Below are 72089 nucleotides of genomic sequence, written 5' to 3'. Positions count from 1 at the left end.
TAACCATTCCACAAATCTTGTGTTTAGAGCCCCTGGAAGCATGAAAATCACTTTAAACATGCTAATTTTAGCTCTAAAACTAATAATCCACCTACAAATGTGAACTGATGTTCAAAAATAAAACGTTTGAAAACGGACCATTTCTCACCTTTCTGAAGAATGACGTAATGGGGGGGTGTTATCTCTTTTGTCAAACATCAGCTGTTTTTGCTTGAACATTAAATGCCTCCAAATGGTATTTAATTCACTTCCCGGGCCCCTGGAAGCATGAAAATCACTTTAAACATGCTAATTTTAGCTCTAAAACTAATAATCCACCTACAAATGTGAACTGACGTTCAAAAATAAAACATTTGAAAACGGACCATTTTTCACCTTTCTGAAGAATGACGTAATGGGGGGGTGTTATCTCTTTTGTCAAAAATCAGCTGTTTTTGCTTGAACATTAAATGCCTCCAAATGGTATTTAATTCACTTCCCGGGGTGAAGAAACACTTTTTGAGACCTCAGAGTGAGCAAATTGGCCATTTTCATGCACTTTTAACCATTCCACAAATCTTGTGTTTAGAGCCCTGGAAGCATGAAAATCACTTTAAACATGCTAATTTTAGCTCTAAAACTAATAATCCACCTACAAATGTGAACTGACGTTCAAAAATAAAACATTTGAAAACGGACCATTTTTCAACTTTCTGAAGCATGACGTAATGGGGGGTGTTATCTCTTTTTTAAAAAATCAGCCGTTTTTGCTTGAACATTAAATGCCTCCAAATGGTATTTAATTCACTTCCCGGGGTGAAGAAACACTTTTTGAGACCTCAGAGTGAGAAAATTGGCCATTTTCATGCACTTTTAACCATTCCACAAATCTTGTGTTTAGAGCCCCTGGAAGCATGAAAATCACTTTAAACATGCTAATTTTAGCTCTAAAACTAATAATCCACCTACAAATGTGAACTGACGTTCAAAAATAAAACATTTGAAAACGGACGATTTTTCACCTTTCTGAAGAATGACGTAATAGGGGGGTGTTATCTCTTTTGTCAAAAATCAGCTGTTTTTGCTTGAACATTAAATGCCTCCAAATGGTATTTAATTTACTTCCCGGGCCCCTGGAAGCATGAAAATCACTTTAAACATGCTAATTTTAGCTCTAAAACTAATAAGCCACCTACAAATGTGAACTGACGTTCAAAAATAAAACATTTGAAAACGGACCATTTTTCACCTTTCTGAAGAATTACGTAATGGGGGCGTGTTATCTCTTTTGTGAAAAATCAGCTGTTTTTGCTTGAACATTAAATGCCTCCAAATAGTATTTAATTCACTTCCCGGGGTGAAGAAACACTTTTTGAGACCTCAGAGTGAGCAAATTGGCCATTTTCATGCACTTTTAACCATTCCACAAACCTTGTGTTTAGGGCCACAGGAAGCATGAAAATCACTTTAAACATGCTAATTTTAGCTCTAAAACTAATAATCCACCTACAAATGTGAACTGACATTCAAAAATAAAACATTTGAAAACGGACAATTTTTCACCTTTCTGAAGCATGACGTAATGGGGGGGTGTTATCTCTTTTGTCAAAAATCAGCCGTTTTTGCTTGAACATTAAATGCCTCCAAATGGTATTTAATTCACTTCCCGGGCCCCTGGAAGCATGAAAATCACTTTAAACTTGCTAATTTTAGCTCTAAAACTAATAATCCACCTACAAATGTGAACTGACATTCAAAAATAAAACATTTGAAAACGGACAATTTTTCACCTTTCTGAAGCATGACGTAATGGGGGGGTGTTATCTCTTTTGTCAAAAATCAGCCGTTTTTGCTTGAACATTAAATGCCTCCAAATGGTATTTAATTCACTTCCCGGGCCCCTGGAAGCATGAAAATCACTTTAAACATGCTAATTTTAGCTCTAAAACTAATAATCCACCTACAAATGTGAACTGATGTTCAAAAATAAAACATTTGAAAACGGACCATTTTTCAACTTTCTGAAGCATGACGTAATGGGGGTGTTATCTCTTTTGTCAAAAATCAGCCGTTTTTGCTTGAACATTAAATGCCTCCAAATGGTATTTAATTCACTTCCCGGGGTGAAGAAACACTTTTTGAGACCTCAGAGTGAGAAAATTGGCCATTTTCATGCACTTTTAACCATTCCACAAATCTTGTGTTTAGAGCCCCTGGAAGCATGAAAATCACTTTAAACATGCTAATTTTAGCTCTAAAACTAATAATCCACCTACAAATGTGAACTGACGTTCAAAAATAAAACATTTGAAAACGGACGATTTTTCACCTTTCTGAAGAATGACGTAATAGGGGGGTGTTATCTCTTTTGTCAAAAATCAGCTGTTTTTGCTTGAACATTAAATGCCTCCAAATGGTATTTAATTTACTTCCCGGGCCCCTGGAAGCATGAAAATCACTTTAAACATGCTAATTTTAGCTCTAAAACTAATAAGCCACCTACAAATGTGAACTGACGTTCAAAAATAAAACATTTGAAAACGGACCATTTTTCACCTTTCTGAAGAATTACGTAATTTGGGCGTGTTATCTCTTTTGTGAAAAATCAGCTGTTTTTGCTTGAACATTAAATGCCTCCAAATGGTATTTAATTCACTTCCCGGGGTGAAGAAACACTTTTTGAGACCTCAGAGTGAGCAAATTGGCCATTTTCATGCACTTTTAACCATTCCACAAACCTTGTGTTTAGGGCCACAGGAAGCATGAAAATCACTTTAAACATGCTAATTTTAGCTCTAAAACTAATAATCCACCTACAAATGTGAACTGACATTCAAAAATAAAACATTTGAAAACGGACAATTTTTCACCTTTCTGAAGCATGACGTAATGGGGGGGTGTTATCTCTTTTGTCAAAAATCAGCCGTTTTTGCTTGAACATTAAATGCCTCCAAATGGTATTTAATTCACTTCCCGGGCCCCTGGAAGCATGAAAATCACTTTAAACATGCTAATTTTAGCTCTAAAACTAATAATCCACCTACAAATGTGAACTGATGTTCAAAAATAAAACATTTGAAAACGGACCATTTTTCACCTTTCTGAAGAATGACGTAATGGGGGGGTGTTATCTCTTTTGTCAAAAATCTGCTGTTTTTGCTTGAACATTAAATGCCTCCAAATGGTATTTAATTCACTTCCCGGGGTGAAGAAACACTTTTTGAGACCTCAGAGTGAGCAAATTGGCCATTTTCATGCACTTTTAACCATTCTACAAATCTTGTGTTTAGAGCACCTGGAAGCATGAAAATCACTTTAAATATGCTAATTTTAGCTCTAAAACTAATAATCCACCTACAAATGTGAACTGACGTTCAAAAATAAAACATTTGAAAACGGACCATTTTTCACCTTTCTGAAGAATGACGTAATGGGGGGGTGTTATCTCTTTTGTCAAAAATCAGCTGTTTTTGCTTGAACATTAAATGCCTCCAAATGGTATTTAATTCACTTCCCCGGCCCCTGGAAGCATGAAAATCACTTTAAACATGCTAATTTTAGCTCTAAAACTAATAATCCACCTACAAATGTGAACTGACGTTCAAAAATAAAACATTTGAAAACGGACCATTTTTCACCTTTCTGAAGAATGACGTAATGGGGGGGTGTTATCTCTTTTGTCAAAAATCAGCTGTTTTTGATTGAACATTAAATGCCTCCAAATGGTATTTAATTCACTTCCCGAGGAGAAGAAACACTTTTTGAGACCTCAGAGTGAGCAAATTTGCCATTTTCATGCACTTTTAACCATTCCACAAATCTTGTGTTTAGAGCCCCTGGAAGCATGAAAATCATTTTAAACATGCTAATTTTAGCTCTAAAACTAATAATCCACCTACAAATGTGAACTGACGTTCAAAAATAAAACATTTGAAAACGGACCATTTTTCACCTATCTGAAGAATGATGTAATGGGGGGGTGTTATCTCTTTTGTCAAAAATCAGCCGTTTTTGCTTGAACATTAAATGCCTCCAAATGGTATTTAATTCACTTCCCGGGTGAAGAAACACTTTTTGAGACCTCAGAGTGAGCAAATTGGCCATTTTCATGCACTTTTAACCATTCCACAAATCTTGTGTTTAGAGCCCCTGGAAGCATGAAAATCACTTTAAATATGCTAATTTTAGCTCTAAAACTAATAATCCACCTACAAATGTGAACTGACGTTCAAAAATAAAACATTTGAAAACGGACCATTTTTCACCTTTCTGAAGAATGACGTAATGGGGGGGTGTTATCTCTTTTGTCAAAAATCAGCTGTTTTTGCTTGAACATTAAATGCCTCCAAATGGTATTTAATTCACTTCCCCGGCCCCTGGAAGCATGAAAATCACTTTAAACATGCTAATTTTAGCTCTAAAACTAATAATCCACCTACAAATGTGAACTGACGTTCAAAAATAAAACATTTGAAAACGGACCATTTTTCACCTTTCTGAAGAATGACGTAATGGGGGGGTGTTATCTCTTTTGTCAAAAATCAGCTGTTTTTGATTGAACATTAAATGCCTCCAAATGGTATTTAATTCACTTCCCGGGGAGAAGAAAAACTTTTTGAGACCTCAGAGTGAGCAAATTTGCCATTTTCATGCACTTTTAACCATTCCACAAATCTTGTGTTTAGAGCCCCTGGAAGCATGAAAATCACTTTAAACATGCTAATTTTAGCTCTAAAACTAATAATCCACCTACAAATGTGAACTGACGTTCAAAAATAAAACATTTGAAAACGGACCATTTTTCACCTATCTGAAGAATGATGTAATGGGGGGGTGTTATCTCTTTTGTCAAAAATCAGCCGTTTTTGCTTGAACATTAAATGCCTCCAAATGGTATTTAATTCACTTCCCGGGTGAAGAAACACTTTTTGAGACCTCAGAGTGAGCAAATTGGCCATTTTCATGCACTTTTAACCATTCCACAAATCTTGTGTTTAGAGCCCCTGGAAGCATGAAAATCACTTTAAATATGCTAATTTTAGCTCTAAAACTAATAATCGACCTACAAATGTGAACTGACATTCAAAAATAAAACATTTGAAAACGGACAATTTTTCACCTTTCTGAAGAATTACGTAATGGGGGGTGTTATCTCTTTTGTCAAAAATCAGCTGTTTTTGCTTGAACATTAAATGCCTCCAAATGGTATTTAATTCACTTCCTGGGGTGAAGAAACACTTTTTGAGACCTCAGAGTGAGCAAATTGGCCATTTTCATCCACTTTTAACCATTCCACAAACCTTGTGTTTAGGGCCACAGGAAGCATGAAAATCACTTTAAACATGCTAATTTTAGCTCTAAAACTAATAATCCACCTACAAATGTGAATTGACATTCAAAAATAAAACATTTGAAAACAGACCATTTGTCACCTTTCTGAAGCATGACGTAATGGGGGGGTGTTATCTCTTTTGTCAAAAATCTGCAGTTTTTGCTTGAACATTAAATGCCTCCAAATGGTATTTAATTCACTTCCCGGGGTGAAGAAACACTTTTTGAGACCTCAGAGTGAGCAAATTGGCCATTTTCATGCACTTTTAACCATTCCACAAATCTTGTGTTTAGAGCCCCTGGAAGCATGAAAATCACTTTAAACATGCTAATTTTAGCTCTAAAACTAATAATCCACCTACAAATGTGAACTGACGTTCAAAAATAAAACATTTGAAAATGGACCATTTTTCACCTTTCTGAAGAATGACGTAATGGGGGGTGTTATCTCTTTTGTCAAAGATCAGCTGTTTTTGCTTGAACATTAAATGCCTCCAAATGGTATTTAATTCACTTCCCGGGCCCCTGGAAGCATGAAAATCACTTTAAACATGCTAATTTTAGCTCTAAAACTAATAATCCACCTACAAATGTGAACTGACGTTCAAAAATAAAACATTTGAAAATGGACCATTTTTCACCTTTCTGAAGAATGACGTAATGGGGGGGTGTTATCTCTTTTGTCAAAAATCAGCCGTTTTTGCTTGAACATTAAATGCCTCCAAATGGTATTTAATTCACTTCCCGGGGTGAAGAAACTCTTTTTGAGACCTCAGAGTGAGCAAATTGGCCATTTTCACGCACTTTTAACCATTCCACAAATCTTGTGTTAAGGGCCACAGCAAGCATGCAAATCACTTTAAACATGCTAATTTTAGCTCTAAAACTAATAATCCACCTACAAATGTGAACTGACATTCAAAAATAAAACATTTGAAAATGGACCATTTTTCACCTTTCTGAAGAATGACGTAATGGGGGGGTGTTATCTCTTTTGTCAAAGATCAGCTGTTTTTGCTTGAACATTAAATGCCTCCAAATGGTATTTAATTCACTTCCCGGGCCCCTGGAAGCATGAAAATCATTTTAAACATGCTAATTTTAGCTCTAAAACTAATAATCCACCTACAAATGTGAACTGACGTTCAAAAATAAAACATTTGAAAACGGACCATTTATCACCTTTCTGAAGAATGACGTAATGGGGGGGTGTTATCTCTTTTGTCAAAAATCAGCGGTTTTTGCTTGAACATTAAATGCCTCCAAATGGTATTTAATTCACTTCCCGGGCCCCTGGAAGCATGAAAATCACTTTAAACATGCTAATTTTAGCTCTAAAACTAATAATCCACCTACAAATGTGAACTGACGTTCAAAAATAAAACATTTGAAAACGGACCATTTTTCACCTTTCTAAAGCATGACGTAATGGGGGGTGTTATCTCTTTTGTCAAAAATCAGCCGTTTTTGCTTGAACATTAAATGCCTCCAAATGGTATTTAATTCACTTCCCGGGGTGAAGAAACACTTTTTGAGACCTCAGAGTGAGCAAATTGGCCATTTTCATGCACTTTTAACCATTCCACAAATCTTGTGTTTAGAGCCCCTGGAAGCATGAAAATCACTTTAAACATGCTAATTTTAGCTCTAAAACTAATAATCCACCTACAAATGTGAACTGACGTTCAAAAATAAAACATTTGAAAACGGACGATTTTTCACCTTTCTGAAGAATGACGTAATAGGGGGGTGTTATCTCTTTTGTCAAAAATCTGCTGTTTTTGCTTGAACATTAAATGCCTCCAAATGGTATTTAATTTACTTCCCGGGCCCCTGGAAGCATGAAAATCACTTTAAACATGCTAATTTTAGCTCTAAAACTAATAATCCACCTACAAATGTGAACTGACGTTCAAAAATAAAACATTTGAAAACGGACCATTTTTCACCTTTCTGAAGAATTACGTAATGGGGGGGTGTTATCTCTTTTGTCAAAAATCAGCTGTTTTTGCTTGAACATTAAATGCCTCCAAATGGTATTTAATTCACTTCCCGGGGTGAAGAAACACTTTTTGAGACCTCAGAGTGAGCAAATTGACCATTTTCATGCACTTTTAACCATTCCACAAACCTTGAGTTTAGGGCCACAGGAAGCATGAAAATCACTTTAAACATGCTAATTTTAGCTCTAAAACTAATAATCCACCTACAAATGTGAACTGACATTCAAAAATAAAACATTTGAAAACGGACAATTTTTCACCTTTCTGAATCATGACGTAATGGGGGGGTGTTATCTCTTTTGTCAAAAATCAGCCGTTTTTGCTTGAACATTAAATGCCTCCAAATGGTATTTAATTCACTTCCCGGGCCCCTGGAAGCATGCAAATCACTTTAAACATGCTAATTTTAGCTCTAAAACTAATAATCCACCTACAAATGTGAACTGACGTTCAAAAATAAAACATTTGAAAACGGACCATTTTTCACCTTTCTGAAGCATGACGTAATTGGGGGGTGTTATCTCTTTTGTCAAAAATCAGCCGTTTTTGCTTGAACATTAAATGCCTCCAAATGGTATTTAATTCACTTCCCGGGGTGAAGAAACACTTTTTGAGACCTCAGAGTGAGCAAATTGGCCATTTTCATGCACTTTTAACCATTCCACAAATCTTGTGTTTAGAGCCCCTGGAAGCATGAAAATCACTTTAAACATGCTAATTTTAGCTCTAAAACTAATAATCCACCTACAAATGTGAACTGATGTTCAAAAATAAAACATTTGAAAACGGACCATTTTTCACCTTTCTGAAGAATGACGTAATGGGGGGGTGTTATCTCTTTTGTCAAACATCAGCTGTTTTTGCTTGAACATTAAATGCCTCCAAATGGTATTTAATTCACTTCCCGGGCCCCTGGAAGCATGAAAATCACTTTAAACATGCTAATTTTAGCTCTAAAACTAATAATCCACGTACAAATGTGAACTGACGTTCAAAAATAAAACATTTGAAAACGGACCATTTTTCACCTTTCTGAAGAATGACGTAATGGGGGGTGTTATCTCTTTTGTCAAAAATCAGCTGTTTTTGCTTGAACATTAAATGCCTCCAAATGGTATTTAATTCACTTCCCGGGGTGAAGAAACACTTTTTGAGACCTCAGAGTGAGCAAATTGGCCATTTTCATGCACTTTTAACCATTCCACAAATCTTGTGTTTAGAGCCCCTGGAAGCATGAAAATCACTTTAAACATGCTAATTTTAGCTCTAAAACTAATAATCCACCTACAAATGTGAACTGACGTTCAAAAATAAAACATTTGAAAACGGACCATTTTTCAACTTTCTGAAGCATGACGTAATGGGGGGTGTTATCTCTTTTGTCAAAAATCAGCCGTTTTTGCTTGAACATTAAATGCCTCCAAATGGTATTTAATTCACTTCCCGGGGTGAAGAAACACTTTTTGAGACCTCAGAGTGAGAAAATTGGCCATTTTCATGCACTTTTAACCATTCCACAAATCTTGTGTTTAGAGCCCCTGGAAGCATGAAAATCACTTTAAACATGCTAATTTTAGCTCTAAAACTAATAATCCACCTACAAATGTGAACTGACGTTCAAAAATAAAACATTTGAAAACGGACGATTTTTCACCTTTCTGAAGAATGACGTAATAGGGGGGTGTTATCTCTTTTGTCAAAAATCAGCTGTTTTTGCTTGAACATTAAATGCCTCCAAATGGTATTTAATTTACTTCCCGGGCCCCTGGAAGCATGAAAATCACTTTAAACATGCTAATTTTAGCTCTAAAACTAATAAGCCACCTACAAATGTGAACTGACGTTCAAAAATAAAACATTTGAAAACGGACCATTTTTCACCTTTCTGAAGAATTACGTAATGGGGGCGTGTTATCTCTTTTGTGAAAAATCAGCTGTTTTTGCTTGAACATTAAATGCCTCCAAATGGTATTTAATTCACTTCCCGGGGAGAAGAAACACTTTTTGAGACCTCAGAGTGAGCAAATTGGCCATTTTCATGCACTTTTAACCATTCCACAAACCTTGTGTTTAGGGCCACGGGAAGCATGAAAATCACTTTAAACATGCTAATTTTAGCTCTAAAACTAATAATCCACCTACAAATGTGAACTGACATTCAAAAATAAAACATTTGAAAACTGACAATTTTTCACCTTTCTGAAGCATGACGTAATGGGGGGGTGTTATCTCTTTTGTCAAAAATCAGCCGTTTTTGCTTGAACATTAAATGCCTCCAAATGGTATTTAATTCACTTCCCGGGCCCCTGGAAGCATGAAAATCACTTTAAACATGCTAATTTTAGCTCTAAAACTAATAATCCACCTACAAATGTGAACTGACATTCAAAAATAAAACTTTTGAAAACGGACAATTTTTCACCTTTCTGAAGCATGACGTAATGGGGGGGTGTTATCTCTTTTGTCAAAAATCAGCCGTTTTTGCTTGAACATTAAATGCCTCCAAATGGTATTTAATTCACTTCCCGGGCCCCTGGAAGCATGAAAATCACTTTAAACATGCTAAATTTAGCTCTAAAACTAATAATCCACCTACAAATGTGAACTGATGTTCAAAAATAAAACATTTGAAAACGGACCATTTTTCAACTTTCTGAAGCATGACGTAATGGGGGGTGTTATCTCTTTTGTCAAAAATCTGCCGTTTTTGCTTGAACATTAAATGCCTCCAAATGGTATTTAATTCACTTCCCGGGGTGAAGAAACACTTTTTGAGACCTCAGAGTGAGCAAATTGGCCATTTTCATGCACTTTTAACCATTCCACAAATCTTGTGTTTAGAGCCCCTGGAAGCATGAAAATCACTTTAAACATGCTAATTTTAGCTCTAAAACTAATAATCCACCTACAAATGTGAACTGATGTTCAAAAATAAAACATTTGAAAACGGACCATTTTTCACCTTTCTGAAGAATGACGTAATGGGGGGGTGTTATCTCTTTTGTCAAACATCAGCTGTTTTTGCTTGAACATTAAATGCCTCCAAATGGTATTTAATTCACTTCCCGGGCCCCTGGAAGCATGAAAATCACTTTAAACATGCTAATTTTAGCTCTAAAACTAATAATCCACGTACAAATGTGAACTGACGTTCAAAAATAAAACATTTGAAAACGGACCATTTTTCACCTTTCTGAAGAATGACGTAATGGGGGGTGTTATCTCTTTTGTCAAAAATCAGCTGTTTTTGCTTGAACATTAAATGCCTCCAAATGGTATTTAATTCACTTCCCGGGGTGAAGAAACACTTTTTGAGACCTCAGAGTGAGCAAATTGGCCATTTTCATGCACTTTTAACCATTCCACAAATCTTGTGTTTAGAGCCCCTGGAAGCATGAAAATCACTTTAAACATGCTAATTTTAGCTCTAAAACTAATAATCCACCTACAAATGTGAACTGACGTTCAAAAATAAAACATTTGAAAACGGACCATTTTTCAACTTTCTGAAGCATGACGTAATGGGGGGTGTTATCTCTTTTGTCAAAAATCAGCCGTTTTTGCTTGAACATTAAATGCCTCCAAATGGTATTTAATTCACTTCCCGGGGTGAAGAAACACTTTTTGAGACCTCAGAGTGAGAAAATTGGCCATTTTCATGCACTTTTAACCATTCCACAAATCTTGTGTTTAGAGCCCCTGGAAGCATGAAAATCACTTTAAACATGCTAATTTTAGCTCTAAAACTAATAATCCACCTACAAATGTGAACTGACGTTCAAAAATAAAACATTTGAAAACGGACGATTTTTCACCTTTCTGAAGAATGACGTAATAGGGGGGTGTTATCTCTTTTGTCAAAAATCAGCTGTTTTTGCTTGAACATTAAATGCCTCCAAATGGTATTTAATTTACTTCCCGGGCCCCTGGAAGCATGAAAATCACTTTAAACATGCTAATTTTAGCTCTAAAACTAATAAGCCACCTACAAATGTGAACTGACGTTCAAAAATAAAACATTTGAAAACGGACCATTTTTCACCTTTCTGAAGAATTACGTAATGGGGGCGTGTTATCTCTTTTGTGAAAAATCAGCTGTTTTTGCTTGAACATTAAATGCCTCCAAATGGTATTTAATTCACTTCCCGGGGAGAAGAAACACTTTTTGAGACCTCAGAGTGAGCAAATTGGCCATTTTCATGCACTTTTAACCATTCCACAAACCTTGTGTTTAGGGCCACGGGAAGCATGAAAATCACTTTAAACATGCTAATTTTAGCTCTAAAACTAATAATCCACCTACAAATGTGAACTGACATTCAAAAATAAAACATTTGAAAACTGACAATTTTTCACCTTTCTGAAGCATGACGTAATGGGGGGGTGTTATCTCTTTTGTCAAAAATCAGCCGTTTTTGCTTGAACATTAAATGCCTCCAAATGGTATTTAATTCACTTCCCGGGCCCCTGGAAGCATGAAAATCACTTTAAACATGCTAATTTTAGCTCTAAAACTAATAATCCACCTACAAATGTGAACTGACATTCAAAAATAAAACTTTTGAAAACGGACAATTTTTCACCTTTCTGAAGCATGACGTAATGGGGGGGTGTTATCTCTTTTGTCAAAAATCAGCCGTTTTTGCTTGAACATTAAATGCCTCCAAATGGTATTTAATTCACTTCCCGGGCCCCTGGAAGCATGAAAATCACTTTAAACATGCTAAATTTAGCTCTAAAACTAATAATCCACCTACAAATGTGAACTGATGTTCAAAAATAAAACATTTGAAAACGGACCATTTTTCAACTTTCTGAAGCATGACGTAATGGGGGGTGTTATCTCTTTTGTCAAAAATCTGCCGTTTTTGCTTGAACATTAAATGCCTCCAAATGGTATTTAATTCACTTCCCGGGGTGAAGAAACACTTTTTGAGACCTCAGAGTGAGCAAATTGGCCAATTTCATGCACTTTTAACCATTCCACAAACCTTGTGTTTAGGGCCACAGGAAGCATGAAAATCACTTTAAACATGCTAATTTTAGCTCTAAAACTAATAATCCACCTACAAATGTGAATTGACATTCAAAAATAAAACATTTGAAAACGGACAATTTTTCACCTTTCTGAAGCATGACGTAATGGGGGGGTGTTATCTCTTTTGTCAAAAATCAGCCGTTTTTGCTTGAACATTAAATGCCTCCAAATGGTATTTAATTCACTTCCCGGGCCCCTGGAAGCATGAAAATCACTTTAAACATGCTAATTTTAGCTCTAAAACTAATAATCCACCTACAAATGTGAACTGATGTTCAAAAATAAAACATTTGAAAACGGACCATTTTTCACCTTTTTGAAGAATGACGTAATGGGGGGGTGTTATCTCTTTTGTCAAAAATCTGCTGTTTTTGCTTGAACATTAAATGCCTCCAAATGGTATTTAATTCACTTCCCGGGGTGAAGAAACACTTTTTGAGACCTCAGAGTGAGCAAATTGGCCATTTTCATGCACTTTTAACCATTCTACAAATCTTGTGTTTAGAGCACCTGGAAGCATGAAAATCACTTTAAATATGCTAATTTTAGCTCTAAAACTAATAATCCACCTACAAATGTGAACTGATGTTCAAAAATAAAACATTTGAAAACGGACCATTTTTCACCTTTCTGAAGAATTACGTAATGGGGGGGTGTTATCTCTTTTGTCAAACATCAGCTGTTTTTGCTTGAACATTAAATGCTTCCAAATGGTATTTAATTCACTTCCCGGGCCCCTGGAAGCATGAAAATCACTTTAAACATGCTAATTTTAGCTCTAAAACTAATAATCCACCTACAAATGTGAACTGACGTTCAAAAATAAAACATTTGAAAACGGACCACTTTTCACCTTTCTGAAGAATTACGTAATGGGGGGGTGTTATCTCTTTTGTCAAAAATCAGCTGTTTTTGCTTGAACATTAAATGCCTCCAAATGGTATTTAATTCACTTCCCGGGCACCTGGAAGCATGAAAATCACTTTAAACATGCTAATTTTAGCTCTAAAACTAATAATCCACCTACAAATGTGAACTGACGTTCAAAAATAAAACATTTGAAAAAGGACCATTTTTCACCTTTCTGAAGCATGACGTAATGGGGGGGTGTTATCTCTTTTGTCAAAAATCAGCCGTTTTTGCTTGAACATTAAATGCCTCCAAATGGTATTTAATTCACTTCCCGGGGTGAAGAAACACTTTTTGAGACCTCAGAGTGAGCAAATTGGCCATTTTCATGCACTTTTAACCATTCCACAAACCTTGTGTTTAGGGCCACAGGAAGCATGAAAATCACTTTAAACATGCTAATTTTAGCTCTAAAACTAATAATCCACCTACAAATGTGAACTGATGTTCAAAAATAAAACATTTGAAAACGGACCATTTTTCACCTTTCTGAAGCATGACGTAATGGGGGGGTGTTATCTCTTTTGTCAAAAATCAGCCGTTTTTGCTTGAACATTAAATGCCTCCAAATGGTATTTAATTCACTTCCCGGGGTGAAGAAACACTTTTTGAGACCTCAGAGTGAGCAAATTGGCCATTTTCATGCACTTTTAACCATTCCACAAATCTTGTGTTTAGAGCCCCTGGAAGCATGAAAATCACTTTAAACATGCTAATTTTAGCTCTAAAACTAATAATCCACCTACAAATGTGAACTGACGTTCAAAAATAAAACATTTGAAAACGGACCATTTTTCACCTTTCTGAAGAATGACGTAATGGGGGGGTGTTATCTCTTTTGTCAAAAATCAGCTGTTGTTGCTTGAACATTAAATGCCTCCAAATGGTATTTAATTCACTTCCTGGGCACCTGGAAGCATGAAAATCACTTTAAACATGCTAATTTTAGCTCTAAAACTAATAATCCACCTACAAATGTGAACTGACGTTCAAAAATAAAACATTTGAAAACGGACCATTTTTCACCTTTCTGAAGCATGACGTAATGGGGGGTGTTATCTCTTTTGTCAAAAATCCGCCGTTTTTGCTTGAACATTAAATGCCTCCAAATGGTATTTAATTCACTTCCCGGGGTGAAGAAACACTTTTTGAGACCTCAGAGTGAGCAAATTGGCCATTTTCATGCACTTTTAACCATTCCACAAATCTTGTGTTTAGAGCCCCTGGAAGCATGAAAATCACTTTAAACATGCTAATTTTAGCTCTAAAACTAATAATCCACCTACAAATGTGAACTGACGTTCAAAAATAAAACATTTGAAAACGGACCATTTTTCACCTTTCTGAAGAATGACGTAATGGGGGGGTGTTATCTCTTTTGTCAAAAATCAGCTGTTGTTGCTTGAACATTAAATGCCTCCAAATGGTATTTAATTCACTTCCCGGGCCCCTGGAAGCATGAAAATCACTTTAAACATGCTAATTTTAGCTCTAAAACTAATAATCCACCTACAAATGTGAACTGACGTTCAAAAATAAAACATTTGAAAACGGACCATTTTTCACCTTTCTGAAGAATGACGTAATGGGGGGGTGTTATCTCTTTTGTCAAAGATCAGCTGTTTTTGCTTGAACATTAAATGCCTCCAAATGGTATTTAATTCACTTCCCGGGCCCCTGGAAGCATGAAAATCACTTTAAACATGCTAATTTTAGCTCTAAAACTAATAATCCACCTACAAATGTGAACTGACGTTCAAAAATAAAACATTTGAAAACGGACCATTTTTCACCTTTCTGAAGAATGACGTAATGGGGGGGTGTTATCTCTTTTGTCAAAAATCTGCCGTTTTTGCTTGAACATTAAATGCCTCCAAATGGTATTTAATTCACTTCCCGGGCCCCTGGAAGCATGAAAATCACTTTAAACATGCTAATTTTAGCTCTAAAACTAATAATCCACCTACAAATGTGAACTGACGTTCAAAAATAAAACATTTGAAAACGGACCATTTTTCACCTTTCTGAAGAATGACGTAATGGGGGGGGTGTTATCTCTTTTGTCAAAAATCAGCCATTTTTGCTTGAACATTAAATGCCTCCAAATGGTATTTAATTCACTTCCCGGGGTGAAGAAACACTTTTTGAGACCTCAGAGTGAGCAAATTGGCAATTTTCATGCACTTTTAACCATTCCACAAACCTTGTGTTTAGGGCCACAGGAAGCATGAAAATCACTTTAAACATGCTAATTTTAGCTCTAAAACTAATAATCCACCTACAAATGTGAACTGACATTCAAAAATAAAACATTTGAAAACGGACAATTTTTCACCTTTCTGAAGCATGACGTAATGGGGGGGTGTTATCTCTTTTGTCAAAAATCAGCCGTTTTTGCTTGAACATTAAATGCCTCCAAATGGTATTTAATTCACTTCCCGGGGTGAAGAAACACTTTTTGAGACCTCAGAGTGAGCAAATTGGCCATTTTCATGCACTTTTAACCATTCCACAAACCTTGTGTTTAGGGCCACAGGAAGCATGAAAATCACTTTAAACATGCTAATTTTAGCTCTAAAACTAATAATCCACCTACAAATGTGAACTGATGTTCAAAAATAAAACATTTGAAAACGGACCATTTTTCACCTTTCTGAAGCATGACGTAATGGGGGGGTGTTATCTCTTTTGTCAAAAATCAGCCGTTTTTGCTTGAACATTAAATGCCTCCAAATGGTATTTAATTCACTTCCCGGGGTGAAGAAACACTTTTTGAGACCTCAGAGTGAGCAAATTGGCCATTTTCATGCACTTTTAACCATTCCACAAATCTTGTGTTTAGAGCCCCTGGAAGCATGAAAATCACTTTAAACATGCTAATTTTAGCTCTAAAACTAATAATCCACCTACAAATGTGAACTGATGTTCAAAAATAAAACATTTGAAAACGGACCATTTTTCACCTTTCTGAAGAATGACGTAATGGGGGGGTGTTATCTCTTTTGTCAAAAATCAGCTGTTGTTGCTTGAACATTAAATGCCTCCAAATGGTATTTAATTCACTTCCCGGGCCCCTGGAAGCATGAAAATCACTTTAAACATGCTAATTTTAGCTCTAAAACTAATAATCCACCTACAAATGTGAACTGACGTTCAAAAATAAAACATTTGAAAACGGACCATTTTTCACCTTTCTGAAGAATGACGTAATGGGGGGGTGTTATCTCTTTTGTCAAAGATCAGCTGTTTTTGCTTGAACATTAAATGCCTCCAAATGGTATTTAATTCACTTCCCGGGCCCCTGGAAGCATGAAAATCACTTTAAACATGCTAATTTTAGCTCTAAAACTAATAATCCACCTACAAATGTGAACTGACGTTCAAAAATAAAACATTTGAAAACGGACCATTTTTCACCTTTCTGAAGAATGACGTAATGGGGGGGTGTTATCTCTTTTGTCAAAAATCTGCCGTTTTTGCTTGAACATTAAATGCCTCCAAATGGTATTTAATTGACTTCCCGGGCCCCTGGAAGCATGAAAATCACTTTAAACATGCTAATTTCAGCTCTAAAACTAATAATCCACCTACAAATGTGAACTGACGTTCAAAAATAAAACATTTGAAAACGGACCATTTTTCACCTTTCTGAAGCATGACGTAATGGGGGGGTGTTATCTCTTTTGTCACAAATCAGCCTTTTTTGCTTGAACATTAAATGCCTCCAAATGGTATTTAATTCACTTCCCGGGCCCCTGGAAGCATGAAAATCACTTTAAACATGCTAATTTCAGCTCTAAAACTAATAATCCACCTACAAATGTGAACAGACGTTCAAAAATAAAACATTTGAAAACGGACCATTTTTCACCTTTCTGAAGCATGACGTAATGGGGGGTGTTATCTCTTTTGTCAAAAATTAGCCGTTTTTGCTTGAACATTAAATGCCTCCAAATGGTATTTAATTCACTTCCCGGGGTGAAGAAACACTTTTTGAGACCTCAGAGTGAGAAAATTGGCCATTTTCATGCACTTTTAACCATTCCACAAATCTTGTGTTTAGAGCCCCTGGAAGCATGAAAATCACTTTAAACATGCTAATTTCAGCTCTAAAACTAATAATCCACCTACAAATGTGAACTGACGTTCAAAAATAAAACATTTGAAAACGGACCATTTTTCACCTTTCTGAAGCATGACGTAATGGGGGGTGTTATCTCTTTTGTCAAAAATTAGCCGTTTTTGCTTGAACATTAAATGCCTCCAAATGGTATTTAATTCACTTCCCGGGGTGAAGAAACACTTTTTGAGACCTCAGAGTGAGAAAATTGGCCATTTTCATGCACTTTTAACCATTCCACAAATCTTGTGTTTAGAGCCCCTGGGAGCATGAAAATCACTTTAAACATGCTAATTTTAGCTCTAAAACTAATAATCCACCTACAAATGTGAACTGACGTTCAAAAATAAAACATTTGAAAACGGACCATTTTTCACCTTTCTGAAGAATGACGTAATAGGGGGGTGTTATCTCTTTTGTCAAAAATCAGCTGTTTTTGCTTGAACATTAAATGCCTCCAAATGGTATTTAATTTACTTCCCGGGCCCCTGGAAGCATGAAAATCACTTTAAACATGCTAATTTTAGCTCTAAAACTAATAAGCCACCTACAAATGTGAACTGACGTTCAAAAATAAAACATTTGAAAACGGACCATTTTTCACCTTTCTGAAGAATTACGTAATGGGGGCGTGTTATCTCTTTTGTGAAAAATCAGCTGTTTTTGCTTGAACATTAAATGCCTCCAAATGGTATTTAATTCACTTCCCGGGGTGAAGAAACACTTTTTGAGACCTCAGAGTGAGCAAATTGACCATTTTCATGCACTTTTAACCATTCCACAAACCTTGAGTTTAGGGCCACAGGAAGCATGAAAATCACTTTAAACATGCTAATTTTAGCTTTAAAACTAATAATCCACCTACAAATGTGAACTGACATTCAAAAATAAAACATTTGAAAACTGACAATTTTTCACCTTTCTGAAGCATGACGTAATGGGGGGGTGTTATCTCTTTTGTCAAAAATCAGCCGTTTTTGCTTGAACATTAAATGCCTCCAAATGGTATTTAATTCACTTCCCGGGCCCCTGGAAGCATGCAAATCACTTTAAACATGCTAATTTTAGCTCTAAAACTAATAATCCACCTACAAATGTGAACTGACGTTCAAAAATAAAACATTTGAAAACGGACCATTTTTCACCTTTCTGAAGCATGACGTAATTGGGGGGTGTTATCTCTTTTGTCAAAAATCAGCCGTTTTTGCTTGAACATTAAATGCCTCCAAATGGTATTTAATTCACTTCCCGGGGTGAAGAAACACTTTTTGAGACCTCAGAGTGAGCAAATTGGCCATTTTCATGCACTTTTAACCATTCCACAAATCTTGTGTTTAGAGCCCCTGGAAGCATGAAAATCACTTTAAACATGCTAATTTTAGCTCTAAAACTAATAATCCACCTACAAATGTGAACTGATGTTCAAAAATAAAACATTTGAAAACGGACCATTTTTCACCTTTCTGAAGAATGACGTAATGGGGGGGTGTTATCTCTTTTGTCAAACATCAGCTGTTTTTGCTTGAACATTAAATGCCTCCAAATGGTATTTAATTCACTTCCCGGGCCCCTGGAAGCATGAAAATCACTTTAAACATGCTAATTTTAGCTCTAAAACTAATAATCCACGTACAAATGTGAACTGACGTTCAAAAATAAAACATTTGAAAACGGACCATTTTTCACCTTTCTGAAGAATGACGTAATGGGGGGTGTTATCTCTTTTGTCAAAAATCAGCTGTTTTTGCTTGAACATTAAATGCCTCCAAATGGTATTTAATTCACTTCCCGGGGTGAAGAAACACTTTTTGAGACCTCAGAGTGAGCAAATTGGCCATTTTCATGCACTTTTAACCATTCCACAAATCTTGTGTTTAGAGCCCCTGGAAGCATGAAAATCACTTTAAACATGCTAATTTTAGCTCTAAAACTAATAATCCACCTACAAATGTGAACTGACGTTCAAAAATAAAACATTTGAAAACGGACCATTTTTCAACTTTCTGAAGCATGACGTAATGGGGGGTGTTATCTCTTTTGTCAAAAATCAGCCGTTTTTGCTTGAACATTAAATGCCTCCAAATGGTATTTAATTCACTTCCCGGGGTGAAGAAACACTTTTTGAGACCTCAGAGTGAGAAAATTGGCCATTTTCATGCACTTTTAACCATTCCACAAATCTTGTGTTTAGAGCCCCTGGAAGCATGAAAATCACTTTAAACATGCTAATTTTAGCTCTAAAACTAATAATCCACCTACAAATGTGAACTGACGTTCAAAAATAAAACATTTGAAAACGGACGATTTTTCACCTTTCTGAAGAATGACGTAATAGGGGGGTGTTATCTCTTTTGTCAAAAATCAGCTGTTTTTGCTTGAACATTAAATGCCTCCAAATGGTATTTAATTTACTTCCCGGGCCCCTGGAAGCATGAAAATCACTTTAAACATGCTAATTTTAGCTCTAAAACTAATAAGCCACCTACAAATGTGAACTGACGTTCAAAAATAAAACATTTGAAAACGGACCATTTTTCACCTTTCTGAAGAATTACGTAATGGGGGCGTGTTATCTCTTTTGTGAAAAATCAGCTGTTTTTGCTTGAACATTAAATGCCTCCAAATGGTATTTAATTCACTTCCCGGGGAGAAGAAACACTTTTTGAGACCTCAGAGTGAGCAAATTGGCCATTTTCATGCACTTTTAACCATTCCACAAACCTTGTGTTTAGGGCCACGGGAAGCATGAAAATCACTTTAAACATGCTAATTTTAGCTTTAAAACTAATAATCCACCTACAAATGTGAACTGACATTCAAAAATAAAACATTTGAAAACTGACAATTTTTCACCTTTCTGAAGCATGACGTAATGGGGGGGTGTTATCTCTTTTGTCAAAAATCAGCCGTTTTTGCTTGAACATTAAATGTCTCCAAATGGTATTTAATTCACTTCCCGGGCCCCTGGAAGCATGAAAATCACTTTAAACATGCTAATTTTAGCTCTAAAACTAATAATCCACCTACAAATGTGAACTGACATTCAAAAATAAAACTTTTGAAAACGGACAATTTTTCACCTTTCTGAAGCATGACGTAATGGGGGGGTGTTATCTCTTTTGTCAAAAATCAGCCGTTTTTGCTTGAACATTAAATGCCTCCAAATGGTATTTAATTCACTTCCCGGGCCCCTGGAAGCATGAAAATCACTTTAAACATGCTAAATTTAGCTCTAAAACTAATAATCCACCTACAAATGTGAACTGATGTTCAAAAATAAAACATTTGAAAACGGACCATTTTTCAACTTTCTGAAGCATGACATAATGGGGGGTGTTATCTCTTTTGTCAAAAATCAGCCGTTTTTGCTTGAACATTAAATGCCTCCAAATGGTATTTAATTCACTTCCCGGGGTGAAGAAACACTTTTTGAGACCTCAGAGTGAGCAAATTGGCCAATTTCATGCACTTTTAACCATTCCACAAACCTTGTGTTTAGGGCCACAGGAAGCATGAAAATCACTTTAAACATGCTAATTTTAGCTCTAAAACTAATAATCCACCTACAAATGTGAACTGACATTCAAAAATAAAACATTTGAAAACGGACAATTTTTCACCTTTCTGAAGCATGACGTAATGGGGGGGTGTTATCTCTTTTGTCAAAAATCAGCCGTTTTTGCTTGAACATTAAATGCCTCCAAATGGTATTTAATTCACTTCCCGGGCCCCTGGAAGCATGAAAATCACTTTAAACATGCTAATTTTAGCTCTAAAACTAATAATCCACCTACAAATGTGAACTGATGTTCAAAAATAAAACATTTGAAAACGGACCATTTTTCACCTTTTTGAAGAATGACGTAATGGGGGGGTGTTATCTCTTTTGTCAAAAATCTGCTGTTTTTGCTTGAACATTAAATGCCTCCAAATGGTATTTAATTCACTTCCCGGGGTGAAGAAACACTTTTTGAGACCTCAGAGTGAGCAAATTGGCCATTTTCATGCACTTTTAACCATTCTACAAATCTTGTGTTTAGAGCACCTGGAAGCATGAAAATCACTTTAAATATGCTAATTTTAGCTCTAAAACTAATAATCCACCTACAAATGTGAACTGATGTTCAAAAATAAAACATTTGAAAACGGACCATTTTTCACCTTTCTGAAGAATTACGTAATGGGGGGGTGTTATCTCTTTTGTCAAACATCAGCTGTTTTTGCTTGAACATTAAATGCTTCCAAATGGTATTTAATTCACTTCCCGGGACCCTGGAAGCATGAAAATCACTTTAAACATGCTAATTTTAGCTCTAAAACTAATAATCCACCTACAAATGTGAACTGACGTTCAAAAATAAAACATTTGAAAACGGACCACTTTTCACCTTTCTGAAGAATTACGTAATGGGGGGGTGTTATCTCTTTTGTCAAAAATCAGCTGTTTTTGCTTGAACATTAAATGCCTCCAAATGGTATTTAATTCACTTCCCGGGCACCTGGAAGCATGAAAATCACTTTAAACATGCTAATTTTAGCTCTAAAACTAATAATCCACCTACAAATGTGAACTGACGTTCAAAAATAAAACATTTGAAAAAGGACCATTTTTCACCTTTCTGAAGCATGACGTAATGGGGGGGTGTTATCTCTTTTGTCAAAAATCAGCCGTTTTTGCTTGAACATTAAATGCCTCCAAATGGTATTTAATTCACTTCCCGGGGTGAAGAAACACTTTTTGAGACCTCAGAGTGAGCAAATTGGCCATTTTCATGCACTTTTAACCATTCCACAAACCTTGTGTTTAGGGCCACAGGAAGCATGAAAATCACTTTAAACATGCTAATTTTAGCTCTAAAACTAATAATCCACCTACAAATGTGAACTGATGTTCAAAAATAAAACATTTGAAAACGGACCATTTTTCACCTTTCTGAAGCATGACGTAATGGGGGGGTGTTATCTCTTTTGTCAAAAATCAGCCGTTTTTGCTTGAACATTAAATGCCTCCAAATGGTATTTAATTCACTTCCCGGGGTGAAGAAACACTTTTTGAGACCTCAGAGTGAGCAAATTGGCCATTTTCATGCACTTTTAACCATTCCACAAATCTTGTGTTTAGAGCCCCTGGAAGCATGAAAATCACTTTAAACATGCTAATTTTAGCTCTAAAACTAATAATCCACCTACAAATGTGAACTGACGTTCAAAAATAAAACATTTGAAAACGGACCATTTTTCACCTTTCTGAAGAATGACGTAATGGGGGGGTGTTATCTCTTTTGTCAAAAATCAGCTGTTGTTGCTTGAACATTAAATGCCTCCAAATGGTATTTAATTCACTTCCTGGGCACCTGGAAGCATGAAAATCACTTTAAACATGCTAATTTTAGCTCTAAAACTAATAATCCACCTACAAATGTGAACTGACGTTCAAAAATAAAACATTTGAAAACGGACCATTTTTCACCTTTCTGAAGCATGACGTAATGGGGGGTGTTATCTCTTTTGTCAAAAATCCGCCGTTTTTGCTTGAACATTAAATGCCTCCAAATGGTATTTAATTCACTTCCCGGGGTGAAGAAACACTTTTTGAGACCTCAGAGTGAGCAAATTGGCCATTTTCATGCACTTTTAACCATTCCACAAATCTTGTGTTTAGAGCCCCTGGAAGCATGAAAATCACTTTAAACATGCTAATTTTAGCTCTAAAACTAATAATCCACCTACAAATGTGAACTGACGTTCAAAAATAAAACATTTGAAAACGGACCATTTTTCACCTTTCTGAAGAATGACGTAATGGGGGGGTGTTATCTCTTTTGTCAAAAATCAGCTGTTGTTGCTTGAACATTAAATGCCTCCAAATGGTATTTAATTCACTTCCCGGGCCCCTGGAAGCATGAAAATCACTTTAAACATGCTAATTTCAGCTCTAAAACTAATAATCCACCTACAAATGTGAACAGACGTTCAAAAATAAAACATTTGAAAACGGACCATTTTTCACCTTTCTGAAGCATGACGTAATGGGGGGTGTTATCTCTTTTGTCAAAAATTAGCCGTTTTTGCTTGAACATTAAATGCCTCCAAATGGTATTTAATTCACTTCCCGGGGTGAAGAAACACTTTTTGAGACCTCAGAGTGAGAAAATTGGCCATTTTCATGCACTTTTAACCATTCCACAAATCTTGTGTTTAGAGCCCCTGGAAGCATGAAAATCACTTTAAACATGCTAATTTCAGCTCTAAAACTAATAATCCACCTACAAATGTGAACTGACGTTCAAAAATAAAACATTTGAAAACGGACCATTTTTCACCTTTCTGAAGCATGACGTAATGGGGGGTGTTATCTCTTTTGTCAAAAATTAGCCGTTTTTGCTTGAACATTAAATGCCTCCAAATGGTATTTAATTCACTTCCCGGGGTGAAGAAACACTTTTTGAGACCTCAGAGTGAGAAAATTGGCCATTTTCATGCACTTTTAACCATTCCACAAATCTTGTGTTTAGAGCCCCTGGGAGCATGAAAATCACTTTAAACATGCTAATTTTAGCTCTAAAACTAATAATCCACCTACAAATGTGAACTGACGTTCAAAAATAAAACATTTGAAAACGGACCATTTTTCACCTTTCTGAAGAATGACGTAATAGGGGGGTGTTATCTCTTTTGTCAAAAATCAGCTGTTTTTGCTTGAACATTAAATGCCTCCAAATGGTATTTAATTTACTTCCCGGGCCCCTGGAAGCATGAAAATCACTTTAAACATGCTAATTTTAGCTCTAAAACTAATAAGCCACCTACAAATGTGAACTGACGTTCAAAAATAAAACATTTGAAAACGGACCATTTTTCACCTTTCTGAAGAATTACGTAATGGGGGCGTGTTATCTCTTTTGTGAAAAATCAGCTGTTTTTGCTTGAACATTAAATGCCTCCAAATGGTATTTAATTCACTTCCCGGGGTGAAGAAACACTTTTTGAGACCTCAGAGTGAGCAAATTGACCATTTTCATGCACTTTTAACCATTCCACAAACCTTGAGTTTAGGGCCACAGGAAGCATGAAAATCACTTTAAACATGCTAATTTTAGCTTTAAAACTAATAATCCACCTACAAATGTGAACTGACATTCAAAAATAAAACATTTGAAAACTGACAATTTTTCACCTTTCTGAAGCATGACGTAATGGGGGGGTGTTATCTCTTTTGTCAAAAATCAGCCGTTTTTGCTTGAACATTAAATGCCTCCAAATGGTATTTAATTCACTTCCCGGGCCCCTGGAAGCATGCAAATCACTTTAAACATGCTAATTTTAGCTCTAAAACTAATAATCCACCTACAAATGTGAACTGACGTTCAAAAATAAAACATTTGAAAACGGACCATTTTTCACCTTTCTGAAGCATGACGTAATTGGGGGGTGTTATCTCTTTTGTCAAAAATCAGCCGTTTTTGCTTGAACATTAAATGCCTCCAAATGGTATTTAATTCACTTCCCGGGGTGAAGAAACACTTTTTGAGACCTCAGAGTGAGCAAATTGGCCATTTTCATGCACTTTTAACCATTCCACAAATCTTGTGTTTAGAGCCCCTGGAAGCATGAAAATCACTTTAAACATGCTAATTTTAGCTCTAAAACTAATAATCCACCTACAAATGTGAACTGATGTTCAAAAATAAAACATTTGAAAACGGACCATTTTTCACCTTTCTGAAGAATGACGTAATGGGGGGGTGTTATCTCTTTTGTCAAACATCAGCTGTTTTTGCTTGAACATTAAATGCCTCCAAATGGTATTTAATTCACTTCCCGGGCCCCTGGAAGCATGAAAATCACTTTAAACATGCTAATTTTAGCTCTAAAACTAATAATCCACGTACAAATGTGAACTGACGTTCAAAAATAAAACATTTGAAAACGGACCATTTTTCACCTTTCTGAAGAATGACGTAATGGGGGGTGTTATCTCTTTTGTCAAAAATCAGCTGTTTTTGCTTGAACATTAAATGCCTCCAAATGGTATTTAATTCACTTCCCGGGGTGAAGAAACACTTTTTGAGACCTCAGAGTGAGCAAATTGGCCATTTTCATGCACTTTTAACCATTCCACAAATCTTGTGTTTAGAGCCCCTGGAAGCATGAAAATCACTTTAAACATGCTAATTTTAGCTCTAAAACTAATAATCCACCTACAAATGTGAACTGACGTTCAAAAATAAAACATTTGAAAACGGACCATTTTTCAACTTTCTGAAGCATGACGTAATGGGGGGTGTTATCTCTTTTGTCAAAAATCAGCCGTTTTTGCTTGAACATTAAATGCCTCCAAATGGTATTTAATTCACTTCCCGGGGTGAAGAAACACTTTTTGAGACCTCAGAGTGAGAAAATTGGCCATTTTCATGCACTTTTAACCATTCCACAAATCTTGTGTTTAGAGCCCCTGGAAGCATGAAAATCACTTTAAACATGCTAATTTTAGCTCTAAAACTAATAATCCACCTACAAATGTGAACTGACGTTCAAAAATAAAACATTTGAAAACGGACGATTTTTCACCTTTCTGAAGAATGACGTAATAGGGGGGTGTTATCTCTTTTGTCAAAAATCAGCTGTTTTTGCTTGAACATTAAATGCCTCCAAATGGTATTTAATTTACTTCCCGGGCCCCTGGAAGCATGAAAATCACTTTAAACATGCTAATTTTAGCTCTAAAACTAATAAGCCACCTACAAATGTGAACTGACGTTCAAAAATAAAACATTTGAAAACGGACCATTTTTCACCTTTCTGAAGAATTACGTAATGGGGGCGTGTTATCTCTTTTGTGAAAAATCAGCTGTTTTTGCTTGAACATTAAATGCCTCCAAATGGTATTTAATTCACTTCCCGGGGAGAAGAAACACTTTTTGAGACCTCAGAGTGAGCAAATTGGCCATTTTCATGCACTTTTAACCATTCCACAAACCTTGTGTTTAGGGCCACGGGAAGCATGAAAATCACTTTAAACATGCTAATTTTAGCTTTAAAACTAATAATCCACCTACAAATGTGAACTGACATTCAAAAATAAAACATTTGAAAACTGACAATTTTTCACCTTTCTGAAGCATGACGTAATGGGGGGGTGTTATCTCTTTTGTCAAAAATCAGCCGTTTTTGCTTGAACATTAAATGTCTCCAAATGGTATTTAATTCACTTCCCGGGCCCCTGGAAGCATGAAAATCACTTTAAACATGCTAATTTTAGCTCTAAAACTAATAATCCACCTACAAATGTGAACTGACATTCAAAAATAAAACTTTTGAAAACGGACAATTTTTCACCTTTCTGAAGCATGACGTAATGGGGGGGTGTTATCTCTTTTGTCAAAAATCAGCCGTTTTTGCTTGAACATTAAATGCCTCCAAATGGTATTTAATTCACTTCCCGGGCCCCTGGAAGCATGAAAATCACTTTAAACATGCTAAATTTAGCTCTAAAACTAATAATCCACCTACAAATGTGAACTGATGTTCAAAAATAAAACATTTGAAAACGGACCATTTTTCAACTTTCTGAAGCATGACATAATGGGGGGTGTTATCTCTTTTGTCAAAAATCAGCCGTTTTTGCTTGAACATTAAATGCCTCCAAATGGTATTTAATTCACTTCCCGGGGTGAAGAAACACTTTTTGAGACCTCAGAGTGAGCAAATTGGCCAATTTCATGCACTTTTAACCATTCCACAAACCTTGTGTTTAGGGCCACAGGAAGCATGAAAATCACTTTAAACATGCTAATTTTAGCTCTAAAACTAATAATCCACCTACAAATGTGAACTGACATTCAAAAATAAAACATTTGAAAACGGACAATTTTTCACCTTTCTGAAGCATGACGTAATGGGGGGGTGTTATCTCTTTTGTCAAAAATCAGCCGTTTTTGCTTGAACATTAAATGCCTCCAAATGGTATTTAATTCACTTCCCGGGCCCCTGGAAGCATGAAAATCACTTTAAACATGCTAATTTTAGCTCTAAAACTAATAATCCACCTACAAATGTGAACTGATGTTCAAAAATAAAACATTTGAAAACGGACCATTTTTCACCTTTTTGAAGAATGACGTAATGGGGGGGTGTTATCTCTTTTGTCAAAAATCTGCTGTTTTTGCTTGAACATTAAATGCCTCCAAATGGTATTTAATTCACTTCCCGGGGTGAAGAAACACTTTTTGAGACCTCAGAGTGAGCAAATTGGCCATTTTCATGCACTTTTAACCATTCTACAAATCTTGTGTTTAGAGCACCTGGAAGCATGAAAATCACTTTAAATATGCTAATTTTAGCTCTAAAACTAATAATCCACCTACAAATGTGAACTGATGTTCAAAAATAAAACATTTGAAAACGGACCATTTTTCACCTTTCTGAAGAATTACGTAATGGGGGGGTGTTATCTCTTTTGTCAAACATCAGCTGTTTTTGCTTGAACATTAAATGCTTCCAAATGGTATTTAATTCACTTCCCGGGACCCTGGAAGCATGAAAATCACTTTAAACATGCTAATTTTAGCTCTAAAACTAATAATCCACCTACAAATGTGAACTGACGTTCAAAAATAAAACATTTGAAAACGGACCACTTTTCACCTTTCTGAAGAATTACGTAATGGGGGGGTGTTATCTCTTTTGTCAAAAATCAGCTGTTTTTGCTTGAACATTAAATGCCTCCAAATGGTATTTAATTCACTTCCCGGGCACCTGGAAGCATGAAAATCACTTTAAACATGCTAATTTTAGCTCTAAAACTAATAATCCACCTACAAATGTGAACTGACGTTCAAAAATAAAACATTTGAAAAAGGACCATTTTTCACCTTTCTGAAGCATGACGTAATGGGGGGGTGTTATCTCTTTTGTCAAAAATCAGCCGTTTTTGCTTGAACATTAAATGCCTCCAAATGGTATTTAATTCACTTCCCGGGGTGAAGAAACACTTTTTGAGACCTCAGAGTGAGCAAATTGGCCATTTTCATGCACTTTTAACCATTCCACAAACCTTGTGTTTAGGGCCACAGGAAGCATGAAAATCACTTTAAACATGCTAATTTTAGCTCTAAAACTAATAATCCACCTACAAATGTGAACTGATGTTCAAAAATAAAACATTTGAAAACGGACCATTTTTCACCTTTCTGAAGCATGACGTAATGGGGGGGTGTTATCTCTTTTGTCAAAAATCAGCCGTTTTTGCTTGAACATTAAATGCCTCCAAATGGTATTTAATTCACTTCCCGGGGTGAAGAAACACTTTTTGAGACCTCAGAGTGAGCAAATTGGCCATTTTCATGCACTTTTAACCATTCCACAAATCTTGTGTTTAGAGCCCCTGGAAGCATGAAAATCACTTTAAACATGCTAATTTTAGCTCTAAAACTAATAATCCACCTACAAATGTGAACTGACGTTCAAAAATAAAACATTTGAAAACGGACCATTTTTCACCTTTCTGAAGAATGACGTAATGGGGGGGTGTTATCTCTTTTGTCAAAAATCAGCTGTTGTTGCTTGAACATTAAATGCCTCCAAATGGTATTTAATTCACTTCCTGGGCACCTGGAAGCATGAAAATCACTTTAAACATGCTAATTTTAGCTCTAAAACTAATAATCCACCTACAAATGTGAACTGACGTTCAAAAATAAAACATTTGAAAACGGACCATTTTTCACCTTTCTGAAGCATGACGTAATGGGGGGTGTTATCTCTTTTGTCAAAAATCCGCCGTTTTTGCTTGAACATTAAATGCCTCCAAATGGTATTTAATTCACTTCCCGGGGTGAAGAAACACTTTTTGAGACCTCAGAGTGAGCAAATTGGCCATTTTCATGCACTTTTAACCATTCCACAAATCTTGTGTTTAGAGCCCCTGGAAGCATGAAAATCACTTTAAACATGCTAATTTTAGCTCTAAAACTAATAATCCACCTACAAATGTGAACTGACGTTCAAAAATAAAACATTTGAAAACGGACCATTTTTCACCTTTCTGAAGAATGACGTAATGGGGGGGTGTTATCTCTTTTGTCAAAAATCAGCTGTTGTTGCTTGAACATTAAATGCCTCCAAATGGTATTTAATTCACTTCCCGGGCCCCTGGAAGCATGAAAATCACTTTAAACATGCTAATTTTAGCTCTAAAACTAATAATCCACCTACAAATGTGAACTGACGTTCAAAAATAAAACATTTGAAAACGGACCATTTTTCACCTTTCTGAAGAATGACGTAATGGGGGTGTGTTATCTCTTTTGTCAAAGATCAGCTGTTTTTGCTTGAACATTAAATGCCTCCAAATGGTATTTAATTCACTTCCCGGGCCCCTGGAAGCATGAAAATCACTTTAAACATGCTAATTTTAGCTCTAAAACTAATAATCCACCTACAAATGTGAACTGACGTTCAAAAATAAAACATTTGAAAACGGACCATTTTTCACCTTTCTGAAGAATGACGTAATGGGGGGGTGTTATCTCTTTTGTCAAAAATCTGCCGTTTTTGCTTGAACATTAAATGCCTCCAAATGGTATTTAATTCACTTCCCGGGCCCCTGGAAGCATGAAAATCACTTTAAACATGCTAATTTTAGCTCTAAAACTAATAATCCACCTACAAATGTGAACTGACGTTCAAAAATAAAACATTTGAAAACGGACCATTTTTCACCTTTCTGAAGAATGACGTAATGGGGGGGTGTTATCTCTTTTGTCAAAAATCAGCCATTTTTGCTTGAACATTAAATGCCTCCAAATGGTATTTAATTCACTTCCCGGGGTGAAGAAACACTTTTTGAGACCTCAGAGTGAGCAAATTGGCAATTTTCATGCACTTTTAACCATTCCACAAACCTTGTGTTTAGGGCCACAGGAAGCATGAAAATCACTTTAAACATGCTAATTTTAGCTCTAAAACTAATAATCCACCTACAAATGTGAACTGACATTCAAAAATAAAACATTTGAAAACGGACAATTTTTCACCTTTCTGAAGCATGACGTAATGGGGGGGTGTTATCTCTTTTGTCAAAAATCAGCCTTTTTTGCTTGAACATTAAATGCCTCCAAATGGTATTTAATTCACTTCCCGGGCCCCTGGAAGCATGAAAATCACTTTAAACATGCTAATTTCAGCTCTAAAACTAATAATCCACCTACAAATGTGAACTGACTTTCAAAAATAAAACATTTGAAAACGGACCATTTTTCACCTTTCTGAAGCATGACGTAATGGGGGGGTGTTATCTCTTTTGTCACAAATCAGCCTTTTTTGCTTGAACATTAAATGCCTCCAAATGGTATTTAATTCACTTCCCGGGCCCCTGGAAGCATGAAAATCACTTTAAACATGCTAATTTCAGCTCTAAAACTAATAATCCACCTACAAATGTGAACTGACGTTCAAAAATAAAACATTTGAAAACGGACCATTTTTCACCTTTCTGAAGCATGACGTAATGGGGGGTGTTATCTCTTTTGTCAAAAATTAGCCGTTTTTGCTTGAACATTAAATGCCTCCAAATGGTATTTAATTCACTTCCCGGGGTGAAGAAACACTTTTTGAGACCTCAGAGTGAGAAAATTGGCCATTTTCATGCACTTTTAACCATTCCACAAATCTTGTGTTTAGAGCCCCTGGAAGCATGAAAATCACTTTAAACATGCTAATTTCAGCTCTAAAACTAATAATCCACCTACAAATGTGAACTGACGTTCAAAAATAAAACATTTGAAAACGGACCATTTTTCACCTTTCTGAAGCATGACGTAATGGGGGGTGTTATCTCTTTTGTCAAAAATTAGCCGTTTTTGCTTGAACATTAAATGCCTCCAAATGGTATTTAATTCACTTCCCGGGGTGAAGAAACACTTTTTGAGACCTCAGAGTGAGAAAATTGGCCATTTTCATGCACTTTTAACCATTCCACAAATCTTGTGTTTAGAGCCCCTGGGAGCATGAAAATCACTTTAAACATGCTAATTTTAGCTCTAAAACTAATAATCCACCTACAAATGTGAACTGACGTTCAAAAATAAAACATTTGAAAACGGACCATTTTTCACCTTTCTGAAGAATGACGTAATAGGGGGGTGTTATCTCTTTTGTCAAAAATCAGCTGTTTTTGCTTGAACATTAAATGCCTCCAAATGGTATTTAATTTACTTCCCGGGCCCCTGGAAGCATGAAAATCACTTTAAACATGCTAATTTTAGCTCTAAAACTAATAATCCACCTACAAATGTGAACTGACGTTCAAAAATAAAACATTTGAAAACGGACCATTTTTCACCTTTCTGAAGAATTACGTAATGGGGGCGTGTTATCTCTTTTGTCAAAAATCAGCTGTTTTTGCTTGAACATTAAATGCCTCCAAATGGTATTTAATTCACTTCCCGGGGTGAAGAAACACTTTTTGAGACCTCAGAGTGAGCAAATTGGCCATTTTCATGCACTTTTAACCATTCCACAAACCTTGTGTTTAGGGCCACAGGAAGCATGAAAATCACTTTAAAAATGGTAATTTTAGCTCTAAAACTAATAATCCACCTACAAATGTGAACTGACATTCAAAAATAAAACATTTGAAAACGGACAATTTTTCACCTTTCTGAAGCATGACGTAATGGGGGGGTGTTATCTCTTTTGTCAAAAATCAGCCGTTTTTGCTTGAACATTAAATGCCTCCAAATGGTATTTAATTCACTTCCCGGGCCCCTGGAAGCATGAAAATCACTTTAAACATGCTAATTTTGGCTCTAAAACTAATAATCCACCTACAAATGTGAACTGATGTTCAAAAATAAAACATTTGAAAACGGACCATTTTTCACCTTTCTGAAGAATGACATAATGGGGGGGTGTTATCTCTTTTGTCAAAAATCTGCTGTTTTTGCTTGAACATTAAATGCCTCCAAATGGTATTTAATTCACTTCCCGGGGTGAAGAAACACTTTTTGAGACCTCAGAGTGAGCAAATTGGCCATTTTCATGCACTTTTAACCATTCTACAAATCTTGTGTTTAGAGCCCCTGGAAGCATGAAAATCACTTTAAACATGCTAATTTTAGCTCTAAAACTAATAATCCACCTACAAATGTGAACTGATGTTCAAAAATAAAACATTTGAAAACGGACCATTTTTCACCTTTCTGAAGAATGACGTAATGGGGGGGTGTTATCTCTTTTGTCAAACATCAGCTGTTTTTGCTTGAACATTAAATGCCTCCAAATGGTATTTAATTCACTTCCCGGGCACCTGGAAGCATGAAAATCACTTTAAACATGCTAATTTTAGCTCTAAAACTAATAATCCACCTACAAATGTGAACTGACGTTCAAAAATAAAACATTTGAAAACGGACCATTTTTCACCTTTCTGAAGCATGACGTAATGGGGGGTGTTATCTCTTTTGTCAAAAATCAGCCGTTTTTGCTTGAACATTAAATGCCTCCAAATAGTATTTAATTCACTTCCCGGGGTGAAGAAACACTTTTTGAGACCTCAGAGTGAGCAAATTGGCCATTTTCATGCACTTTTAACCATTCCACAAACCTTGTGTTTAGGGCCACAGGAAGCATGAAAATCACTTTAAACATGCTAATTTTAGCTCTAAAACTAATAATCCACCTACAAATGTGAACTGACATTCAAAAATAAAACATTTGAAAACGGACAATTTTTCACCTTTCTGAAGCATGACGTAATGGGGGGGTGTTATCTCTTTTGTCAAAAATCAGCCGTTTTTGCTTGAACATTAAATGCCTCCAAATGGTATTTAATTCACTTCCCGGGGTGAAGAAACACTTTTTGAGACCTCAGAGTGAGCAAATTGGCCATTTTCATGCACTTTTAACCATTCCACAAATCTTGTGTTTAGAGCCCCTGGAAGCATGAAAATCACTTTAAACATGCTAATTTTAGCTCTAAAACTAATAATCCACCTACAAATGTGAACTGACGTTCAAAAATAAAACATTTGAAAACGGACCATTTTTCACCTTTCTGAAGAATGACGTAATGGGGGGGTGTTATCTCTTTTGTCAAAAATCAGCTGTTGTTGCTTGAACATTAAATGCCTCCAAATGGTATTTAATTCACTTCCCGGGCCCCTGGAAGCATGAAAATCACTTTAAACATGCTAATTTTAGCTCTAAAACTAATAATCCACCTACAAATGTGAACTGACATTCAAAAATAAAACATTTGAAAACGGACAATTTTTCACCTTTCTGAAGCATGACGTAATGGGGGGGTGTTATCTCTTTTGTCAAAAATCAGCCGTTTTTGCTTGAACATTAAATGCCTCCAAATGGTATTTAATTCACTTCCCGGGGTGAAGAAACACTTTTTGAGACCTCAGAGTGAGCAAATTGGCCATTTTCATGCACTTTTAACCATTCCACAAATCTTGTGTTTAGAGCCCCTGGAAGCATGAAAATCACTTTAAACATGCTAATTTTAGCTCTAAAACTAATAATCCACCTACAAATGTGAACTGACGTTCAAAAATAAAACATTTGAAAACGGACCATTTTTCACCTTTCTGAAGAATGACGTAATGGGGGGGTGTTATCTCTTTTGTCAAAAATCAGCTGTTGTTGCTTGAACATTAAATGCCTCCAAATGGTATTTAATTCACTTCCCGGGCCCCTGGAAGCATGAAAATCACTTTAAACATGCTAATTTTAGCTCTAAAACTAATAATCCACCTACAAATGTGAACTGACGTTCAAAAATAAAACATTTGAAAACGGACCATTTTTCACCTTTCTGAAGAATGACGTAATGGGGGGTGTTATCTCTTTTGTCAAAAATCTGCTGTTTTTGATTGAACATTAAATGCCTCCAAATGGTATTTAATTCACTTCCCGGGGTGAAGAAACACTTTTTGAGACCTCAGAGTGAGCAAATTGGCCATTTTCATGCACTTTTAACCATTCCACAAATCTTGTGTTTAGAGCCCCTGGAAGCATGAAAATCACTTTAAACATGCTAATTTTAGCTCTAAAACTAATAATCCACCTACAAATGTGAACTGACGTTCAAAAATAAAACATTTGAAAACGGACCATTTTTCACCTTTCTGAAGAATGACGTAATGGGGGGGTGTTATCTCTTTTGTCAAAGATCAGCTGTTTTTGCTTGAACATTAAATGCCTCCAAATGGTATTTAATTCACTTCCCGGGCCCCTGGAAGCATGAAAATCACTTTAAACATGCTAATTTTAGCTCTAAAACTAATAATCCACCTACAAATGTGAACTGACGTTCAAAAATAAAACATTTGAAAACGGACCATTTTTCACCTTTCTGAAGAATGACGTAATGGGGGGGTGTTATCTCTTTTGTCAAAAATCTGCCGTTTTTGCTTGAACATTAAATGCCTCCAAATGGTATTTAATTCACTTCCCGGGCCCCTGGAAGCATGAAAATCACTTTAAACATGCTAATTTTAGCTCTAAAACTAATAATCCACCTACAAATGTGAACTGACGTTCAAAAATAAAACATTTGAAAACGGACCATTTTTCACCTTTCTGAAGAATGACGTAATGGGGGGGTGTTATCTCTTTTGTCAAAAATCAGCCATTTTTGCTTGAACATTAAATGCCTCCAAATGGTATTTAATTCACTTCCCGGGGTGAAGAAACACTTTTTGAGACCTCAGAGTGAGCAAATTGGCAATTTTCATGCACTTTTAACCATTCCACAAACCTTGTGTTTAGGGCCACAGGAAGCATGAAAATCACTTTAAACATGCTAATTTTAGCTCTAAAACTAATAATCCACCTACAAATGTGAACTGACATTCAAAAATAAAACATTTGAAAACGGACAATTTTTCACCTTTCTGAAGCATGACGTAATGGGGGGGTGTTATCTCTTTTGTCAAAAATCAGCCTTTTTTGCTTGAACATTAAATGCCTCCAAATGGTATTTAATTCACTTCCCGGGCCCCTGGAAGCATGAAAATCACTTTAAACATTCTAATTTCAGCTCTAAAACTAATAATCCACCTACAAATGTGAACTGACGTTCAAAAATAAAACATTTGAAAACGGACCATTTTTCACCTTTCTGAAGCATGACGTAATGGGGGGTGTTATCTCTTTTGTCAAAAATTAGCCGTTTTTGCTTGAACATTAAATGCCTCCAAATGGTATTTAATTCACTTCCCGGGGTGAAGAAACACTTTTTGAGACCTCAGAGTGAGAAAATTGGCCATTTTCATGCACTTTTAACCATTCCACAAATCTTGTGTTTAGAGCCCCTGGAAGCATGAAAATCACTTTAAACATGCTAATTTTAGCTCTAAAACTAATAATCCACCTACAAATGTGAACTGACGTTCAAAAATAAAACATTTGAAAACGGACCATTTTTCACCTTTCTGAAGAATGACGTAATAGGGGGGTGTTATCTCTTTTGTCAAAAATCAACTGTTTTTGCTTGAACATTAAATGCCTCCAAATGGTATTTAATTTACTTCCCGGGCCCCTGGAAGCATGAAAATCACTTTAAACATGCTAATTTTAGCTCTAAAACTAATAATCCACCTACAAATGTGAACTGACGTTCAAAAATAAAACATTTGAAAACGGACCATTTTTCACCTTTCTGAAGAATTACGTAATAGGGGGGTGTTATCTCTTTTGTCAAAAATCAGCTGTTTTTGCTTGAACATTAAATGCCTCCAAATGGTATTTAATTCACTTCCCGGGCACCTGGAAGCATGAAAATCACTTTAAACATGCTAATTTTAGCTCTAAAACTAATAATCCACCTACAAATGTGAACTGACGTTCAAAAATAAAACATTTGAAAACGGACCATTTTTCACCTTTCTGAAGCATGACGTAATGGGGGGTGTTATCTCTTTTGTCAAAAATCAGCCGTTTTTGCTTGAACATTAAATGCCTCCAAATGGTATTTAATTCACTTCCCGGGGTGAAGAAACACTTTTTGAGACCTCAGAGTGAGCAAATTGGCCATTTTCATGCACTTTTAACCATTCCACAAACCTTGTGTTTAGGGCCACAGGAAGCATGAAAATCACTTTAAACATGCTAATTTTAGCTCTAAAACAAATAATCCACCTACAAATGTGAACTGACATTCAAAAATAAAACATTTGAAAACGGACAATTTTTCACCTTTCTGAAGCATGACGTAATGGGGGGGTGTTATCTCTTTTGTCAAAAATCAGCCGTTTTTGCTTGAACATTAAATGCCTCCAAATGGTATTTAATTCACTTCCCGGGCCCCTGGAAGCATGAAAATCACTTTAAACATGCTAATTTTAGCTCTAAAACTAATAATCCACCTACAAATGTGAACTGATGTTCAAAAATAAAACATTTGAAAACGGACCATTTTTCACCTTTCTGAAGAATGACGTAATGGGGGGGTGTTATCTCTTTTGTCAAACATCAGCTGTTTTTGCTTGAACATTAAATGCCTCCAAATGGTATTTAATTCACTTCCCGGGCACCTGGAAGCATGAAAATCACTTTAAACATGCTAATTTTAGCTCTAAAACTAATAATCCACCTACAAATGTGAACTGACGTTCAAAAATAAAACATTTGAAAACGGACAATTTTTCACCTTTCTGAAGCATGACGTAATGGGGGGGTGTTATCTCTTTTGTCAAACATCAGCTGTTTTTGCTTGAACATTAAATGCCTCCAAATGGTATTTAATTCACTTCCCGGGGTGAAGAAACACTTTTTGAGACCTCAGAGTGAGCAAATTGGCCTTTTTCATGCACTTTTAACCATTCCACAAACCTTGTGTTTAGGGCCACAGGAAGCATGAAAATCACTTTAAACATGCTAATTTTAGCTCTAAAACTAATAATCCACCTACAAATGTGAACTGACATTCAAAAATAAAACATTTGAAAACGGACAATTTTTCACCTTTCTGAAGCATGACGTAATGGGGGGGTGTTATCTCTTTTGTCAAAAATAAGCCGTTTTTGCTTGAACATTAAATGCCTCCAAATGGTATTTAATTCACTTCCCGGGGTGAAGAAACACTTTTTGAGACCTCAGAGTGAGCAAATTGGCCATTTTCATGCACTTTTAACCATTCCACAAATCTTGTGTTTAGAGCCCCTGGAAGCATGAAAATCACTTTAAACATGCTAATTTTAGCTCTAAAACTAATAATCCACCTACAAATGTGAACTGACGTTCAAAAATAAAACATTTGAAAACGGACCATTTTTCACCTTTCTGAAGAATGACGTAATGGGGGGGTGTTATCTCTTTTGTCAAAAATCAGCTGTTGTTGCTTGAACATTAAATGCCTCCAAATGGTATTTAATTCACTTCCCGGGCCCCTGGAAGCATGAAAATCACTTTAAACATGCTAATTTTAGCTCTAAAACTAATAATCCACCTACAAATGTGAACTGACGTTCAAAAATAAAACATTTGAAAACGGACCATTTTTCACCTTTCTGAAGAATGACGTAATGGGGGGGTGTTATCTCTTTTGTCAAAAATCAGCCGTTTTTGCTTGAACATTAAATGCCTCCAAATGGTATTTAATTCACTTCCCGGGCCCCTGGAAGCATGAAAATCACTTTAAACATGCTAATTTTAGCTCTAAAACTAATAATCCACCTACAAATGTGAACTGATGTTCAAAAATAAAACATTTGAAAACGGACCATTTTTCACCTTTCTGAAGAATGACGTAATGGGGGGGTGTTATCTCTTTTGTCAAACATCAGCTGTTTTTGCTTGAACATTAAATGCCTCCAAATGGTATTTAATTCACTTCCCGGGCACCTGGAAGCATGAAAATCACTTTAAACATGCTAATTTTAGCTCTAAAACTAATAATCCACCTACAAATGTGAACTGACGTTCAAAAATAAAACATTTGAAAACGGACCATTTTTCACCTTTCTGAAGCATGACGTAATGGGGGGTGTTATCTCTTTTGTCAAAAATCAGCCGTTTTTGCTTGAACATTAAATGCCTCCAAATGGTATTTAATTCACTTCCCGGGGTGAAGAAACACTTTTTGAGACCTCAGAGTGAGCAAATTGGCCTTTTTCATGCACTTTTAACCATTCCACAAACCTTGTGTTTAGGGCCACAGGAAGCATGAAAATCACTTTAAACATGCTAATTTTAGCTCTAAAACTAATAATCCACCTACAAATGTGAACTGACATTCAAAAATAAAACATTTGAAACCGGACAATTTTTCACCTTTCTGAAGCATGACGTAATGGGGGGGTGTTATCTCTTTTGTCAAAAATAAGCCGTTTTTGCTTGAACATTAAATGCCTCCAAATGGTATTTAATTCACTTCCCGGGCACCTGGAAGCATGAAAATCACTTTAAACATGCTAATTTTAGCTCTAAAACTAATAATCCACCTACAAATGTGAACTGACGTTCAAAAATAAAACATTTGAAAACGGACCATTTTTCACCTTTCTGAAGCATGACGTAATGGGGGGGTGTTATCTCTTTTGTCAAAAATCAGCCGTTTTTGCTTGAACATTAAATGCCTCCAAATGGTATTTAATTCACTTCCCGGGGTGAAGAAACACTTTTTGAGACCTCAGAGTGAGCAAATTGGCCATTTTCATGCACTTTTAACCATTCCACAAATCTTGTGTTTAGAGCCCCTGGAAGCATGAAAATCACTTTAAACATGCTAATTTTAGCTCTAAAACTAATAATCCACCTACAAATGTGAACTGACGTTCAAAAATAAAACATTTGAAAACGGACCATTTTTCACCTTTCTGAAGAATGACGTAATGGGGGGGTGTTATCTCTTTTGTCAAAAATCTGCTGTTTTTGATTGAACATTAAATGCCTCCAAATGGTATTTAATTCACTTCCCGGGGTGAAGAAACACTTTTTGAGACCTCAGAGTGAGCAAATTGGCCATTTTCATGCACTTTTAACCATTCCACAAATCTTGTGTTTAGAGCCCCTGGAAGCATGAAAATCACTTTAAACATGCTAATTTTAGCTCTAAAACTAATAATCCACCTACAAATGTGAACTGACGTTCAAAAATAAAACATTTGAAAACGGACCATTTTTCACCTTTCTGAAGAATGACGTAATGGGGGGGTGTTATCTCTTTTGTCAAAGATCAGCTGTTTTTGCTTGAACATTAAATGCCTCCAAATGGTATTTAATTCACTTCCCGGGCCCCTGGAAGCATGAAAATCACTTTAAACATGCTAATTTTAGCTCTAAAACTAATAATCCACCTACAAATGTGAACTGACGTTCAAAAATAAAACATTTGAAAACGGACCATTTTTCACCTTTCTGAAGAATGACGTAATGGGGGGGTGTTATCTCTTTTGTCAAAAATCTGCCGTTTTTGCTTGAACATTAAATGCCTCCAAATGGTATTTAATTCACTTCCCGGGCCCCTGGAAGCATGAAAATCACTTTAAACATGCTAATTTTAGCTCTAAAACTAATAATCCACCTACAAATGTGAACTGACGTTCAAAAATAAAACATTTGAAAACGGACCATTTTTCACCTTTCTGAAGCATGACGTAATGGGGGGTGTTATCTCTTTTGTCAAAAATCAGCCGTTTTTGCTTGAACATTAAATGCCTCCAAATGGTATTTAATTCACTTCCCGGGGTGAAGAAACACTTTTTGAGACCTCAGAGTGAGCAAATTGGCCTTTTTCATGCACTTTTAACCATTCCACAAACCTTGTGTTTAGGGCCACAGGAAGCATGAAAATCACTTTAAACATGCTAATTTTAGCTCTAAAACTAATAATCCACCTACAAATGTGAACTGACATTCAAAAATAAAACATTTGAAAACGGACAATTTTTCACCTTTCTGAAGCATGACGTAATGGGGGGGTGTTATCTCTTTTGTCAAAAATAAGCCGTTTTTGCTTGAACATTAAATGCCTCCAAATGGTATTTAATTCACTTCCCGGGCACCTGGAAGCATGAAAATCACTTTAAACATGCTAATTTTAGCTCTAAAACTAATAATCCACCTACAAATGTGAACTGACGTTCAAAAATAAAACATTTGAAAACGGACCATTTTTCACCTTTCTGAAGCATGACGTAATGGGGGGGTGTTATCTCTTTTGTCAAAAATCAGCCGTTTTTGCTTGAACATTAAATGCCTCCAAATGGTATTTAATTCACTTCCGGGGTGAAGAAACACTTTTTGAGACCTCAGAGTGAGCAAATTGGCCATTTTCATGCACTTTTAACCATTCCACAAATCTTGTGTTTAGAGCCCCTGGAAGCATGAAAATCACTTTAAACATGCTAATTTTAGCTCTAAAACTAATAATCCACCTACAAATGTGAACTGACGTTCAAAAATAAAACATTTGAAAACGGACCATTTTTCACCTTTCTGAAGAATGACGTAATGGGGGGGTGTTATCTCTTTTGTCAAAAATCTGCTGTTTTTGATTGAACATTAAATGCCTCCAAATGGTATTTAATTCACTTCCCGGGGTGAAGAAACACTTTTTGAGACCTCAGAGTGAGCAAATTGGCCATTTTCATGCACTTTTAACCATTCCACAAATCTTGTGTTTAGAGCCCCTGGAAGCATGAAAATCACTTTAAACATGCTAATTTTAGCTCTAAAACTAATAATCCACCTACAAATGTGAACTGACGTTCAAAAATAAAACATTTGAAAACGGACCATTTTTCACCTTTCTGAAGAATGACGTAATGGGGGGGTGTTATCTCTTTTGTCAAAGATCAGCTGTTTTTGCTTGAACATTAAATGCCTCCAAATGGTATTTAATTCACTTCCCGGGCCCCTGGAAGCATGAAAATCACTTTAAACATGCTAATTTTAGCTCTAAAACTAATAATCCACCTACAAATGTGAACTGACGTTCAAAAATAAAACATTTGAAAACGGACCATTTTTCACCTTTCTGAAGAATGACGTAATGGGGGGGTGTTATCTCTTTTGTCAAAAATCTGCCGTTTTTGCTTGAACATTAAATGCCTCCAAATGGTATTTAATTCACTTCCCGGGCCCCTGGAAGCATGAAAATCACTTTAAACATGCTAATTTTAGCTCTAAAACTAATAATCCACCTACAAATGTGAACTGACGTTCAAAAATAAAACATTTGAAAACGGATCATTTTTCACCTTTCTGAAGAATGACGTAATGGGGGGGTGTTATCTCTTTTGTAAAAAATCAGCCATTTTTGCTTGAACATTAAATGCCTCCAAATGGTATTTAATTCACTTCCAGGGGTGAAGAAACACTTTTTGAGACCTCAGAGTGAGCAAATTGGCAATTTTCATGCACTTTTAACCATTCCACAAACCTTGTGTTTAGGGCCACACGAAGCATGAAAATCACTTTAAACATGCTAATTTTAGCTCTAAAACTAATAATCCACCTACAAATGTGAACTGACATTCAAAAATAAAACATTTGAAAACGGACAATTTTTCACCTTTCTGAAGCATGACGTAATGGGGGGGTGTTATCTCTTTTGTCAAAAATCAGCCTTTTTTGCTTGAACATTAAATGCCTCCAAATGGTATTTAATTCACTTCCCGGGCCCCTGGAAGCATGAAAATCACTTTAAACATTCTAATTTCAGCTCTAAAACTAATAATCCACCTACAAATGTGAACTGACGTTCAAAAATAAAACATTTGAAAACGGACCATTTTTCACCTTTCTGAAGCATGACGTAATGGGGGGTGTTATCTCTTTTGTCAAAAATTAGCAGTTTTTGCTTGAACATTAAATGCCTCCAAATGGTATTTAATTCACTTCCCGGGGTGAAGAAACACTTTTTGAGACCTCAGAGTGAGCAAATCGGCCATTTTCATGCACTTTTAACCATTCTACAAATCTTGTGTTTAGAGCCCCTGGAAGCATGAAAATCACTTTAAACATGCTAATTTTAGGTCTAAAACTAATAATCCACCTACAAATGTGAACTGATGTTCAAAAATAAAACATTTGAAAACGGACCATTTTTCACCTTTCTGAAGAATGACGTAATGGGGGGGTGTTATCTCTTTTGTCAAACATCAGCTGTTTTTGCTTGAACATTAAATGCCTCCAAATGGTATTTAATTCACTTCCCGGGCACCTGGAAGCATGAAAATCACTTTAAACATGCTAATTTTAGCTCTAAAACTAATAATCCACCTACAAATGTGAACTGACGTTCAAAAATAAAACATTTGAAAACGGACCATTTTTCACCTTTCTGAAGCATGACGTAATGGGGGGGTGTTATCTCTTTTGTCAAAAATCAGCCGTTTTTGCTTGAACATTAAATGCCTCCAAATGGTATTTAATTCACTTCCCGGGGTGAAGAAACACTTTTTGAGACCTCAGAGTGAGCAAATTGGCCATTTTCATGCACTTTTAACCATTCCACAAACCTTGTGTTTAGGGCCACAGGAAGCATGAAAATCACTTTAAACATGCTAATTTTAGCTCTAAAACTAATAATCCACCTACAAATGTGAACTGACATTCAAAAATAAAACATTTGAAAACGGACAATTTTTCACCTTTCTGAAGCATGACGTAATGGGGGGGGGTGTTATCTCTTTTGTCAAAAATAAGCCGTTTTTGCTTGAACATTAAATGCCTCCAAATGGTATTTAATTCACTTCCCGGGCACCTGGAAGCATGAAAATCACTTTAAACATGCTAATTTTAGCTCTAAAACTAATAATCCACCAACAAATGTGAACTGACGTTCAAAAATAAAACATTTGAAAACGGACCATTTTTCACCTTTCTGAAGCATGACGTAATGGGGGGTGTTATCTCTTTTGTCAAAAATCAGCCGTTTTTGCTTGAACATTAAATGCCTCCAAATGGTATTTAATTCACTTCCCGGGGTGAAGAAACACTTTTTGAGACCTCAGAGTGAGCAAATTGGCCATTTTCATGCACTTTTAACCATTCCACAAATCTTGTGTTTAGAGCCCCTGGAAGCATGAAAATCACTTTAAACATGCTAATTTTAGCTCTAAAACTAATAATCCACCTACAAATGTGAACTGACGTTCAAAAATAAAACATTTGAAAACGGACCATTTTTCACCTTTCTGAAGAATGACGTAATAGGGGGGTGTTATCTCTTTTGTCAAAAATCAGCTGTTGTTGCTTGAACATTAAATGCCTCCAAATGGTATTTAATTCACTTCCCGGGCCCCTGGAAGCATGAAAATCACTTTAAACATGCTAATTTTAGCTCTAAAATTAATAATCCACCTACAAATGTGAACTGACGTTCAAAAATAAAACATTTGAAAACGGACCATTTTTCACCTTTCTGAAGAATGACGTAATGGGGGGGTGTTATCTCTTTTGTCAAAAATCAGCTGTTTTTGATTGAACATTAAATGCCTCCAAATGGTATTTAATTCACTTCCCGGGGTGAAGAAACACTTTTTGAGACCTCAGAGTGAGCAAATTGGCCATTTTCATGCACTTTTAACCATTCCACAAATCTTGTGTTTAGAGCCCCTGGAAGCATGAAAATCACTTTAAACATGCTAATTTTAGCTCTAAAACTAATAATCCACCTACAAATGTGAACTGACGTTCAAAAATAAAACATTTGAAAACGGACCATTTTTCACCTTTCTGAAGAATGACGTAATGGGGGGGTGTTATCTTTTTTGTCAAAGATCAGCTGTTTTTGCTTGAACATTAAATGCCTCCAAATGGTATTTAATTTACTTCCCGGGCCCCTGGAAGCATGAAAATCACTTTAAACATGCTAATTTTAGCTCTAAAACTAATAATCCACCTACAAATGTGAACTGACGTTCAAAAATAAAACATTTGAAAACGGACCATTTTTCACCTTTCTGAAGAATGACGTAATGGGGGGTGTTATCTTTTTTGTCAAAGATCAGCTGTTTTTGCTTGAACATTAAATGCCTCCAAATGGTATTTAATTTACTTCCCGGGCCCCTGGAAGCATGAAAATCACTTTAAACATGCTAATTTTAGCTCTAAAACTAATAATCCACCTACAAATGTGAACTGACGTTCAAAAATAAAACATTTGAAAACGGACCATTTTTCACCTTTCTGAAGAATGACGTAATGGGGGGTGTTATCTCTTTTGTCAAAAATCAGCCATTTTTGCTTGAACATTAAATGCCTCCAAATGGTATTTAATTCACTTCCCGGGGTGAAGAAACACTTTTTGAGACCTCAGAGTGAGCAAATTGGCAATTTTCATGCACTTTTAACCATTCCACAAACCTTGTGTTTAGGGCCACAGGAAGCATGAAAATCACTTTAAACATGCTAATTTTAGCTCTAAAACTAATAATCCACCTACAAATGTGAACTGACATTCAAAAATAAAACATTTGAAAACGGACAATTTTTCACCTTTCTGAAGCATGACGTAATGGGGGGGTGTTATCTCTTTTGTCAAAAATCAGCCTTTTTTGCTTGAACATTAAATGCCTCCAAATGGTATTTAATTCACTTCCCGGGCCCCTGGAAGCATGAAAATCACTTTAAACATTCTAATTTCAGCTCTAAAACTAATAATCCACCTACAAATGTGAACTGACGTTCAAAAATAAAACATTTGAAAACGGACCATTTTTCACCTTTCTGAAGCATGACGTAATGGGGGGTGTTATCTCTTTTGTCAAAAATTAGCCGTTTTTGCTTGAACATTAAATGCCTCCAAATGGTATTTAATTCACTTCCCGGGGTGAAGAAACACTTTTTGAGACCTCAGAGTGAGAAAATTGGCCATTTTCATGCACTTTTAACCATTCCACAAATCTTGTGTTTAGAGCCCCTGGAAGCATGAAAATCACTTTAAACATGCTAATTTTAGCTCTAAAACTAACAATCCACCTACAAATGTGAACTGACGTTCAAAAATAAAACATTTGAAAACGGACCATTTTTCACCTTTCTGAAGAATGACGTAATAGGGGGGTGTTATCTCTTTTGTCAAAAATCAGCTGTTTTTGCTTGAACATTAAATGCCTCCAAATGGTATTTAATTTACTTCCCGGGCCCCTGGAAGCATGAAAATCACTTTAAACATGCTAATTTTAGCTCTAAAACTAATAATCCACCTACAAATGTGAACTGACGTTCAAAAATAAAACATTTGAAAACGGACCATTTTTCACCTTTCTGAAGAATTACGTAATAGGGGGGTGTTATCTCTTTTGTCAAAAATCAGCTGTTTTTGCTTGAACATTAAATGCCTCCAAATGGTATTTAATTCACTTCCCGGGGTGAAGAAACACTTTTTGAGACCTCAGAGTGAGCAAATTGGCCATTTTCATGCACTTTTAACCATTCCACAAACCTTGTGTTTAGGGCCACAGGAAGCATGAAAATCACTTTAAACATGCTAATTTTAGCTCTAAAACAAATAATCCACCTACAAATGTGAACTGACATTGAAAAATAAAACATTTCAAAACGGACAATTTTTCACCTTTCTGAAGTATGACGTAATGGGGGGGTGTTATCTCTTTTGTCAAAAATCAGCCGTTTTTGCTTGAACATTAAATGCCTCCAAATGGTATTTAATTCACTTCCCGGGCCCCTGGAAGCATGAAAATCACTTTAAACATGCTAATTTTAGCTCTAAAACTAATAATCCACCTACAAATGTGAACTGACGTTCAAAAATAAAACATTTGAAAACGGACCATTTTTCACCTTTCTGAAGCATGACGTAATGGGGGGGTGTTATCTCTTTTGTCAAAAATCAGCCATTTTTGCTTGAACATTAAATGCCTCCAAATGGTATTTAATTCACTTCCCGGGGTGAAGAAACACTTTTTGAGACCTCAGAGTGAGCAAATTGGCCATTTTCATGCACTTTTAACCATTCCACAAATCTTGTGTTTAGAGCCCCTGGAAGCATGAAAATCACTTTAAACATGCTAATTTTAGCTCTAAAACTAATAATCCATCTACAAATGTGAACTAATGTTCAAAAATAAAACATTTGAAAACGGACCATTTTTCACCTTTCTGAAGAATGACGTAATGGGGGGGGTGTTATCTCTTTTGTCAAACATCAGCTGTTTTTGCTTGAACATTAAATGCCTCCAAATGGTATTTAATTCACTTCCCGGGCCCCTGGAAGCATGAAAATCACTTTAAACATGCTAATTTTAGCTCTAAAACTAATAATCCACCTACAAATGTGAACTGACGTTCAAAAATAAAACATTTGAAAACGGACCATTTTTCACCTTTCTGAAGAATGACGTAATGGGGGGGTGTTATCTCTTTTGTCAAAAATCTGCTGTTTTTGATTGAACATTAAATGCCTCCAAATGGTATTTAATTCACTTCCCGGGGTGAAGAAACACTTTTTGAGACCTCAGAGTGAGCAAATTGGCCATTTTCATGCACTTTTAACCATTCCACAAATCTTGTGTTTAGAGCCCCTGGAAGCATGAAAATCACTTTAAACATGCTAATTTTAGCTCTAAAACTAATAATCCACCTACAAATGTGAACTGACGTTCAAAAATAAAACATTTGAAAACGGACCATTTTTCACCTTTCTGAAGAATGACGTAATGGGGGGGTGTTATCTCTTTTGTCAAAGATCAGCTGTTTTTGCTTGAACATTAAATGCCTCCAAATGGTATTTAATTCACTTCCCGGGCCCCTGGAAGCATGAAAATCACTTTAAACATGCTAATTTTAGCTCTAAAACTAATAATCCACCTACAAATGTGAACTGACGTTCAAAAATAAAACATTTGAAAACGGACCATTTTTCACCTTTCTGAAGAATGACGTAATGGGGGGGTGTTATCTCTTTTGTCAAAAATCTGCCGTTTTTGCTTGAACATTAAATGCCTCCAAATGGTATTTAATTCACTTCCCGGGCCCCTGGAAGCATGAAAATCACTTTAAACATGCTAATTTTAGCTCTAAAACTAATAATCCACCTACAAATGTGAACTGACGTTCAAAAATAAAACATTTGAAAACGGATCATTTTTCACCTTTCTGAAGAATGACGTAATGGGGGGGTGTTATCTCTTTTGTAAAAAATCAGCCATTTTTGCTTGAACATTAAATGCCTCCAAATGGTATTTAATTCACTTCCCGGGGTGAAGAAACACTTTTTGAGACCTCAGAGTGAGCAAATTGGCAATTTTCATGCACTTTTAACCATTCCACAAACCTTGTGTTTAGGGCCACACGAAGCATGAAAATCACTTTAAACATGCTAATTTTAGCTCTAAAACTAATAATCCACCTACAAATGTGAACTGACATTCAAAAATAAAACATTTGAAAACGGACAATTTTTCACCTTTCTGAAGCATGACGTAATGGGGGGTGTTATCTCTTTTGTCAAAAATCAGCCTTTTTTGCTTGAACATTAAATGCCTCCAAATGGTATTTAATTCACTTCCCGGGCCCCTGGAAGCATGAAAATCACTTTAAACATTCTAATTTCAGCTCTAAAACTAATAATCCACCTACAAATGTGAACTGACGTTCAAAAATAAAACATTTGAAAACGGACCATTTTTCACCTTTCTGAAGCATGACGTAATGGGGGGTGTTATCTCTTTTGTCAAAAATTAGCAGTTTTTGCTTGAACATTAAATGCCTCCAAATGGTATTTAATTCACTTCCCGGGGTGAAGAAACACTTTTTGAGACCTCAGAGTGAGAAAATTGGCCATTTTCATGCACTTTTAACCATTCCACAAATCTTGTGTTTAGAGCCCCTGGAAGCATGAAAATCACTTTAAACATGCTAATTTTAGCTCTAAAACTAATAATCCACCTACAAATGTGAACTGACGTTCAAAAATAAAACATTTGAAAACGGACCATTTTTCACCTTTCTGAAGAATGACGTAATAGGGGGGTGTTATCTCTTTTGTCAAAAATCAACTGTTTTTGCTTGAACATTAAATGCCTCCAAATGGTATTTAATTTACTTCCCGGGCCCCTGGAAGCATGAAAATCACTTTAAACATGCTAATTTTAGCTCTAAAACTAATAATCCACCTACAAATGTGAACTGACGTTCAAAAATAAAACATTTGAAAACGGACCATTTTTCACCTTTCTGAAGAATTACGTAATAGGGGGGTGTTATCTCTTTTGTCAAAAATCAGCTGTTTTTGCTTGAACATTAAATGCCTCCAAATGGTATTTAATTCACTTCCCGGGGTGAAGAAACACTTTTTGAGACCTCAGAGTGAGCAAATTGGCCATTTTCATGCACTTTTAACCATTCCACAAACCTTGTGTTTAGGGCCACAGGAAGCATGAAAATCACTTTAAACATGCTAATTTTAGCTCTAAAACAAATAATCCACCTACAAATGTGAACTGACATTCAAAAATAAAACATTTGAAAACGGACAATTTTTCACCTTTCTGAAGCATGACGTAATGGGGGGGTGTTATCTCTTTTGTCAAAAATCAGCCGTTTTTGCTTGAACATTAAATGCCTCCAAATGGTATTTAATTCACTTCCCGGGCCCCTGGAAGCATGAAAATCACTTTAAACATGCTAATTTTAGCTCTAAAACTAATAATCCACCTACAAATGTGAACTGATGTTCAAAAATAAAACATTTGAAAACGGACCATTTTTCACCTTTCTGAAGAATGACGTAATGGGGGGGTGTTATCTCTTTTGTCAAAAATCTGCTGTTTTTGCTTGAACATTAAATGCCTCCAAATGGTATTTAATTCACTTCCCGGGGTGAAGAAACACTTTTTGAGACCTCAGAGTGAGCAAATCGGCCATTTTCATGCACTTTTAACCATTCTACAAATCTTGTGTTTAGAGCCCCTGGAAGCATGAAAATCACTTTAAACATGCTAATTTTAGGTCTAAAACTAATAATCCACCTACAAATGTGAACTGATGTTCAAAAATAAAACATTTGAAAACGGACCATTTTTCACCTTTCTGAAGAATGACGTAATGGGGGGGTGTTATCTCTTTTGTCAAACATCAGCTGTTTTTGCTTGAACATTAAATGCCTCCAAATGGTATTTAATTCACTTCCCGGGCACCTGGAAGCATGAAAATCACTTTAAACATGCTAATTTTAGCTCTAAAACTAATAATCCACCTACAAATGTGAACTGACGTTCAAAAATAAAACATTTGAAAACGGACCATTTTTCACCTTTCTGAAGCATGACGTAATGGGGGGGTGTTATCTCTTTTGTCAAAAATCAGCCGTTTTTGCTTGAACATTAAATGCCTCCAAATGGTATTTAATTCACTTCCCGGGGTGAAGAAACACTTTTTGAGACCTCAGAGTGAGCAAATTGGCCATTTTCATGCACTTTTAACCATTCCACAAACCTTGTGTTTAGGGCCACAGGAAGCATGAAAATCACTTTAAACATGCTAATTTTAGCTCTAAAACTAATAATCCACCTACAAATGTGAACTGACATTCAAAAATAAAACATTTGAAAACGGACAATTTTTCACCTTTCTGAAGCATGACGTAATGGGGGGGGGGTGTTATCTCTTTTGTCAAAAATAAGCCGTTTTTGCTTGAACATTAAATGCCTCCAAATGGTATTTAATTCACTTCCCGGGCACCTGGAAGCATGAAAATCACTTTAAACATGCTAATTTTAGCTCTAAAACTAATAATCCACCAACAAATGTGAACTGACGTTCAAAAATAAAACATTTGAAAACGGACCATTTTTCACCTTTCTGAAGCATGACGTAATGGGGGGTGTTATCTCTTTTGTCAAAAATCAGCCGTTTTTGCTTGAACATTAAATGCCTCCAAATGGTATTTAATTCACTTCCCGGGGTGAAGAAACACTTTTTGAGACCTCAGAGTGAGCAAATTGGCCATTTTCATGCACTTTTAACCATTCCACAAATCTTGTGTTTAGAGCCCCTGGAAGCATGAAAATCACTTTAAACATGCTAATTTTAGCTCTAAAACTAATAATCCACCTACAAATGTGAACTGACGTTCAAAAATAAAACATTTGAAAACGGACCATTTTTCACCTTTCTGAAGAATGACGTAATAGGGGGGTGTTATCTCTTTTGTCAAAAATCAGCTGTTGTTGCTTGAACATTAAATGCCTCCAAATGGTATTTAATTCACTTCCCGGGCCCCTGGAAGCATGAAAATCACTTTAAACATGCTAATTTTAGCTCTAAAATTAATAATCCACCTACAAATGTGAACTGACGTTCAAAAATAAAACATTTGAAAACGGACCATTTTTCACCTTTCTGAAGAATGACGTAATGGGGGGGTGTTATCTCTTTTGTCAAAAATCAGCTGTTTTTGATTGAACATTAAATGCCTCCAAATGGTATTTAATTCACTTCCCGGGGTGAAGAAACACTTTTTGAGACCTCAGAGTGAGCAAATTGGCCATTTTCATGCACTTTTAACCATTCCACAAATCTTGTGTTTAGAGCCCCTGGAAGCATGAAAATCACTTTAAACATGCTAATTTTAGCTCTAAAACTAATAATCCACCTACAAATGTGAACTGACGTTCAAAAATAAAACATTTGAAAACGGACCATTTTTCACCTTTCTGAAGAATGACGTAATGGGGGGGTGTTATCTTTTTTGTCAAAGATCAGCTGTTTTTGCTTGAACATTAAATGCCTCCAAATGGTATTTAATTTACTTCCCGGGCCCCTGGAAGCATGAAAATCACTTTAAACATGCTAATTTTAGCTCTAAAACTAATAATCCACCTACAAATGTGAACTGACGTTCAAAAATAAAACATTTGAAAACGGACCATTTTTCACCTTTCTGAAGAATGACGTAATGGGGGGTGTTATCTTTTTTGTCAAAGATCAGCTGTTTTTGCTTGAACATTAAATGCCTCCAAATGGTATTTAATTTACTTCCCGGGCCCCTGGAAGCATGAAAATCACTTTAAACATGCTAATTTTAGCTCTAAAACTAATAATCCACCTACAAATGTGAACTGACGTTCAAAAATAAAACATTTGAAAACGGACCATTTTTCACCTTTCTGAAGAATGACGTAATGGGGGGTGTTATCTCTTTTGTCAAAAATCAGCCATTTTTGCTTGAACATTAAATGCCTCCAAATGGTATTTAATTCACTTCCCGGGGTGAAGAAACACTTTTTGAGACCTCAGAGTGAGCAAATTGGCAATTTTCATGCACTTTTAACCATTCCACAAACCTTGTGTTTAGGGCCACAGGAAGCATGAAAATCACTTTAAACATGCTAATTTTAGCTCTAAAACTAATAATCCACCTACAAATGTGAACTGACATTCAAAAATAAAACATTTGAAAACGGACAATTTTTCACCTTTCTGAAGCATGACGTAATGGGGGGGTGTTATCTCTTTTGTCAAAAATCAGCCTTTTTTGCTTGAACATTAAATGCCTCCAAATGGTATTTAATTCACTTCCCGGGCCCCTGGAAGCATGAAAATCACTTTAAACATTCTAATTTCAGCTCTAAAACTAATAATCCACCTACAAATGTGAACTGACGTTCAAAAATAAAACATTTGAAAACGGACCATTTTTCACCTTTCTGAAGCATGACGTAATGGGGGGTGTTATCTCTTTTGTCAAAAATTAGCCGTTTTTGCTTGAACATTAAATGCCTCCAAATGGTATTTAATTCACTTCCCGGGGTGAAGAAACACTTTTTGAGACCTCAGAGTGAGAAAATTGGCCATTTTCATGCACTTTTAACCATTCCACAAATCTTGTGTTTAGAGCCCCTGGAAGCATGAAAATCACTTTAAACATGCTAATTTTAGCTCTAAAACTAACAATCCACCTACAAATGTGAACTGACGTTCAAAAATAAAACATTTGAAAACGGACCATTTTTCACCTTTCTGAAGAATGACGTAATAGGGGGGTGTTATCTCTTTTGTCAAAAATCAGCTGTTTTTGCTTGAACATTAAATGCCTCCAAATGGTATTTAATTTACTTCCCGGGCCCCTGGAAGCATGAAAATCACTTTAAACATGCTAATTTTAGCTCTAAAACTAATAATCCACCTACAAATGTGAACTGACGTTCAAAAATAAAACATTTGAAAACGGACCATTTTTCACCTTTCTGAAGAATTACGTAATAGGGGGGTGTTATCTCTTTTGTCAAAAATCAGCTGTTTTTGCTTGAACATTAAATGCCTCCAAATGGTATTTAATTCACTTCCCGGGGTGAAGAAACACTTTTTGAGACCTCAGAGTGAGCAAATTGGCCATTTTCATGCACTTTTAACCATTCCACAAACCTTGTGTTTAGGGCCACAGGAAGCATGAAAATCACTTTAAACATGCTAATTTTAGCTCTAAAACAAATAATCCACCTACAAATGTGAACTGACATTGAAAAATAAAACATTTCAAAACGGACAATTTTTCACCTTTCTGAAGTATGACGTAATGGGGGGGTGTTATCTCTTTTGTCAAAAATCAGCCGTTTTTGCTTGAACATTAAATGCCTCCAAATGGTATTTAATTCACTTCCCGGGCCCCTGGAAGCATGAAAATCACTTTAAACATGCTAATTTTAGCTCTAAAACTAATAATCCACCTACAAATGTGAACTGACGTTCAAAAATAAAACATTTGAAAACGGACCATTTTTCACCTTTCTGAAGCATGACGTAATGGGGGGGTGTTATCTCTTTTGTCAAAAATCAGCCATTTTTGCTTGAACATTAAATGCCTCCAAATGGTATTTAATTCACTTCCCGGGGTGAAGAAACACTTTTTGAGACCTCAGAGTGAGCAAATTGGCCATTTTCATGCACTTTTAACCATTCCACAAATCTTGTGTTTAGAGCCCCTGGAAGCATGAAAATCACTTTAAACATGCTAATTTTAGCTCTAAAACTAATAATCCATCTACAAATGTGAACTAATGTTCAAAAATAAAACATTTGAAAACGGACCATTTTTCACCTTTCTGAAGAATGACGTAATGGGGGGGGTGTTATCTCTTTTGTCAAACATCAGCTGTTTTTGCTTGAACATTAAATGCCTCCAAATGGTATTTAATTCACTTCCCGGGCCCCTGGAAGCATGAAAATCACTTTAAACATGCTAATTTTAGCTCTAAAACTAATAATCCACCTACAAATGTGAACTGACGTTCAAAAATAAAACATTTGAAAACGGACCATTTTTCACCTTTCTGAAGAATGACGTAATGGGGGGGTGTTATCTCTTTTGTCAAAAATCTGCTGTTTTTGATTGAACATTAAATGCCTCCAAATGGTATTTAATTCACTTCCCGGGGTGAAGAAACACTTTTTGAGACCTCAGAGTGAGCAAATTGGCCATTTTCATGCACTTTTAACCATTCCACAAATCTTGTGTTTAGAGCCCCTGGAAGCATGAAAATCACTTTAAACATGCTAATTTTAGCTCTAAAACTAATAATCCACCTACAAATGTGAACTGACGTTCAAAAATAAAACATTTGAAAACGGACCATTTTTCACCTTTCTGAAGAATGACGTAATGGGGGGGTGTTATCTCTTTTGTCAAAGATCAGCTGTTTTTGCTTGAACATTAAATGCCTCCAAATGGTATTTAATTCACTTCCCGGGCCCCTGGAAGCATGAAAATCACTTTAAACATGCTAATTTTAGCTCTAAAACTAATAATCCACCTACAAATGTGAACTGACGTTCAAAAATAAAACATTTGAAAACGGACCATTTTTCACCTTTCTGAAGAATGACGTAATGGGGGGGTGTTATCTCTTTTGTCAAAAATCTGCCGTTTTTGCTTGAACATTAAATGCCTCCAAATGGTATTTAATTCACTTCCCGGGCCCCTGGAAGCATGAAAATCACTTTAAACATGCTAATTTTAGCTCTAAAACTAATAATCCACCTACAAATGTGAACTGACGTTCAAAAATAAAACATTTGAAAACGGACCATTTTTCACCTTTCTGAAGCATGACGTAATGGGGGGGTGTTATCTCTTTTGTCAAAAATCAGCCGTTTTTGCTTGAACATTAAATGCCTCCAAATGGTATTTAATTCACTTCCCGGGGTGAAGAAACACTTTTTGAGACCTCAGAGTGAGCAAATTGGCCATTTTCATGCACTTTTAACCATTCCACAAATCTTGTGTTTAGAGCCCCTGGAAGCATGAAAATCACTTTAAACATGCTAATTTTAGCTCTAAAACTAATAATCCACCTACAAATGTGAACTGACGTTCAAAAATAAAACATTTGAAAACGGACCATTTTTCACCTTTCTGAAGAATGACGTAATGGGGGGGTGTTATCTCTTTTGTCAAAAATCTGCTGTTTTTGATTGAACATTAAATGCCTCCAAATGGTATTTAATTCACTTCCCGGGGTGAAGAAACACTTTTTGAGACCTCAGAGTGAGCAAATTGGCCATTTTCATGCACTTTTAACCATTCCACAAATCTTGTGTTTAGAGCCCCTGGAAGCATGAAAATCACTTTAAACATGCTAATTTTAGCTCTAAAACTAATAATCCACCTACAAATGTGAACTGACGTTCAAAAATAAAACATTTGAAAACGGACCATTTTTCACCTTTCTGAAGAATGACGTAATGGGGGGGTGTTATCTCTTTTGTCAAAGATCAGCTGTTTTTGCTTGAACATTAAATGCCTCCAAATGGTATTTAATTCACTTCCCGGGCCCCTGGAAGCATGAAAATCACTTTAAACATGCTAATTTTAGCTCTAAAACTAATAATCCACCTACAAATGTGAACTGACGTTCAAAAATAAAACATTTGAAAACGGACCATTTTTCACCTTTCTGAAGAATGACGTAATGGGGGGGTGTTATCTCTTTTGTCAAAAATCTGCCGTTTTTGCTTGAACATTAAATGCCTCCAAATGGTATTTAATTCACTTCCCGGGCCCCTGGAAGCATGAAAATCACTTTAAACATGCTAATTTTAGCTCTAAAACTAATAATCCACCTACAAATGTGAACTGACGTTCAAAAATAAAACATTTGAAAACGGATCATTTTTCACCTTTCTGAAGAATGACGTAATGGGGGGGTGTTATCTCTTTTGTAAAAAATCAGCCATTTTTGCTTGAACATTAAATGCCTCCAAATGGTATTTAATTCACTTCCCGGGGTGAAGAAACACTTTTTGAGACCTCAGAGTGAGCAAATTGGCAATTTTCATGCACTTTTAACCATTCCACAAACCTTGTGTTTAGGGCCACACGAAGCATGAAAATCACTTTAAACATGCTAATTTTAGCTCTAAAACTAATAATCCACCTACAAATGTGAACTGACATTCAAAAATAAAACATTTGAAAACGGACAATTTTTCACCTTTCTGAAGCATGACGTAATGGGGGGGTGTTATCTCTTTTGTCAAAAATCAGCCTTTTTTGCTTGAACATTAAATGCCTCCAAATGGTATTTAATTCACTTCCCGGGCCCCTGGAAGCATGAAAATCACTTTAAACATTCTAATTTCAGCTCTAAAACTAATAATCCACCTACAAATGTGAACTGACGTTCAAAAATAAAACATTTGAAAACGGACCATTTTTCACCTTTCTGAAGCATGACGTAATGGGGGGTGTTATCTCTTTTGTCAAAAATTAGCAGTTTTTGCTTGAACATTAAATGCCTCCAAATGGTATTTAATTCACTTCCCGGGGTGAAGAAACACTTTTTGAGACCTCAGAGTGAGAAAATTGGCCATTTTCATGCACTTTTAACCATTCCACAAATCTTGTGTTTAGAGCCCCTGGAAGCATGAAAATCACTTTAAACATGCTAATTTTAGCTCTAAAACTAATAATCCACCTACAAATGTGAACTGACGTTCAAAAATAAAACATTTGAAAACGGACAATTTTTCACCTTTCTGAAGAATGACGTAATAGGGGGGTGTTATCTCTTTTGTCAAAAATCAACTGTTTTTGCTTGAACATTAAATGCCTCCAAATGGTATTTAATTTACTTCCCGGGCCCCTGGAAGCATGAAAATCACTTTAAACATGCTAATTTTAGCTCTAAAACTAATAATCCACCTACAAATGTGAACTGACGTTCAAAAATAAAACATTTGAAAACGGACCATTTTTCACCTTTCTGAAGAATTACGTAATAGGGGGGTGTTATCTCTTTTGTCAAAAATCAGCTGTTTTTGCTTGAACATTAAATGCCTCCAAATGGTATTTAATTCACTTCCCGGGGTGAAGAAACACTTTTTGAGACCTCAGAGTGAGCAAATTGGCCATTTTCATGCACTTTTAACCATTCCACAAACCTTGTGTTTAGGGCCACAGGAAGCATGAAAATCACTTTAAACATGCTAATTTTAGCTCTAAAACAAATAATCCACCTACAAATGTGAACTGACATTCAAAAATAAAACATTTGAAAACGGACAATTTTTCACCTTTCTGAAGCATGACGTAATGGGGGGGTGTTATCTCTTTTGTCAAAAATCAGCCGTTTTTGCTTGAACATTAAATGCCTCCAAATGGTATTTAATTCACTTCCCGGGCCCCTGGAAGCATGAAAATCACTTTAAACATGCTAATTTTAGCTCTAAAACTAATAATCCACCTACAAATGTGAACTGATGTTCAAAAATAAAACATTTGAAAACGGACCATTTTTCACCTTTCTGAAGAATGACGTAATGGGGGGGTGTTATCTCTTTTGTCAAAAATCTGCTGTTTTTGCTTGAACATTAAATGCCTCCAAATGGTATTTAATTCACTTCCCGGGGTGAAGAAACACTTTTTGAGACCTCAGAGTGAGCAAATCGGCCATTTTCATGCACTTTTAACCATTCTACAAATCTTGTGTTTAGAGCCCCTGGAAGCATGAAAATCACTTTAAACATGCTAATTTTAGGTCTAAAACTAATAATCCACCTACAAATGTGAACTGATGTTCAAAAATAAAACATTTGAAAACGGACCATTTTTCACCTTTCTGAAGAATGACGTAATGGGGGGGTGTTATCTCTTTTGTCAAACATCAGCTGTTTTTGCTTGAACATTAAATGCCTCCAAATGGTATTTAATTCACTTCCCGGGCACCTGGAAGCATGAAAATCACTTTAAACATGCTAATTTTAGCTCTAAAACTAATAATCCACCTACAAATGTGAACTGACGTTCAAAAATAAAACATTTGAAAACGGACCATTTTTCACCTTTCTGAAGCATGACGTAATGGGGGGGTGTTATCTCTTTTGTCAAAAATCAGCCGTTTTTGCTTGAACATTAAATGCCTCCAAATGGTATTTAATTCACTTCCCGGGGTGAAGAAACACTTTTTGAGACCTCAGAGTGAGCAAATTGGCCATTTTCATGCACTTTTAACCATTCCACAAACCTTGTGTTTAGGGCCACAGGAAGCATGAAAATCACTTTAAACATGCTAATTTTAGCTCTAAAACTAATAATCCACCTACAAATGTGAACTGACATTCAAAAATAAAACATTTGAAAACGGACAATTTTTCACCTTTCTGAAGCATGACGTAATGGGGGGGGTGTTATCTCTTTTGTCAAAAATAAGCCGTTTTTGCTTGAACATTAAATGCCTCCAAATGGTATTTAATTCACTTCCCGGGCACCTGGAAGCATGAAAATCACTTTAAACATGCTAATTTTAGCTCTAAAACTAATAATCCACCAACAAATGTGAACTGACGTTCAAAAATAAAACATTTGAAAACGGACCATTTTTCACCTTTCTGAAGCATGACGTAATGGGGGGTGTTATCTCTTTTGTCAAAAATCAGCCGTTTTTGCTTGAACATTAAATGCCTCCAAATGGTATTTAATTCACTTCCCGGGGTGAAGAAACACTTTTTGAGACCTCAGAGTGAGCAAATTGGCCATTTTCATGCACTTTTAACCATTCCACAAATCTTGTGTTTAGAGCCCCTGGAAGCATGAAAATCACTTTAAACATGCTAATTTTAGCTCTAAAACTAATAATCCACCTACAAATGTGAACTGACGTTCAAAAATAAAACATTTGAAAACGGACCATTTTTCACCTTTCTGAAGAATGACGTAATAGGGGGGTGTTATCTCTTTTGTCAAAAATCAGCTGTTGTTGCTTGAACATTAAATGCCTCCAAATGGTATTTAATTCACTTCCCGGGCCCCTGGAAGCATGAAAATCACTTTAAACATGCTAATTTTAGCTCTAAAATTAATAATCCACCTACAAATGTGAACTGACGTTCAAAAATAAAACATTTGAAAACGGACCATTTTTCACCTTTCTGAAGAATGACGTAATGGGGGGGTGTTATCTCTTTTGTCAAAAATCAGCTGTTTTTGATTGAACATTAAATGCCTCCAAATGGTATTTAATTCACTTCCCGGGGTGAAGAAACACTTTTTGAGACCTCAGAGTGAGCAAATTGGCCATTTTCATGCACTTTTAACCATTCCACAAATCTTGTGTTTAGAGCCCCTGGAAGCATGAAAATCACTTTAAACATGCTAATTTTAGCTCTAAAACTAATAATCCACCTACAAATGTGAACTGACGTTCAAAAATAAAACATTTGAAAACGGACCATTTTTCACCTTTCTGAAGAATGACGTAATGGGGGGGTGTTATCTTTTTTGTCAAAGATCAGCTGTTTTTGCTTGAACATTAAATGCCTCCAAATGGTATTTAATTTACTTCCCGGGCCCCTGGAAGCATGAAAATCACTTTAAACATGCTAATTTTAGCTCTAAAACTAATAATCCACCTACAAATGTGAACTGACGTTCAAAAATAAAACATTTGAAAACGGACCATTTTTCACCTTTCTGAAGAATGACGTAATGGGGGGTGTTATCTTTTTTGTCAAAGATCAGCTGTTTTTGCTTGAACATTAAATGCCTCCAAATGGTATTTAATTTACTTCCCGGGCCCCTGGAAGCATGAAAATCACTTTAAACATGCTAATTTTAGCTCTAAAACTAATAATCCACCTACAAATGTGAACTGACGTTCAAAAATAAAACATTTGAAAACGGACCATTTTTCACCTTTCTGAAGAATGACGTAATGGGGGGTGTTATCTCTTTTGTCAAAAATCAGCCATTTTTGCTTGAACATTAAATGCCTCCAAATGGTATTTAATTCACTTCCCGGGGTGAAGAAACACTTTTTGAGACCTCAGAGTGAGCAAATTGGCAATTTTCATGCACTTTTAACCATTCCACAAACCTTGTGTTTAGGGCCACAGGAAGCATGAAAATCACTTTAAACATGCTAATTTTAGCTCTAAAACTAATAATCCACCTACAAATGTGAACTGACATTCAAAAATAAAACATTTGAAAACGGACAATTTTTCACCTTTCTGAAGCATGACGTAATGGGGGGGTGTTATCTCTTTTGTCAAAAATCAGCCTTTTTTGCTTGAACATTAAATGCCTCCAAATGGTATTTAATTCACTTCCCGGGCCCCTGGAAGCATGAAAATCACTTTAAACATTCTAATTTCAGCTCTAAAACTAATAATCCACCTACAAATGTGAACTGACGTTCAAAAATAAAACATTTGAAAACGGACCATTTTTCACCTTTCTGAAGCATGACGTAATGGGGGGTGTTATCTCTTTTGTCAAAAATTAGCCGTTTTTGCTTGAACATTAAATGCCTCCAAATGGTATTTAATTCACTTCCCGGGGTGAAGAAACACTTTTTGAGACCTCAGAGTGAGAAAATTGGCCATTTTCATGCACTTTTAACCATTCATCTTGTGTTTAGAGCCCCTGGAAGCATGAAAATCACTTTAAACATGCTAATTTTAGCTCTAAAACTAACAATCCACCTACAAATGTGAACTGACGTTCAAAAATAAAACATTTGAAAACGGACCATTTTTCACCTTTCTGAAGAATGACGTAATAGGGGGGTGTTATCTCTTTTGTCAAAAATCAGCTGTTTTTGCTTGAACATTAAATGCCTCCAAATGGTATTTAATTTACTTCCCGGGCCCCTGGAAGCATGAAAATCACTTTAAACATGCTAATTTTAGCTCTAAAACTAATAATCCACCTACAAATGTGAACTGACGTTCAAAAATAAAACATTTGAAAACGGACCATTTTTCACCTTTCTGAAGAATTACGTAATAGGGGGGTGTTATCTCTTTTGTCAAAAATCAGCTGTTTTTGCTTGAACATTAAATGCCTCCAAATGGTATTTAATTCACTTCCCGGGGTGAAGAAACACTTTTTGAGACCTCAGAGTGAGCAAATTGGCCATTTTCATGCACTTTTAACCATTCCACAAACCTTGTGTTTAGGGCCACAGGAAGCATGAAAATCACTTTAAACATGCTAATTTTAGCTCTAAAACAAATAATCCACCTACAAATGTGAACTGACATTGAAAAATAAAACATTTCAAAACGGACAATTTTTCACCTTTCTGAAGTATGACGTAATGGGGGGGTGTTATCTCTTTTGTCAAAAATCAGCCGTTTTTGCTTGAACATTAAATGCCTCCAAATGGTATTTAATTCACTTCCCGGGCCCCTGGAAGCATGAAAATCACTTTAAACATGCTAATTTTAGCTCTAAAACTAATAATCCACCTACAAATGTGAACTGACGTTCAAAAATAAAACATTTGAAAACGGACCATTTTTCACCTTTCTGAAGCATGACGTAATGGGGGGGTGTTATCTCTTTTGTCAAAAATCAGCCATTTTTGCTTGAACATTAAATGCCTCCAAATGGTATTTAATTCACTTCCCGGGGTGAAGAAACACTTTTTGAGACCTCAGAGTGAGCAAATTGGCCATTTTCATGCACTTTTAACCATTCCACAAATCTTGTGTTTAGAGCCCCTGGAAGCATGAAAATCACTTTAAACATGCTAATTTTAGCTCTAAAACTAATAATCCATCTACAAATGTGAACTAATGTTCAAAAATAAAACATTTGAAAACGGACCATTTTTCACCTTTCTGAAGAATGACGTAATGGGGGGGGTGTTATCTCTTTTGTCAAACATCAGCTGTTTTTGCTTGAACATTAAATGCCTCCAAATGGTATTTAATTCACTTCCCGGGCCCCTGGAAGCATGAAAATCACTTTAAACATGCTAATTTTAGCTCTAAAACTAATAATCCACCTACAAATGTGAACTGACGTTCAAAAATAAAACCTCTGGAAACGGACCATTTTTCACCTTTCTGAAGAATTACGTAATGGGGGCGTGTTATCTCTTTTGTCAAAAATCAGCTGTTTTTGCTTGAACATTAAATGCCTCCAAATGGTATTTAATTCACTTCCCGGGGTGAAGAAACACTTTTTGAGACCTCAGAGTGAGCAAATTGGCCATTTTCATGCACTTTTAACCATTCCACAAACCTTGTGTTTAGGGCCACAGGAAGCATGAAAATCACTTTAAACATGCTAATTTTAGCTCTAAAACTAATAATCCACCTACAAATGTGAACTGACATTCAAAAATAAAACATTTGAAAACGGACAATTTTTCACCTTTCTGAAGCATGACGTAATGGGGGGGTGTTATCTCTTTTGTCAAAAATCAGCCGTTTTTGCTTGAACATTAAATGCCTCCAAATGGTATTTAATTCACTTCCCGGGCCCCTGGAAGCATGAAAATCACTTTAAACATGCTAATTTTAGCTCTAAAACTAATAATCCACCTACAAATGTGAACTGATGTTCAAAAATAAAACATTTGAAAACGGACCATTTTTCACCTTTCTGAAGAATGACGTAATGGGGGGGTGTTATCTCTTTTGTCAAAAATCAGCCATTTTTGCTTGAACATTAAATGCCTCCAAATGGTATTTAATTCACTTCCCGGGGTGAAGAAACACTTTTTGAGACCTCAGAGTGAGCAAATTGGCAATTTTCATGCACTTTTAACCATTCCACAAACCTTGTGTTTAGGGCCACAGGAAGCATGAAAATCACTTTAAACATGCTAATTTTAGCTCTAAAACTAATAATCCACCTACAAATGTGAACTGACATTCAAAAATAAAACATTTGAAAACGGACAATTTTTCACCTTTCTGAAGCATGACGTAATGGGGGGGTGTTATCTCTTTTGTCAAAAATCAGCCTTTTTTGCTTGAACATTAAATGCCTCCAAATGGTATTTAATTCACTTCCCGGGCCCCTGGAAGCATGAAAATCACTTTAAACATTCTAATTTCAGCTCTAAAACTAATAATCCACCTACAAATGTGAACTGACGTTCAAAAATAAAACATTTGAAAACGGACCATTTTTCTCCTTTCTGAAGCATGACGTAATGGGGGGGGTGTTATCTCTTTTGTCAAAAATCAGCCATTTTTGCTTGAACATTAAATGCCTCCAAATGGTATTTAATTCACTTCCCGGGGTGAAGAAACACTTTTTGAGACCTCAGAGTGAGCAAATTGGCCATTTTCATGCACTTTTAACCATTCCACAAATCTTGTGTTTAGAGCCCCTGGAAGCATGAAAATCACTTTAAACATGCTAATTTTAGCTCTAAAACTAATAATCCACCTACAAATGTGAACTGATGTTCAAAAATAAAACATTTGAAAACGGACCATTTTTCACCTTTCTGAAGAATGACGTAATGGGGGGTGTTATCTCTTTTGTCAAACATCAGCTGTTTTTGCTTGAACATTAAATGCCTCCAAATGGTATTTAATTCACTTCCCGGGCCCCTGGAAGCATGAAAATCACTTTAAACATGCTAATTTTAGCTCTAAAACTAATAATCCACCTACAAATGTGAACTGATGTTCAAAAATAAAACATTTGAAAACGGACCATTTTTCACCTTTCTGAAGAATGACGTAATGGGGGGGTGTTATCTCTTTTGTCAAACATCAGCTGTTTTTGCTTGAACATTAAATGCCTCCAAATGGTATTTAATTCACTTCCCGGGGTGAAGAAACACTTTTTGAGACCTCAGAGTGAGCAAATTGGCCATTTTCATGCACTTTTAACCATTCCACAAACCTTGTGTTTAGGGCCACAGGAAGCATGAAAATCACTTTAAACATGCTAATTTTAGCTCTAAAACTAATGATCCACCTACAAATGTGAACTGACATTCAAAAATAAAACATTTGAAAACAGACAATTTTTCACCTTTCTGAAGCATGACGTAATGGGAGGGTGTTATCTCTTTTGTCAAAAATCAGCCGTTTTTGCTTGAACATTAAATGCCTCCAAATGGTATTTAATTCACTTCCCGGGCCCCTGGAAGCATGAAAATCACTTTAAACATGCTAATTTTAGCTCTAAAACTAATAATCCACCTACAAATGTGAACTGATGTTCAAAAATAAAACATTTGAAAACGGACCATTTTTCACCTTTCTGAAGAATGACGTAATGGGGGGGTGTTATCTCTTTTGTCAAAAATCAGCCATTTTTGCTTGAACATTAAATGCCTCCAAATGGTATTTAATTCACTTCCCGGGGTGAAGAAACACTTTTTGAGACCTCAGAGTGAGCAAATTGGCAATTTTCATGCACTTTTAACCATTCCACAAACCTTGTGTTTAGGGCCACAGGAAGCATGAAAATCACTTTAAACATGCTAATTTTAGCTCTAAAACTAATAATCCACCTACAAATGTGAACTGACATTCAAAAATAAAACATTTGAAAACGGACAATTTTTCACCTTTCTGAAGCATGACGTAATGGGGGGGTGTTATCTCTTTTGTCAAAAATCAGCCTTTTTTGCTTGAACATTAAATGCCTCCAAATGGTATTTAATTCACTTCCCGGGCCCCTGGAAGCATGAAAATCACTTTAAACATTCTAATTTCAGCTCTAAAACTAATAATCCACCTACAAATGTGAACTGACGTTCAAAAATAAAACATTTGAAAACGGACCATTTTTCTCCTTTCTGAAGCATGACGTAATGGGGGGGTGTTATCTCTTTTGTCAAAAATCAGCCATTTTTGCTTGAACATTAAATGCCTCCAAATGGTATTTAATTCACTTCCCGGGGTGAAGAAACACTTTTTGAGACCTCAGAGTGAGCAAATTGGCCATTTTCATGCACTTTTAACCATTCCACAAATCTTGTGTTTAGAGCCCCTGGAAGCATGAAAATCACTTTAAACATGCTAATTTTAGCTCTAAAACTAATAATCCACCTACAAATGTGAACTGATGTTCAAAAATAAAACATTTGAAAACGGACCATTTTTCACCTTTCTGAAGAATGACGTAATGGGGGGGTGTTATCTCTTTTGTCAAACATCAGCTGTTTTTGCTTGAACATTAAATGCCTCCAAATGGTATTTAATTCACTTCCCGGGCCTCTGGAAGCATGAAAATCACTTTAAACATGCTAATTTTAGCTCTAAAACTAATAATCCACCTACAAATGTGAACTGACGTTCAAAAATAAAACATTTGAAAACGGACCATTTTTCACCTTTCTGAAGAATTACGTAATGGGGGCGTGTGATCTCTTTTGTCAAAAATCAGCTGTTTTTGCTTGAACATTAAATGCCTCCAAATGGTATTTAATTCACTTCCCGGGGTGAAGAAACACTTTTTGAGACCTCAGAGTGAGCAAATTGGCCATTTTCATGCACTTTTAACCATTCCACAAATCTTGAGTTTAGAGCCCCTGGAAGCATGAAAATCACTTTAAACATGCTAATTTTAGCTCTAAAACTAATAATCCACCTACAAATGTGAACTGACATTCAAAAATAAAACATTTGAAAACGGACAATTTTTCACCTTTCTGAAGCATGACGTAATGGGGGGGTGTTATCTCTTTTGTCAAAAATCAGCCGTTTTTGCTTGAACATTAAATGCCTCCAAATGGTATTTAATTCACTTCCCGGGCCCCTGGAAGCATGAAAATCACTTTAAACATTCTAATTTCAGCTCTAAAACTAATAATCCACCTACAAATGTGAACTGACGTTCAAAAATAAAACATTTGAAAACGGACCATTTTTCTCCTTTCTGAAGCATGACGTAATGGGGGGGTGTTATCTCTTTTGTCAAAAATCAGCCATTTTTGCTTGAACATTAAATGCCTCCAAATGGTATTTAATTCACTTCCCGGGGTGAAGAAACACTTTTTGAGACCTCAGAGTGAGCAAATTGGCCATTTTCATGCACTTTTAACTATTCCACAAATCTTGTGTTTAGAGCCCCTGGAAGCATGAAAATCACTTTAAACATGCTAATTTTAGCTCTAAAACTAATATTCCACCTACAAATGTGAACTGATGTTCAAAAATAAAACATTTGAAAACGGACCATTTTTCACCTTTCTGAAGAATGACGTAATGGGGGGGTGTTATCTCTTTTGTCAAACATCAGCTGTTTTTGCTTGAACATTAAATGCCTCCAAATGGTATTTAATTCACTTCCCGGGCCTCTGGAAGCATGAAAATCACTTTAAACATGCTAATTTTAGCTCTAAAACTAATAATCCACCTACAAATGTGAACTGACGTTCAAAAATAAAACATTTGAAAACGGACCATTTTTCACCTTTCTGAAGAATTACGTAATGGGGGCGTGTGATCTCTTTTGTCAAAAATCAGCTGTTTTTGCTTGAACATTAAATGCCTCCAAATGGTATTTAATTCACTTCCCGGAGTGAAGAAACACTTTTTGAGACCTCAGAGTGAGCAAATTGGCCATTTTCATGCACTTTTAACCATTCCACAAATCTTGAGTTTAGAGCCCCTGGAAGCATGAAAATCACTTTAAACATGCTAATTTTAGCTCTAAAACTAATAATCCACCTACAAATGTGAACTGACATTCAAAAATAAAACATTTGAAAACGGACAATTTTTCACCTTTCTGAAGCATGACGTAATGGGGGGGTGTTATCTCTTTTGTCAAAAATCAGCCGTTTTTGCTTGAACATTAAATGCCTCCAAATGGTATTTAATTCACTTCCCGGGCCCCTGGAAGCATGAAAATCACTTTAAACATGCTAATTTTAGCTCTAAAACTAATAATCCACCTACAAATGTGAACTGATGTTCAAAAATAAAACATTTGAAAACGGACCATTTTTCACCTTTCTGAAGAATGACGTAATGGGGGGGTGTTATCTCTTTTGTCAAAAATCAGCCGTTTTTGCTTGAACATTAAATGCCTCCAAATGGTATTTAATTCACTTCCCGGGCCCCTGGAAGCATGAAAATCACTTTAAACATGCTAATTTTAGCTCTAAAACTAATAATCCACCTACAAATGTGAACTGACATTCAAAAATAAAACATTTGAAAACAGACAATTTTTCACCTTTCTGAAGCATTACGTAATGGGGGTGTTATCTCTTTTGTCAAAAATCAGCTGTTTTTGCTTGAACATTAAATGCCTCCAAATGGTATTTAATTCACTTCCCGGGGTGAAGAAACACTTTTTGAGACCTCAGAGAGAGCAAATTGGCCATTTTCATGCACTTTTAACCATTCCACAAATCTTGTGTTTTGAGCCCCTGGAAGCATGAAAATCACTTTAAACATGCTAATTTTAGCTCTAAAACTAATAATCCACCTACAAATGTGAACTGACGTTCAAAAATAAAACATTTGAAAACTGACCATTTTTCACCTTTCTGAAGAATTACGTAATGGGGGGGTGTTATCTCTTTTGTCAAAAATCAGCTGTTTCTGCTTGAACATTAAATGCCTCCAAATGGTATTTAATTCACTTCCCGGGGTGAAGAAACACTTTTTGAGACCTCAGAGTGAGCAAATTGGCCATTTTCATGCACTTTTAACCATTCCACAAATCTTGTGTTTAGAGCCCCTGGAAGCATGAAAATCACTTTAAACATGCTAATTTTAGCTCTAAAACTAATAATCCACCTTCAAATGTGAACTGACGTTCAAAAATAAAACATTTGAAAACGGACCATTTTTCACCTTTCTGAAGAATGACGTAATGGGGGGTGTTATCTCTTTTGTCAAAAAACAGCTGTTTTTGATTGAACATTAAATGCCTACAAATGGTATTTAATTCACTTCCCGGGGTGAAGAAACACTTTTTGAGACCTCAGAGTGAGCAAATTGGCCATTTTCATGCACTTTTAACCATTCCACAAATCTTGTGTTTAGAGCCCCTGGAAACATGAAAATCCCTTTAAACATGCTAATTTTAGCTCTAAAACTAATAATCCACCTACAAATGTGAACTGACGTTCAAAAATAAAACATTTGAAAACGGACCATTTTTCACCTTTCTGAAGCATGACGTAATGGGGGGTGTTATCTCTTTTGTCAAAAATCAGCCTTTTTTGCTTGAACATTAAATGCCTCCAAATGGTATTTAATTCACTTCCCGGGCCCCTGGAAGCATGAAAATCACTTTAAACATTCTAATTTCAGCTCTAAAACTAATAATCCACCTACAAATGTGAACTGACGTTCAAAAATAAAACATTTGAAAACGGACCATTTTTCTCCTTTCTGAAGCATGACGTAATGGGGGGGTGTTATCTCTTTTGTCAAAAATCAGCCATTTTTGCTTGAACATTAAATGCCTCCAAATGGTATTTAATTCACTTCCCGGGGTGAAGAAACACTTTTTGAGACCTCAGAGTGAGCAAATTGGCCATTTTCATGCACTTTTAACCATTCCACAAATCTTGTGTTTAGAGCCCCTGGAAGCATGAAAATCACTTTAAACATGCTAATTTTAGCTCTAAAACTAATAATCCACCTACAAATGTGAACTGATGTTCAAAAATAAAACATTTGAAAACGGACCATTTTTCACCTTTCTGAAGAATGACGTAATGGGGGGGTGTTATCTCTTTTGTCAAACATCAGCTGTTTTTGCTTGAACATTAAATGCCTCCAAATGGTATTTAATTCACTTCCCGGGCCCCTGGAAGCATGAAAATCACTTTAAACATGCTAATTTTAGCTCTAAAACTAATAATCCACCTACAAATGTGAACTGACGTTCAAAAATAAAACATTTGAAAACGGACCATTTTTCACCTTTCTGAAGAATTACGTAATGGGGGCGTGTTATCTCTTTTGTCAAAAATCAGCTGTTTTTGCTTGAACATTAAATGCCTCCAAATGGTATTTAATTCACTTCCCGGGGTGAAGAAACACTTTTTGAGACCTCAGAGTGAGCAAATTGGCCATTTTCATGCACTTTTAACCATTCCACAAACCTTGTGTTTAGGGCCACAGGAAGCATGAAAATCACTTTAAACATGCTAATTTTAGCTCTAAAACTAATAATCCACCTACAAATGTGAACTGACATTCAAAAATAAAACATTTGAAAACGGACAATTTTTCACCTTTCTGAAGCATGACGTAATGGGGGGGGTGTTATCTCTTTTGTCAAAAATCAGCCTTTTTTGCTTGAACATTAAATGCCTCCAAATGGTATTTAATTCACTTCCCGGGCCCCTGGAAGCATGAAAATCACTTTAAACATTCTAATTTCAGCTCTAAAACTAATAATCCACCTACAAATGTGAACTGACGTTCAAAAATAAAACATTTGAAAACGGACCATTTTTCTCCTTTCTGAAGCATGACGTAATGGGGGGGTGTTATCTCTTTTGTCAAAAATCAGCCATTTTTGCTTGAACATTAAATGCCTCCAAATGGTATTTAATTCACTTCCCGGGGTGAAGAAACACTTTTTGAGACCTCAGAGTGAGCAAATTGGCCATTTTCATGCACTTTTAACCATTCCACAAATCTTGTGTTTAGAGCCCCTGGAAGCATGAAAATCACTTTAAACATGCTAATTTTAGCTCTAAAACTAATAATCCACCTACAAATGTGAACTGATGTTCAAAAATAAAACATTTGAAAACAGACCATTTTTCACCTTTCTGAAGAATGACGTAATGGGGGGGTGTTATCTCTTTTGTCAAACATCAGCTGTTTTTGCTTGAACATTAAATGCCTCCAAATGGTATTTAATTCACTTCCCGGGCCTCTGGAAGCATGAAAATCACTTTAAACATGCTAATTTTAGCTCTAAAACTAATAATCCACCTACAAATGTGAACTGACGTTCAAAAATAAAACATTTGAAAACGGACCATTTTTCACCTTTCTGAAGAATTACGTAATGGGGGCGTGTGATCTCTTTTGTCAAAAATCAGCTGTTTTTGCTTGAACATTAAATGCCTCCAAATGGTATTTAATTCACTTCCCGGGGTGAAGAAACACTTTTTGAGACCTCAGAGTGAGCAAATTGGCCATTTTCATGCACTTTTAACCATTCCACAAATCTTGAGTTTAGAGCCCCTGGAAGCATGAAAATCACTTTAAACATGCTAATTTTAGCTCTAAAACTAATAATCCACCTACAAATGTGAACTGACATTCAAAAATAAAACATTTGAAAACGGACAATTTTTCACCTTTCTGAAGCATGACGTAATGGGGGGGTGTTATCTCTTTTGTCAAAAATCAGCCGTTTTTGCTTGAACATTAAATGCCTCCAAATGGTATTTAATTCACTTCCCGGGCCCCTGGAAGCATGAAAATCACTTTAAACATGCTAATTTTAGCTCTAAAACTAATAATCCACCTACAAATGTGAACTGATGTTCAAAAATAAAACATTTGAAAACGGACCATTTTTCACCTTTCTGAAGAATGACGTAATGGGGGTGTTATCTCTTTTGTCAAAAATCAGCCGTTTTTGCTTGAACATTAAATGCCTCCAAATGGTATTTAATTCACTTCCCGGGGTGAAGAAACAGTTTTTGAGACCTCAGAGTGAGCAAATTGGCCATTTTCATGCACTTTTAAACATTCCACAAATCTTGTGTTTAGAGCCCCTGGAAGCATGAAAATTACTTTAAATATGCTAATTTTAGCTCTAAAACTAATAATCCACCTACAAATGTGAACTGACATTCAAAAATAAAACATTTGAAAACAGACAATTTTTCACCTTTCTGAAGCATTACGTAATGGGGGGTGTTATCTCTTTTGTCAAAAATCAGCTGTTTTTGCTTGAACATTAAATGCCTCCAAATGGTATTTAATTCACTTCCCGGGGTGAAGAAACACTTTTTGAGACCTCAGAGAGAGCAAATTGGCCATTTTCATGCACTTTTAACCATTCCACAAATCTTGTGTTTTGAGCCCCTGGAAGCATGAAAATCACTTTAAACATGCTAATTTTAGCTCTAAAACTAATAATCCACCTACAAATGTGAACTGACGTTCAAAAATAAAACATTTGAAAACGGACCATTTTTCACCTTTCTGAAGAATTACGTAATGGGGGGGGTGTTATCTCTTTTGTCAAAAATCAGCTGTTTCTGCTTGAACATTAAATGCCTCCAAATGGTATTTAATTCACTTCCCGGGGTGAAGAAACACTTTTTGAGACCTCAGAGTGAGCAAATTGGCCATTTTCATGCACTTTTAACCATTCCACAAATCTTGTGTTTAGAGCCCCTGGAAGCATGAAAATCACTTTAAACATGCTAATTTTAGCTCTAAAACTAATAATCCACCTTCAAATGTGAACTGACGTTCAAAAATAAAACATTTGAAAACGGACCATTTTTCACCTTTCTGAAGAATGACGTAATGGGGGTGTTATCTCTTTTGTCAAAAAACAGCTGTTTTTGATTGAACATTAAATGCCTACAAATGGTATTTAATTCACTTCCCGGGGTGAAGAAACACTTTTTGAGACCTCAGAGTGAGCAAATTGGCCATTTTCATGCACTTTTAACCATTCCACAAATCTTGTGTTTAGAGCCCCTGGAAACATGAAAATCCCTTTAAACATGCTAATTTTAGCTCTAAAACTAATAATCCACCTACAAATGTGAACTGACGTTCAAAAATAAAACATTTGAAAACGGACCATTTTTCACCTTTCTGAAGCATGACGTAATGGGGGGTGTTATCTCTTTTGTCAAACATCAGCTGTTGTTGCTTGAACATTAAATGCCTCCAAATGGTATTTAATTCACTTCCCGGGGTGAAGAAACACTTTTTGAGACCTCAGAGTGAGCAAATTGGCCATTTTCATGCACTTTTAACCATTCCACAAACCTTGTGTTTAGGGCCACAGGAAGCATGAAAATCACATTAAACATGCTAATTTTAGCTCTAAAACTAATAATCCACCTACAAATGTGAACTGACATTAAAAAAAAAACATTTGAAAACGGACAATTTTTCACCTTTCTGAAGCATGACGTAATGGGGGGGTGTTATCTCTTTTGTCAAAAATAAGCCGTTTTTGCTTGAACATTAAATGCCTCCAAATGGTATTTAATTCACTTCCCGGGCACCTGGAAGCATGGAAATCACTTTAAACATGCTAATTTTAGCTCTAAAACTAATAATCCACCTACAAATGTGAACTGACGTTCAAAAATAAAACATTTGAAAACGGACCATTTTTCACCTTTCTGAAGCATGACGTAATGGGGGGTGTTATCTCTTTTGTAAGCATGGGCGGATTTTGCGTATTGGCAATCCGCGGATCTGCGTATTTGCGTATTTGCGGATTGCGACAATACGCAAAATCCGCGGATCCCAGCGTATTTTTTTTTTGCGTGTTCGCACGGGTTTCTGCAAGTTCGCGAGGGTTTTATTGTACAAAACGCTCGCGAACGTGCAGAAA

The sequence above is a fragment of the Lissotriton helveticus genome (assembly GCF_964261635.1).
Source record: "Lissotriton helveticus chromosome 3_1 unlocalized genomic scaffold, aLisHel1.1 SUPER_3_unloc_1, whole genome shotgun sequence".
In the NCBI taxonomy this organism is placed as follows: Eukaryota; Metazoa; Chordata; class Amphibia; order Caudata; family Salamandridae; genus Lissotriton; species Lissotriton helveticus.
Note: the sequence above shows the minus strand (reverse complement) of the source record.